Genomic DNA, 70948 nt, shown 5'->3' with positions numbered 1-70948 from the left:
AATATACACACACACACAAACGATTTATGCTTGAACCTTTTATTTTAGGTCCTGTATTCCAGCCCGCCTGTTTTTAATGCAGACTGGTGGATGCAGACGTTGAATGGTCTGTACAAAATGGAAGCCTGCGAGCCTGAATTTCAAAGTGAAATTTACTGCATCTTTTCTCCTAATTACAGATTTACTTTCAGAAAATTGGTACTCTAGACCATCCCGCTGGCGTATTTGTTTCATACACAGCAGCAGCACATAGGACATAACTGGTGTTTCTAGTGCCAAACGGTGCGACTATTGTCACAGACTGGCGCTGGATCTGGCCCTTGCTTCCCCGCATGGAGCACAAATATTGATACCTCCTCCAGACTGATGTGACAGTTTTGGGGGGTACCATCCACGGGGTAAGGTCTGCTGCTTTTTAAGGTGTCCTGCTGCACATAGAAATCCACAAATCTTTGTTTTTGTCAGCTCCAGCTGTGTGTCTGTATCTACCTTTGCTTTTTAGGTAATTTGTGCCGTACACATTCACCACATGATTGCTTTTATTGTATGCAGTTCCTTCTGTTGGGCATTTCTCTGTTGACTATGATTACTACCACATCAACTGAAAATGCTCCTGTACTGTATAATTAACTTTATCTGCTTTGCTACAATGCCTCTCACTGGTAATTACACACACTCCAGCTCTTTCACTACATTTCTAAGACTTTAAGAAGTGCTGATTACTCTTGCCCAGTCTCTGTCCAAACTGGAGGGGTTTTACATGTCTACAGTTATATCTTTTTCCTTGCAACAGCCCTGCTGTAATCTGGATATTGATTATAGTACATATAATGTGATCTTTAAATAAACTGTCTGTTTGGAATTCATTGGGGTTTATATGTGCTGGTAGTAAAAAGCTTCTTTAAATCCTCAGGTTGTTGGCCAGTTGCTGTGATAGTTATCAGTTTACTGAGATAATTTGAAATGGAGAGCAAGGATTTTGAAATCTTTCAGTCCTCTGGGGAGTTACTCCATTTTCCTCCTCCTTAGCTCAGCCTTGTCAGCCTTCCCTGCAGTGCCTTAGTGACTTTTGTCCTTTGATGATTTTTTTAAGCTTCTTTTTCTAAGGCAATAGCCTCATGCGATTATACCCTCTGCCCATCAGTCTGTGGTTCTGTGCTCTAATGCGTTTGAACCCCTTGGTCACCTTGAACCTAATTTGGTAGATGTCATGAGCTCTCAATAATGTCCAATTCCTTGAAGTTACGTGCAGATCAGGTAGGGCAGATCCAAACTGGAAAGCATCAGCCATTCTGGCTAACCCTGCAGTGCCTGTATTTCAGTGCCCCACGCTAGCAATGCCTTTTGCTTAGCTGGTGTTTGGGGAACGTGGCCAGCAGCAAGGACTACAGGGTACATGGAGGGGTGGGAAATATATAGGCATGAGGCACATAGGAAAGAAGAGGTGGGAAAATCATTGTGGTGGAGATGGGGTCAAAGTGGGGAGAAGGGGTATGGAATCTGTGGGAAAGCAGCCTTCATCCCTGACTGCTCACAGAGCAGCAGCTGCCACTGTAATTGCAAATATTGATGTATTTTCCACAGCTCCTTTTCAAACACACAGCCTCATTTATTTATTTTTTTTCACTCTTTATAACAACAAGTCATTTTCACATCATGCAAAGAAAAGCTTGGCTGAGAAGCATTGTATAACTTCTATTGAGATCTCATAGCAAACCAGGCACAAATTTATTAATCAAGGGAAGCAGTGTTTAATGCAAACACCAGTGCAATGATTTAATATCGTGTTGTCTTTTAAAATAAACCCAATGGTGGAGTCAACACAGTCTGAACATCCTGCGAAGTTCACAGGGCAAGGTACTTCTCTAAAACATATGGGAATTAGCTCTGGCCGTTGCTGCAGCTTGTTGGTGTTCCTGGAGAGAATCTACGGAATGCCCATTGACTTGAACATCAATGTAACTGAAGAAAGTGCTCTTGTTTCCTTCTTCTGAGTGCACGACAAGTCCCAAAGTGAGTGGGATTTGAGGGTACACACTCACAGCACCGTACTGTACTGCCCTGGCACCGATTGCCCTCAGTGTTGCACTTTTACTAATGGGCAAGTTGCTAGCCAGAGAAACTTCAGTTTGGGTGCAAATAGCTGGATTATTACTTTAGGGGGTTTTATGTCAGTTTTAATAAGTGTGCAGAAAATTAAAGCCATCGGGAACCGAGAGTCCATCTCTGGAGGGTGCTCCTGGGCTGATGGAAACTGCTTTGCTATTGCACAGAGGTGTCCGAGTGACTTTGGGAAACAGAAAACCTGGATGCCCAAGTACCTCCAGCATCTTTCTTTCTTTTATTTAGAAGACTAACCTTGCTTTCCCAGAATAGGAATATCCTTCATCTGGTAGAGGTGAAGAAAACTCTCCAGATGATTTACATCATGTCTCGAGATCAAACCTTCAAAGGTCAGAGAGAAGGGCCTTAAGCAAAGCATAATTTAGTCCTGTATAAATGTTAGTGTTATTAGTGGTATTACAGCAATGTAGGTAACTTTTGGTTGCATATTTAATCTTCTTCAGCTGTGATTTGACATTATTGAGTAAAACAACCTGTGAAATTAGTTCCGTTTGGTGTCTTTCTATGTTGTAGCTGCTCAGAAGTAAAGAAACCTGTGCTTCAATGGTATTTCATAAATACCTGGTTAGTGCCCTGTAAAGCCCTGGCTGGCTGCAGCATCCAGCCTTTGCTGCCGTGGCACTTATCTGCCTGTCTCCATGGCACGCTGCTCTGCAACTGGGGCTGCATTTAACTCCCCTTTTGTAGCTGATTAGAATTGCCTCTTACATGGGGTTATTTTTCTCTCAATTTCCATTTTCCTTTCACCTCTGCCCTGACTTTCCCCTCCTCATCTCTTGCTCTGTGGACTTTTCTTTTTGCCGTGTTCCTTGCACTTCATGGTAGCAATCACCTCCTCTGGTAAATGAGATGGTTCTCTTGCTGTTGCCTCCTTTTGGGGTGTCGTTTGAGTTTGTGATTGTTATATTTTACATGGTGTGGATATGACCAACTTATAAAATCCCCCCCCCCAACTCACATGAGCCTGGTGTGATGCCAGAACACGTCTCATGTACTCGACCTTGAACCAACCTGGTTTTGTCTTACCTGCTGAGACCTACCGCTTGGCAGTTACTAGTGCACAGACACCATTTGCTGTCACATGATTATTCCCATTTATTCACTGCTTATTCCAGTGTGGCATAAAAAATGGAGCAGGATTATCCTGTCCCCAGCCAGCAGCGTGTGCTAGTGAGCAATATAACGTATATTCTGCTGCTTCTTGCATCTTCTAGCTAACATTTTTCCCTGTTACAACTCAATTCTTTCCTCTCTAAGTAAGTGCATAAATTGCCCTTTAATGTTTTCCTAGTGTGACCTGCATGACAGTACCTCCACATCTCACCTGCCTTCCTCCGTGTTCACGCTGAATCCTGCCCTGCCATTCCCACCGCCGTCCCACGGAGGTTGTACCTGCTGCTCTGCTTTCCCAACTGGCACCCCGTACTCCTTCCCCCGCGCTTGCAGCTCACACGCATCAGCCCGCTGGCACTTTTGGCTGGAAGAGTAACCCCGGACGTGCCACTGTCCGTCTGGCACGGAGAGGTGTTCCTCACAGCAAAGAAAAGGCACTTTGTGAAGCGCAGTTTGCTGCTCTCTTGAGCAGAGACAAAGGTGTCCTGGTTTGTGGCCGCCAAATGCTTGCTGTTAATTGCAGAATACCTCCCAGTCGGCTGGAGGCTGTAGCTCCGCTTTCCGCCCATTGAGGCTCTCCGCAGACGTGCTGAGCAATCTTTCGTGCATTTTCTGATTATTTCAGTTCTTTGGCACCCATCCATTCTGAAGTTGGGTGGCTGGATCTCACCCTCACTGTGTATTTTCTGGTCATAGCCATCCTTGGTCAGATGCCATTTAGACACTGGTCCAGCTCATCAAACAACTTGCTTTACTGCTCAAGGCCTTGGATTTCAGTCAAGTTAACCTCTGAGAAACACTCTCATCTTCAGTTTGATGCAGGAAGTATTTGTTTTGTGCTGGCTTCTTTTTTCAGTATTATTTTTTCGGTATTATTTTTTCAGTAGTTATATATATAACTATATACGCACACTATGTTGTATATATGTAATCACACACACATGCATGAGTTTATCTATCTATACTTATGTAGGTATGTATATAATAAAGCTTGCAGGAGTCTTACTTGCATTCATTTTCCTCTCAGAGCTTTTTTCTCCTGGAGTTTTCGCTGAGCCATAATTTTCTGGTTTGCCCCATTTTGCCCTTTAAAATTCATTTTCCAAGAACATCTAAAATTACGAAAGTGTTTATTCAATTGACTTTTAATGTCTAGAACTTTTGCAAAGAAACATTCCTGGAGCAGCTATTTTCAGCTACCTTTTTCATACCTTCCTGTGTTTTGTGCTACTTTACTTGTAGTTTCCATGACAATTATCCCCATAGTTAGAGGCAGCCTTGCCCTTGGTTGCTGTTTTGCAAAGCTGCCCTTGCTCTTGCCCATCTGAGAATCTGACTGCTGAACTTAATGCTCAATTCAATTTTTTATTTTCATATCTCCTCTATGTCCCACTAGCACTATATGGGTGCTGCAGGCTATCATAATATACATTGCGTTCTGCATATTGCCATGGAAATGATTTGGAGGGCAGAGCCATCTCACCCTCGAAAGGAGCAGCGTATTCTGGCTAGTGGAAGAGGACACATCACCCTCGGAAGGACTTGTACGAAGGATTAGCTTCGCCTGGTGCAAGGTAACCCACCGCCCAACACAAATTCCCAACTGCACAGTGGAGCCGGGTTTGGTACCCGCTAGAATAAAAGAGGAGGGTGGGAAGAGCAGGTTTGTGCTATGTGTGGGTGCCGGTCTGTGCGGAGCCTGAGCCCCCGCCGCACCCCAGCACCGTCTCCCCGCCGGGCACAGCCTCTGCCCAGCCACGTCCTCCCTCCTGGGCACATCGCTCGACTGCCGCTCTCTCACTGCGGAGTTGTCCAAACATGAAAAAAGGTATTATTTTGAACATTTTGAACTGTATATTGACTATTTCAACATCTTTTAACATTTTTAGCGTCTTCTTGGTGTTTTCCTCTCGCTCATTCCCCTTTTTGTGTTTTCTCCATCCCACCTCTAGTGACTCACAGCCATTCCTGAAGTGCCAAGCAGCAATCCTTTGATACATTATCCTTATATATTGCCTTATTATCCTTATCTATTCAGTCTGGTACCTATAACTCTGAGCTTTCTGTACAATCTACTCTCAATCCTGCCAGTACCTCCTCACCCTTTCTGTGCATCGTTTTTTTCTTTAGTTGACCGTTTCCTTCCATTTTCCAGGCGCTGCCTCCTTTCATTCTTACCTACTCGTGTCCTTCCCTCCCACCACCCCCAGCTTCCTCTCCTGAATCCACTTAAGTGTAATCTAAAACATACTGCATGAAAGTGGAAGCCCAGAGAAATATTTGCTCTGGCTCTCGCTAGCACCTCGCAATGCCAGTGAGCTCTGAGACAGTGGATTCTCAACCCTGCAGTAAAATGAGCCTTTCCCGTAAGTATAAAATTTGAGTCTTTCTCACAAACTACAGTCAAAATGATTGTCAGCTCAAAAAGTGCCTTTTAACTAAATTCAAAGGAACACATTCAGAGCAGATTTTTGAATTTCCGCCATGATAAAACTAATTACAATTACCAGTCTGTTACTGAAACAGAAAACATCCAGAATGCCACAATATTTGAAGTTATATTTTAAGGAACAAACATATCAGATCAGAGAAAAAAGCTTCAAAGTCCAAAGTGATCATCTTAAACAGTCTTAATTGCTTCTAAGACAAATGGGAATGAAGAACTAGGGGAAAGAGAGCGCCTTGCAGATAATCCATAGGGAGAATGTGATCTCCTATAGCAAATGAGCCGCGTGTGGTCCAGTACTGGATCATCCCAAACTACCAACCCGCCTGCCCCCATGCCACCACCTACCAACTGACTGACTTGACTTGTAGCGTGCAAGGAAGACCGAGAGGTCCCATTTCAGGTGGATATGGGATAATGAATGCTCCTGCTGGCTACCAAGAGCAGCTCTTCAAAGCTCCTTAAGTGTTTATTCATCCTCGTAGTTGCTCTTACTCATCTCATCCTTAGTCAGATAAACCCCAGGGTTTTGCAGCTGTACTGGGTGAATTGCTCTGCCCTGTGGGAACAAATTATCCCAGTTCTGGGAAAACCTTTGGGTGCTTGCCAGCGGTGTGTGGCCCTTCTTGGGTGGGGAGGGAGATCTTGCTGATCTGTGAGATTGAGCTGCTCTGTGCAGTTTTTTTCCAGCTAGCTCGAAAAGTCCACTTCTCCCTCTGGAAGGCTTTTTTTCTGGAAATATGTTATTTTTAAATAACTGACTGCTTAGAGCCTTGACTTGTTCCACTGTCTGCTGGAGGTGATCTCCACGGGCGTGCTTTGCTAGCCTGATCCTTGCAATACGTATTGTTCACCGTCAAGTCCAGCCCAGCCACAGCGGGGTTTGGGGTGATATTCCTTATCCGACGTGTCTCACCGTGATCTGGAGACTCCCTGTTGTGGGTAGCTGTGGCAGCAAGAGGTTCACCTCACTTTCCCAAGGGTCACTAGTGTTTGATGCTCTCCTGTCCTCGTGTTCCACTGTGTATCCAACCCCAGCACCCCGGGACAAACCTTGGTAAGAGCTGCATTTCCAAAATGCCACGTGCTTAGGGCTGTAGCCGGTTGTGCCACGATGCCCAGCTGGGCTCCTCCATGTGCAGTGGCTGGTTGCCTGATTTGCACCATGCCTATCAGCACCTCTTCCTGGGCCAGCCCGGCTGCTGGGATGATGGGCTATGGAGAAGTCCAAAGGGTGGCAGAAGAAATTGGAGGAAAGGAGGCAGTGGAGGATCAGCCCTTATTTTCACCACCCTGCCATGCACTGCAGCTTTGTCTCAAAGCATTAGCCAGGAGCAGGTCTGGGGGTGGGACCCCCTAAAAGCAGGGATAGAGTGAGTGATGGGGAGCAAGAAAGAGAAGGGGAAAGCAGCTGGGCTGGGGAGATGGGCCTGGGAATCGCGGCTGGAGCTGGAGCTCCCAAACTGCGTCTTTCCGCGTGTGGTTGGACTTGCTGCGGTGCCCCGGGGATGTGGATTTTGGGAGCGGTCATGGCTCACTTCTTCTTGAGCTGTGGTGTTTATGGCCGGCTGCGGTTTTGGCACGCGGTTCCTGTTTCAGCTTCTCCCCAGACGCATGGTTTGGGAATGCCGTTCCCTGCGGCACCGGGGTCCGCTCCCAAGGTCTGAGGGCTGGGAAGGTGTTGTCGCCGGTGGCTTCCCCAGCATCCCTTTCCAGTGATGATGGAGCCAAGGTGTGGCTGCTCTGTGGTCCCCGTCTGTTGTTACAAGGCAGCTGATATTTTATTCCAAGTTAGACTAACCATGAAAATGTGCTGGACACTGGAAAGAGATGTCTTGAGCACACAAAGCAGCTTACAAGCCTGAGAAGAGAGGAGGGAATTTTTCATTTGGCAGAACGACATGCATAGCGAGCGCTCTTGTTTTTAATAAGCTCACAAAGCTTTCTTGAAAGCCAGGGATTTTTTTTTTTTCCATCCTGAACACATGAGGTATTTTCATTTCATAATGAATGCATGTTATGTCCAACTTCCAGAAAGCCTTTCACATGAAAAAAAAAACCCAAAGAATTTTTCAGATGCTGAAGCGAACAGGGTGGAAGTAATCATGAAACAAAATGCTGGAATATTTGCTCTGTGCTCAGAGATTGTGTGGCATCTTGTATTGTCTGAAACAGCATCAGATAATAATCATACGTGCAGATCTCTCAGACTGGGGCAACAGGGAGAAAAGCCAATCTCTGTGTCTCCATAGAGCTGGAAGAAATCTCGGATATTTCTGTTTGTCTGCAGAACAGCTGGGGACTTCTCAGACATGAATCTAATTAAGCATATTCCTCACCACAAACATTTCAAGTCCTATTTCTGAGATCTGAATGTCTCTCCAAAATGAAGCCTTAGGAATATTGCTTTCATGCAGCATCCTTTTTTTTTTTTTTTTCTTCAGTCTGGCCAGAATTAAATTACAGTTATAGGCTTAGAGCAAAATTTAGTGAAGTCAATAATATTGATTGATATTTGGGTATCAGCAGAATGTCATGCATTAATAATAACTGAATTTAATCCACAGGCCCAAGGGGGCTCCCGGCAGTGATGTGGGTATTGGAATTGGCCAGGCTGGGGTGACATTTGAAACGCTCGGTCCTCTCTGCCCAGCGATGGGTGCCCCCCCGGCCACAGGTACCAGAGCCCCATCCCTGCCTCCTGCCCTGCCCATGGTCAGGTTAGGACCAAAATTCAAATATTGAACATTTTTTTCTCTGCTCGCCACCACATCCCAAGCTTTAAAATAGAGCATTTTTTTTCTTGGTAGAGAAAGGGGCTTGATACAGCAAAGGGCTTAACTTGAGTCTTTTTATTCTGCCTGGGATGCGGAGCGGTGCAAGGCTGGCTGCCCGGGTGCAGTGCAAGCAGCTGGGGCTCCAGCCCACAGCATGTCCCTTGCTCCCTTCGGCACGGGGCATACGGAGCTCCTTCAGCTGTTTTTGTGGCACAAACCCCCTCCATGTGGCTCTGCGGGTGGGCAATTGTGCCCAGATCAGCCCCGCCGCCCCCTCGCCAAGATCCCCCTGGAGCCCCAGCCCCCCCAGCTCTGCAAACCACTAATTTCCAGTCTTGCAGCCACTTTGTTTTAAATTCTGGGGTTTGAATCAACCCAAGCCAGAAAGAACATTGCTGCTTGCTTCATTCGGCTTGTTTTGTTTTGTGGCACAAGATTGCCACCGACCTCTCTGCTGCACGTGAAAGCCCTCTCTGGATTTCTTGTAGATTTGGAAGAATCTTCTCCTGCTGATATTCCAGGGAATAAATTAATCTGAGGAAAATCCTAGTATTGATGCACTACAGTTTTCATCCATCTGCCTTTTTTTTCCTGCTCTCTTTAATTCCACTCTTAATCCAGTTGATGCCAAGCATAAGGCTTGCAGGAGGCTAGTCCTACACTTCAGGTCCTGCTCTCTGATGCCGTGGCAAGGCTTGTCGGCAAAGCCACAGACCCTAAGACCATCTAATACAAGTGGAAGAAACAGATAAACTTTCAGTCGCTTAAGCTCTTCCTTGGTTCTCTTATATGCAAAATTATTTGTCTGTGCTCCTCAGATAGTTTGATTTCTGTTCATTTGCATATACCAAGTATAGCAAAACCCAGTGAATTCTCCTGATATGTTTTCACTCCTATAAGAAACATGATGGGAAGTGGAAGATATGATCATCTTTCTCCCTAGTGGCATCAGTAAGTATCACACATACCAGATTAAACCCTTGACATTTTTCCAACAGTGTGAAATTTGCTTGAAGATGTTGGAAAATGAGTTATAGATGTGAAAGCAAGGCTTGGAATATGAATGCCAACACGTTAACCCTAAAACTGGTGCAATTTGCTTTTCCCAATATCCTGGCGCATGGAGCTGGAGGGGCTGTGGGGGAGAGCTCCCACCACGATGGCAGAGACTGGGGGTGAATTGGATGTGAGCCATGAGACAGAATTGCCTTTTGGCTCTTGAATAGTGATGGACAGCTAAATCCTGCCCAGTGATCCTCAGGGATGCACTCCAGCAGTGACGTGGGATATCACCTGCTCTAGCGGGTGCCCAGTGTATTCCAAGATCGAGGTGCAAACCTCTCCTGCAGCAGCGTGGCCCCTGGGGAGAGCTGCCCAGCAGCTTGTGCATGAAAAATACGCTTTTCACTTAGGTGGAAAGACAAAAATCCCTCAGGAGTTACTACAGCACGGTTACCCACATGGAAAAGCCTTGGGGAAGGGTGAAGCCTGGGGATCTGAGGGGGGGTTGTGGGCAGGACTGAGTCTTTAACTTAGAAGTTAAGGTCAGGACTCTTATATGTCTTATAATGCAGCTGGTTTAACATTTTACTGCAAAACTCTCGAGCAGGTGTTTAGATGCTTCTCCCTCCGGTATGTCGTAGTTGAAAGGTGCACTAGGTTAACGTTGTTGGATTTTCCAAGTCTTTCATGTCCTGCTGGTGAAACCCAGTCCTGGTACAGTGAGCCTGTCTAAGCGTGACACATCCTGCTCAGTCCCCTTCAGCCTCCTCCATGGACATGTGCAGGGCATTAGTGAGCAGCAGTAGCAGAGCAAAAACCGAGAGACAGAAGACATACTGTGCATTTTAAAGACCAGACTAATTTTAATCTAGAGGAATTGCTGTGGCAATTACGCTACTCAAAGCGGTTTCGATGCCTCTTATTAATTTCTTCTGCATTATCCTCTTGCCCCCTTGGAGATGACCAAGACAGAACTTGATTGCAACTGCTGCTTGTGAGTACGGCGGTTCCTGACGAGCCATGAGGAGTGCAGCATCCGCTGGAGTTGCCATGGAGATGCCAAGGCTAATTGTAAGCCAGGTGAACCGCTCCTGCCGCTGGCTCATCCCTCCTCGGGGACACGGCTGCACAGCCTGACACTTGGGCGGGAGGGAACAGTAGCCTCAGACTAGGCAAGATTGCGGCTTGGAGAGATGGTGGTTGAAATCAGAGCGTTGGACCAGGTGCTGGGTGGCTTGAGAGGGACCCATGCACCAGGGTGGTGAAGCTGTTGGGAGCAATAGAGATGAGCCTGAGACCTACGTCTGCAAATGGAGATGGGCTAACAGGAGGAGTTCACCACCTCTGTGAACCAAATATCCCAAATCTCTGTCCCAAATATCCTGGGTCCAGTCTTTTGCGGATGCTCTCAGGTTGGCCTCGCTGACCTGGCTGAGAGCTGCTCCGAGGGAGTAGTGCCCATCGCTGGGTGTTTATGCCCCCATCAGAGGAGGAGATAGCTCTTTCTGGGGTTGTGTTGTAGCACTGAGGAATCTGGTCTTTCAAAATTTGGCAAGCGCGGTGTAACTTGAAGTACAGTATTAGCACAAATTAGCTGAGAACACATTTATCTGCGGCAGAGTGAAGGTTGCTGTTTGGCAGCAGGTGGCTTGCTTTTATGCAACAGATATTCTGTCTTCACTTAATAAACATCTACCAGATAAAAAGGTGATGCGGTTGACATACGGCTCATCTATTCTTAAATTTGGCATTTGGGAACATGGTTTCACCGCTTGGATCTGACGGGAAGCATGTACCATTTCACAGGCAGGAAGGTTCTTCACTGTTAATAAATTTTGACTCTGGTTTAAATGCAAGATGAGCATACGTCCTCTCTGTCCTGGCTTAAGGCTGCAGTGTGTGCTCAGCCACCACCTATGTTTTGTATGCCCCAAAAAATCAGACTTCTTGCACCCAGTGCTGCTCAAGGGTGTGGGGAGCCCTCTTCTCTCAGGGTCCAATTTTGGGAGAGCCCGTGGGACTGCCAGGGCACCAACTAGGGCTTATCTGCTCTATGGATACCATTACTTTATATATATCCTACTTTATATATATATATATATATATTTTTTTATAGATATATATGTCTCCTACTTTATAGATATCCTACTCTGACACCATGATTGTCTCCCTTGAAATACAAAGTTAGAGCAGTTCTTACAGCTTTCAGTCATCTGAGTGAAGGTCAGGAATCCTTTTTTTTTTTTCTTCTTTTGAGAACAGTAACAGAAAAAGTATTACCAGATATGGAAAGAGAGTCAGAAAGCTGTGGATAAATGGGGCAGAGCATCGAATGAAGTGACAGGAGACCTAATTATGGGATTGAAGCTATGGGATGAGATAGATAAAAATCTCACAGGAACTTATATCTCCTTGTATTTTTTTAAGAACTTGAAATACTCTTTCCTCTTCTCACCTGAGCCTTTTAGAAATCAGTACATTTTTAGCTGAAAGTTGGAGACAAGGACCAAATGGCCTTGGCATTAAGGAGCACGTTTCATTTGTCCAAGGAGAGGTGTTCGCGTTTCCCCCCTTGTATTCAGGACTGAGTGGCTGACCTTGGAAATGGGGGTGAAGTCAAGGGAAACAGTTGGGCTTTTTTCCCACTTTTTCAAATTGGAGCTTGTAATCACCACCACCACATGTCCAATTGTACTTTCTACCATTTATCCACTTCATGTGCTCAACTTAGACAAAATTATGTAGTACCGAGATATTGTATCATGATTACAGCAGTCGGTTCGCCCTAGCTGCTTGCTCTGCCTGGGTGGAATGGGCCATGTTTGTGCAAGTGCTTGCCCATCCCAAAGTTCAAACTTGCTTGTGCAAATGGCATTTGGCAGGATGGATGGGTCAGCCAGCCATAAACCTCAGAAATTCAGGCTTCTGAAAGCCTGAAATACAGGGCCCCCCAATCTGAGGGAGGAAATTGGGAATCAGGTTAAGGTTGTGTTGAACAAATATCCCCATGCCTCGTGCTGTGCTCTGGGAGAAGAATAAGGAGCGTGTGCTCTGCAGGTGGGCAGAAGGTTTGGGATGCTGCTGGGGAGCACGCTGCTGCTGGCTGGCAATTCATTTGCTTAGTCCTTTGCCGGGAAAGTAATGGTAACGCATCAGTGAGAGGAAAGTACTAGTTTGCGGGTATGTAGTCCACTCCCACTGTTCATCAGGCTTTTCCTTCCCAAGGCGCTATGAATAAATAATGCAGTATGAAAATGAAGGCAATGTGGTTATCGGGGCTATTAGATGAAAGCACACGGGGAGCTGATTTAGATCTGGATATTCTGCCTATAGTTTAATGTAGTGGCTGTTGGAGAAATCACTTCTCTGGAAGAGCACGTGTGCCGGTGGGGAGAGGGTATCATGCAGGTCCTGGGACGTGCTTATCTTCAGGAAAGAGTGTTGTGGAATCTCGCTCCATGTTGGTGAAACTTGATTACTGCCTTATCAGTCAGAGCTGGAGGGTTATATTCACGCTGTTATTATAATATGTTATTTCCTCACAGTTCCTCATATAAATGATGGAGGCTGTGATGCAGAACTTGTGCGTGTGTGTGTGGAGGAGAGGGAGAGCCTTGTGTAGATGAAAATCCATCTGCTTTCCGTGCTGGAGGTGGATGCTCAGTGCAAAGCAAGGGCTGCTTGCTTTGGCTTTTGCAGTGAGCAATAGTCAATGATGGTGTACAAACTACAAGCACTGGGAATGGGAAACATGCAGTAACAGCTTGAGGACAGAGATGTGGCTCCTCTGGATCCTAAAGCTGCCCAAAGCAGCAGCTCAGGGTCCCGGGGAGATTCCCTCTGTTTCTGCAGCAGTGCTCGTTGCTGGTTCTGCGTGGAGGGGACGCAGGTGGGAACAAACCAGAGCTGTGCTGGGATGCTCACACCGCCCAGCTATTCCTGGTCCACAAGCCAGGACCCCTGGCAGCCTGCTCCCATCAGCTCGTGGAGAGACACTGGTCCCGGGCCAGAACCTTAAACCAGCTTCTTAATTCCCAGCAAACCCAGGGACCTGAATCCTGCTTTGATGCAAACGGTAGGGAACCTGCTGGTGGTGCTGGAGGAGATCCCAAGCAGTGCCGGCACATCCCAGTCCTCCCAGTTCTTGGCTGAGTGCAGAGCACGGGGCAGAGCTGGAGGTGCATTTTTGACTGGTAGTTGTGCTAAAGCTATTCAGTCTTTAGCTATACTTCATCAGTGAGAAATGGGTGAGTGGGGCTTTATTGGGAGAACTTTTTGCCTTCTTTGCCAAAAGCAGAGTGACAACACCCCTCGCAGGGACCCGGGGGAATATTGTGAGCTCTCCTGCAGGTTGTTAAAAAGTCATTTTCATTAGGAAGCAGAAATCCTGCTGCTCAGAAAGATTGCTTCACGCAAGCAGATTTGGGCTTGTTAACGAGTGTTTTCTACTTCCAGCCAACCCAAGTCACATGGAGGATGCTCTGGCTGTCTTGCCAAAAGATGAACCCAGGCCACACCAAGGGAAAAGTGTTCCTGTGGGCAATAGCCCTTTTTATTTTTACTATGAACAAACCCTCAGACCTCCAGAGTCCACATGTGCAGAGACAACAGCACGGTCTTCTCTCCGGCGAGAGGATTTATGTCCTGGAGAGGACCCTGTGCCCAAGCCCTTGGTGCGTACAGCATCCCTGCAAGTGTTTGACCTCAGAGCCTCGCTCACTGCCTCCAAACCTTGGCACAAGCTCCTATTCAATTTTCTATTATTTTTGCCCATTCCTTAGCTTGCTTCATTCCTCATCCCAGTTTGCTCCTGTACATGTGTTTGAATCCAATACTGCTCACTGCCCAGTTACAGAGAACTGGAATATTGCATTGAATTCTTTGATTTTAAAACTTTGTCAGCTGTGAAAAAAATTTGTGTTACATGTGGAAGGAAAATAAAAATTAAAACTTTATTGAAAGGAAAAATGGTTTTCAACAATTTTCATTTTACTCTTCATGTCTTTAAACTGCCTCAATATTCTAGTAATAATTTGGGGTTGTTTTGACCTGAAAGAATCAAAGTATTTCTTTTCTGACAAGGCTGACAGATGCTTTGACTGATGCTAGCAAAAATCAGGTCTTTCAGTCTAAGAAATGTTACAGCAATGTCATTTGCATACAAACAGGGACTTAGACAAGCACTTGAAAATTTCTTGCACTTGCAAATCCTGACACTTGAGACGAATAAAAGGAATTTTACTCCCTGAGCCCAGTGGATGCTCAGAAATAATGACATTCTCGTCAACATTAGTTTGAAACTCCAAATTATGAAAGTGATACTGGGGGATTTTTTCCCCTTTTGGCCCCCCCCCCCCCAGACAGGCTCTCCCGACACGCTTCTGGCTGTTAACAAGCAAGAAGCATTAAAGGCAGCGATCTCTGGGGCTGCAATAAAGCCTCCATGGGGAGCGATGCTTGTTTGCTCCAGTTCTCTGCGCATCCAGAATCAACTTCCTCTCTTTGTATCTTTTGCCATAAACAATTGTGTTCATAAATATGCAAAGATTTGCTTCCTCTGAGCAAAACCCTCCACTGTCACAACTGGGCCAGGTGGAGAAGTCAGGCACGCTTATTCCCATCAGTGCAAATTCTGAAATAAACTGCTGGAAGCCCATCTGTCAGGAGAGGAGGCTGCGGAACAGGGCAAGCTCCTCCTGTGGGAGATGCTCTGCTGCCCCTGCCCTGGGGGGGGGAGACCTTCTCCTCCTTTCCCTTTCCCTTTCCCTTTCCCTTTCCCTTTCCCTTTCCTTTTCCTTTTCCTTTTCCCTTCCCTTTTCCTTTTCCTTTTCCCTTCATTTTTCCTTTTCCCTTTCCATTTCCTTTTCCCATTTTCCCTTTTCCTTTCCCTTTTTCCCTTCTTCCTTTTCTCCATTTCCTTTCCCTTTTCCCTTTTCCTTTCCCTTCTTCCCTTCTTCCTTTTCTCCATTTCCTTTTCCTTTTCCTTTCCCTTTTCCTTTTACTTTTCCTTTTCCCTTCTTCCTTTTCCCTTTCCCTTTCCCTTTTCCCCTTGTCCTTTCCCTTTTCCCCTTGTCCTTTCCCTTTCCCTTTTTTCCCTTCTTCCTTTTCTCCTTTCCCTCTCCCTTTCCTTTTCCCTTCTAGTTTGGCAGCACCCACCAGGGCTGCCAGCGAGACCTCCCCCCCCCCCCAGGTTGGGGCCGTGCCGACACCTCTGGAGGGGCTCGCCAAGGGCCCCCCCCACTTGCAGATGCTGCCACGCCAGGGCCTGGCCTCCCCGGCACATAAAAAATTACCATTATTTCAGCCGTGTTTTACCCAAGGACGAGGTTTTAATTTCACTCCTCGGTGGTGGGCGAGCAAAGGGCGCGGAGCTGCTGGGGGGGCACAGGGCAGCATCGCATCTGCTGGCCCAAAACCTTCCAAATTTTGGCCCAAACCATGAAGATTTTGCAGCAGCTCGCCCCAACTCCCCTTTCCTCCCCTGTAGCCATGTGAACAGTGCACGGTGTAATACGCAAACATCTCACTCGGCATTTTTAAACAGTTTTTTACAAGAGTCTATGAATTTAGTAAAACTTCCTCAATATTCATAACCTGCTCACCAGCCACATGAGCTGAGGAAGGATGGAGCAGGCTGGGGAGGGCATTTACTGTTTTGAAGAGTCATCACATAAATTATTCAGCAGCCCTAATCTGACCAGCTGTATTTACTGTTGTGGGCCAAGAGCTCCAGAGGCTGCTGCCGCCTGCTCAACGCTGACCAGAAATTTCGCTGCTTCGGCTTTTGGCGGTGAGTCAAGGTGAGACCTGACCCAGGCGGATGGGGCGGGAGGATGGGGGGGATCGTCTGGAAGCCTCCAGCCCGACGGCAAAAATTTCCATCGGGGCCAAGATATTAATGGCCTTTCCAACAGGCACTCTGTGGAGCCCTTGCGCGTTGCGAATGAGCGGTAATAATTACGGAATTGCAGCGTCTCCAGATGTTTTGTATATGTTTCAGTCTTCATTTATTTGTTTTCTGTGCCGAGTTACTTCGGATACTGAAAAATGTAAATAATGAATATGTGATGAGCAGCAAGAATGGATCTCTGCCCTGCCTCGCTCCTCCAAAAAAGCTAATTAAACCAAGTACCAAAATAAAAACTGCTTGAGTCTGCTCCAGCATCAGCCATAAAAGAGTACTCATGAGCAAATAATTGACAATTAAAGCCCGACTTACAGAAAAGAAGAAAAAAACCCATATATCTTGTATACAGCTGAAGCGAGCTTTTGCGAGCAGCGAGGATCTAAGGGAGGGTTGTGTCGATAGGAAATGAGCTACGGCCGGGGTGGGGGCCAAGCGTGCTCGCACCCAGGTGCCAACAAAACTGGCTCAAGCCCTGAGCCAGAGCCACTGGTTTAAATTAGAACTGTTTCGGCAGCCTCCCTCGACTGAGATTTTTAAGCTCCTTGTTGGTAAAAACATCATTGTGGTGGAGGTTTGGAGATGGGGAAACTGAGGCACAGGGCACAAGCAGAGCTGGCCGGTGAAGGGATTGCTGTGGCTGGGGTGGGAGCGGATTGCCGGGCTATGTTTGTTAAAAATCAAGGCATGTGCTAATATATACATTGCCTAATGCACACATCGCCTGGCTCAGGGCTAGCTTTCTCCTGGGGGTGATGTTGATACGGGATCCCAGTCCGGAGGACTGCGTATTTGATTTTATGAATTGTATGTGTCTGTGTATATGTATATATACACACACACACACGTGTGTGTGTATATACTGTGATCTGATGTGCGCTCTTCAGAGTTTAATGCTTTATTTAGATGGAATTAACTTGCTTCACAGGGCTTTGTTTATCCATTTTAATAAATCAGCTCTTTCAGCTAAATCTTGCCGTAAGAGTTGATCATATCCAGAGCCTCTAAGAGAGCAGCAGATATAAATATTTGCTTTTACAAGGGGAAAACTCTCCTGAGAATGCTTTAGCAAATGACTGGGTTTGCCGAAAACAGGGAAGCTGGTAATTTGCCAAGTTATTAATAAGAAGTGAAGAAGCAGAAAGGTGGAGCAGTAGAAAAGGGGTCTCTGGTCGCGGAGCTGAGGGACAGCGTGCCGTCAGGTGGGTTAAGCCTGCGACCTTCCTCCGCTCCTCCCAGGTGAGGATGGAGTCTGGAGACAGATGAAGCTGATGCGTTACATGGAGGGAGGCACATAGCGCAACGCCGGAGTCCAGTGTCAATGGACAGAGGCAGCGGAATCAAATAATTTAAACTTTCTCATTTTTTTTTTCCTACTCAGAGGTCCAGACAGGCATTCTTGGCACTGGAAGTGACTATAACAGTGTCTTGCTGTCTAACAAATGAAATGTCAGCGTCTAGCAGTACCTGCCTGGTAATAAAAGCTTTTTATTTATTTATTTTCTTTCTTTCAATATTGTAAAACATTGAAATAGCTGTGGAAAGTGGGAAGGTCTTTCGTAAATGAGACTCAGGCAGGTGCCAGTGGGACTCTCCAAAGCAGAACTGCCTGTATGGAGAGCCGGAGGCTGCAGAGCTGACACCCTTCAGCTCGTCCGTGTTTGTCTGCAGCCACTTTAAAAAGGAATGGGAAGGCGCGATCTCACACTCAGAAAAGCAAAGGGAGCTGATCAAACCACGCTATCTAACTCAGCAAACGGACACTGCAAGTGTCTGGGTTGGTGAACTCCTGTGTGGTGATGACAGGGTGGGAAACGGGGTCGGCTCTCGGCTGCGGTTGCTCTGGGTGCCCCGGCAGGGCGGTGGGCTTGGCAGCACCTCGTGGGGGATGGAGAGGGGAAACCTGGCTGACAAGGCTCCCGCTCCAGAGGATGAATTAAGATCCAGTCCTTACAAGAAAAAAAAATATTATTGGGTACAGTTTGCAAATGCACTGATATGTCACGATTTGTGGATGCTTTTGGAAACAGGACCCAGCTCTCTAGTGACTTCTTCATGGCCCTTAGCGTCCTTGGCCACCAAGTCCCCTTTGTACTCAAACAGGAGCTGAATTCCTAAATAGTTTTAAGGATCTAGGTTGAAAATGTGTTGCATTTAAAAAAAAATAAATCTTTAAAATAAAAAGTCCTCTGAAATTAGCTAATGAGCATCTCCTGGCCGTGGAGGATGGTCGTCAGGTGGCAGATAATCTCTGGGAGAATGAGGACAGCCTAGATTTCAAGCATAGCATAATGGTATGTAAATCCAAGGAACAGGGGTCTTTTTTTTCAGCCTGTAAGAGCAAAGTTCATCAGATAACATGGCCCCTCCCAGCCCAGGAGCCCAGATTAGCTGGAAGCTGAGGAGGGGGCTGGGGAGCGGGAACAGCAGCGGCAGAGCAGTGCCAGGTTTGCTGCACGTGCTGCACGGGCACCTCTTTTTGGGGTATTAAATTGAGATGCTAAATGCACACCCATTTCTGAGCAGCCCTCAGCCTTCCTCTAACCGCTCTCATTAATTAAACCACCACCCAACGCTGCTGTCGTTACGCTGCACACAGGCACCTCTTCTTGAGCAGCCGGGTTTCCAAAGCCACCGAGCGCACCCCGGCAGCACAGGCTGCTCCCACCCTCGCTCGCTCCCGCGAGCTTGGCAGGGGTTGCGTAGCCAGAGCCACTTGGGCTGGTTGCAAATATGGGATTATCTGCGCGTAACAATTTCCAGATCAGGGTGCTTCTGATTATTTCTAACCTCATCCTTCCTATCTCTGCATCTTTCCGCAGAGGCTCCGCTCATCTGATTATAATTTTTCTACACGGGTTCGAGGCCGTGTGGCTTTTGGCTTCCCAAAAAAACAAGCCTCAGTGTGCTGGAAGCTTCCCTGCACAGCTCCAGTGGCTTTTGGGCCAACAGGCTGCCCACGCTGGGATGTTTTGGGTATCGCAGGGGCCTTACCAAGTCCCCCCCCAGCCTGCTGGGGAATGTGGACATGAAGGATGCCGTGCTCCTGCTGCGGCCAGACGTGCGATGCAGACGTTGGCTTTGCAATGGAGGTAACAGCTGCTGAAGGGTCCTGTGTCTGCGTACTCAGCACCAGCTCGCCGGAGGCGATGCACGCTCCAAGCCCGATTGCTAAAGGCAGCCTAATCCCCTGCGCCTCGCAAAGCCACGGTCGGCATCGCGTGGCTACGCTGGGATGGCCAGGGCACCGCTGAAGCCAGCCCAGCCCCTGGGGTCACACTGGGTGCATCTTGCCAAGGACTTTTTGGGGAAAAAAGGAAAAAAAAAATTTTTTTTTTACGGAAGAAAACTGTGGCAGCAATAAAGCTGATCAGATTTTTTTTTTTTTTTTTCGTTTAAAGCACCATTGACAGTGTGCCAGGCTGACGCTGGCAACACAGCTGTGCAGGGCACCAGCAAAAACTTCCCACTCCTGCGGCCAAACCCAGCAAGCCCAGCGCTGCGCCCGGTTCCCCTTCCCATCCTGGGAAACTGGACCCGCTGACACTCATCCTGAGCATTCAGGTGGTGTCACCTTTACTCAGTTCTCAGGGATGTGAAAGAAAATGGCTGTACGTGCCCCCTGCTCCCACGGGGCGCTGGCACCCGTGTGCAGCATGCACAGAGAGGTAAAGCAGCGGGGCCAGATGGCGACGGAGCAAAATTTTACAGACTTATAGCTCCATCCCTCAAGCTCAGTGGGTTTGTCAGAAATGGTTAATCATACTCCAAACGGGCTAAGAAAAAGAAAAAAAAGCAGTGGTGTGGGTTTTTTTTTTTTTTAACCATGTGTCTCAAAGTGTATGGGACTTCTGGAGCCCATATGAAAAATAAAAAAGGTTTGGAAGCTGCATTTGCACTCCTATTGCTGAAATTTGTACCAACTCAGTATTTGCCAGCAGCGTCTTTCTTACAAAATAGGATCCGAGACCTTTCTGTTGTGCTGGTGAAGGGCCTGGCAGAGGGGAACATTACCCGAGATAGTCTTATCACCTTAATTTGTTGCCCATTTGTTCTGATTCCAGCATTGCATTAAGGCTGGGTTGCACATCAGTGGTCTGCAGAAACGCTCTCCCCCAAGAACTGGATTTTGAAGAGCCGCTTCCAGCAGCGAGACTGTCCCACGCACGGGGGCACCGGGCCCTGCAGTTTGGTACAAAATTGCACAGCAAAAGGTGCTGCAATTCTGCTGCAAGGTGTCTTTAAAGCTTCTTATGTTGTCCCTGGGGAGAGGCAGCGAGTAGTTAAAAGGGAAAGGCTGGGGATAAGTTTTTTGCCATTTGCTGAGTGATTCAGGCTCTCGCTGTACAAAGAGCTGCTCAGCTGTACCGGAGCTGATGGACAACATTCATTGTGCTTTTAATCACCGACAATGAATTAAATTGTACATATTAAATGCAGATTATATAATAACCTGTAGTTATCGTGTCATACTTGTCACTGGAAGCAATACCCCTACCTGACTTTTACCAGGTCTGTTTTGGAAAACATGGAAAGATCGGTGATCTTTCTAAGAAAAAGGCTGTTATTTATAAATTACAGGTTGAAGTCTCCCCCATCGTAAGTCGGAGGCCCACGAGGGATTTTGACAGAGCCGTGCTGACTTACACCAGGCAAAGACTTGGCTTTTTTAACACCAAAAAAATGGGTCTGGGTGACCAACCCTGGGGAAGACCCATGGTGTGCAGGAGATGCTCCTCCGTCGGCTTTCCCTGCCCACTGAAACCACATCAGGGATGGGGCTGAGCTGGTTCTTGCGCTTTTATTGCAAGACCAGCTAAATGAAAATCAATGAAAATGAAGATACTCACGATTAACCAACAGTCCTTAAGAGCAAAAAACATACACGAGACTCTTCCCTTTGGATGAATACTTCCATTTATTCCAACTGGAAAAAACATTATTTTTTTTTAAATATACTTAAGTGTCATTTATTTTTTTTTCTTTTTTCTTTGTTTTTCTTTTTAGAGGAATAATAATTATCACATTGTCCTTTACAAACAACGAAAAAAATTCCTAGCAATAGCCTGTGGTATGGAGACATCCATCTTCAAGATTTTTTTCTGCATCTGCTGCTTTGAGTAGGCAACGGGGGGGTCCCCGCGGGCGCCCAGGGGTGCCGGCACCGGCCCTGCAGCGGGACCCTCCTTCCCGGGGCGCAGGGCAGGGGCCGGCTCGGCGGCAGCACCCCGAGATGCCGGCAGGCAGCGCGTGGGGCGATGCCGGTGAGAAGCCGAGGGCGATGCGGCCGGTTAAGCCTCTCGGTCCTCCTGCGGCTCAGCGCCCAGCTTTATCTTAACACCCTCGGGCACTAACCTGCACCTTTGGGTGCCGAGAGCCCCTTTTTGCCAACCCGCTCCTCCCCGGGCAGCAGCGGGACAACACCGGCGTTGGCTCGCAATCCTCTGGGACGGCAGTACCCCAAGGGTTTAAAGCATACAGAGAACAAACTCACATCCACCATAATACAACACAGCTGAGCCCTATTTATAGAACGCTCCGCCGTGGGGCCGTCCCGGCTCCGCAGGCAGGGGCTGAGCCCACCCGGGGGGACGAGCCCCCCCCGGCCACAAGCGGGCTCGGAGGGGTGAGGGCGCCTGGCCAGGGCAGGATCAGGCCCGCGGGGAGCAGTTTGCGGTCGTTCTCTTGCGTGTTAGGCAGTAGGCAATATTGAGACTTCCACTTGGTAATGAACAGCAGTTAACATAACCCAGGAGACTAGAGCACCATAAGACAAGTCTATATTCAAAACAACGTCATGCTGACATCACACAATTGCACCATTTACACTTTTATTTACTCCAAATAATAGTTCAACGTTTAGTAACTTCAGCGTTCTCTACAGAGGTGTAAAATTCCTTCTCCGGCTTTGGTCATTTACAACGTTGCAGACATTTGGTAGTTCTGTTCTTTCCTATTTAATAATAAAAAAGAAAAGTCCCTTTTGCAGTGTCAGGATTCCTGTATCTGACTGATGGAGCGTACCTGCAAATCACAGGCGTGAGCAGACTTCAAAATGCCACCGAGGCCTCTTCGAGATTTAATGAATCAGAAAATGTTCTCTTTATTTACCAGGATCAAAACAAACAAACAGAAAAAAGGGTCAAAAAACCCCAAACCGCAAAACCAACTGACAACTCAAACTCTCACTGGTATACTTAAGAAATTTGATGATGAAATGGAAAGGGGGCGTCCAAAGTACTGTTTGGTTAGCTCTGGCTGAAAACAATTCTGAATGTGCATGCGTTTTCCCAGTGACTCCTAAGATATAGAAATTCCTCTGATATTACAAAATACAAAAATATTTTCTCCAAACTCTCATTTACATTGCATTTACAACAATCATGGAAATAACTTAGGCTCCCACACTATCCAAGAGACAAAATGACCTACCAACATGGCTAATGGAAAACAAAAACACGGTGGCAAGCAAAAGCTACCGGCAAACTGATGCTGAGAGTCAACAGTGGTAACCAAAACGTACGGACAAACAGAACTCAAAAGGGTGGCAGTATTTGGGAGAAAGAGGAAAAACTACTGGGTAAGTATTACAGGCTAAAGTGAACTTTTCTGTGTTTTTTTTTTTTTCTCCAAAGTAAGATGTGCAAAATATATTCACTGTGCCCAGGATTATGACTATTTATAGAAGCCAGTCTACAACCTTCTTACAAATCCCTACTCCTCAGGTCTTTTTCGTTACAATAAAAGCGCTTACATGATCTAAAACAGTGCAAGTTTGTGAGTTAATTTACATTCTCCCAAGGTGCCTGGCAAGGATGCCATTAGGATATGATACAGTTTTTGCTCTTCTGTCTTTTCCGGCTGTGCAACTGTCCCCTGCCGCCCAGCGTGGAAGACTTGGGCATGCTGTACGAGCCGTACTTGTGCAGGAGCTCCTCGCTGGTCACGTACCGGAGGCGGGCGGGTTGGGGAATCGGCTCCCCGAGGAAATAGCCCTCGTTGTCGGACTCCGAAGAGGAGGAGCAGGTCGAGCACCAGTCGTATTCGGCGAAGTAGGGCCCCCATCTCTCGCCCAGGTGGTTCTGCAAGGCGAGATCCGACACCGTCCGGGGACAGTGGCCGTAGACGTCCCTGCGGGGACCCTGCTCCACCGTCTCTCTGCAGCTCCTCTGGGGCATGAACTGGTCGTAGTCTTCCCTGGCTCGGAGCGAGGGTCTCTCCTTCAGCCGGCAGCACTGCTCGCTGGCCAGGTGCAGGGCGTTATCCGACCGGGAACGTCGAGACCGCCGGGGCCGGTGCGGGCGGTAATGCCGGTCATCATCCCGGAGGTTAGTTCGCCGGCGCGTACGCTCGCTCATGGGGGTATGCCTCGAGCCCTCCTGCGCCCCCAGCTTGCCCCCGGGCACGCCGCTACCGTAGTCGAAGCTCTGGTGCATCCTCCCGTGCGACGGCCGCTCTCGGTACCCGAGGGGGCTGGCGAGGTTGTGCAGGTTCGGCTCCATGTCCTGGTACTGCTGCACCGACAGCAGGCTGCGGACGGACTCGGCGCTTCGGAATTGCATGGAGCTGTTCAGGGTCCCCATGTTGCTCATCTTCTCCGAGACGTTCATGCCCGAGTCTTTGCTCAGGTCAGGCATGGAGAACCTGGAGAGATGCTCCTGGCGCTTGGCTCCACCGTCTGCAGAGAGGCCTTTGCAGGGAATCGGGAAAGGAAGGAAAAAAAGAGAGTTAAGGAGGAGAACTTTCTATCAGCAGAGATGCAGGGAGAAGGTTGGGTTTGGCCCGAGACTTTTGCTTTAAAAAATAACACGGTGGTTTAGATGCTGTCCTGAAGAGCCCTTCAAGAGGACGATTTTTTTTTTTCTTTTTAAAAGAGCAGGCAGTTCCTCCTTTGGGGAAATCACACCAATTTAAGGTGTTTTGAGTTGGACTCCAAGCTGCTTTTCACGACTTCCTTCCCCATATGTCTACGCTGTCTGCGACTTGATAGGAATAACTAGTGATGCCAGTGAGAAATTATGCGTCAGAGGTAACCTGAGGCCTCCTGCACGTTGAGATAACTAGGGTGCCATGATCTGGCACCCACACCTTGTGCAACGACGACGTGTTCTGAAGGACTGCACAATGTCAGGGGCAGCTGAAAACGGGGCCACTGCCTAATTCGGGCTTGTCACCACGCCGCACCGCGCAGGTCCTCAGAATGACACCCGCGGGGGGACCGAAGGGGCAGCCTTGGCCACGGGCGTGCAGTCGGGTTTCCCAAGAGGCGAGGAAACACCCGAGCCCCAGAAGGTCTTCTGGAGCTCCCCGTAAGCAGCGGGACAGCAGGAGGGTCAGGCTGTCCCTGCAGCTATCCAGGGATATCTGCACATGGGCAGGAGTCAGGAACGTCAGGTCAAGCTTGATGGGCTGCCCTGCTCGGGAAGGTGGCCCACTGGGTCTCTCCCGTGGGCCAGCCAGCCCTGAGCTCCTGCAAGGTGCTTTCCTCCAGCCCAGAAAGCCTTCACCTGGCAGCAGAGAAGTGGGGTGTCTGCTCAGCACCTGCCCATCCACGAGAAACTCAACGCCCCCCACGTCACCCTAGTCCTTGGCCTGTTTTCTGGGCGTTTTCTATCTATTTTCTGACTGTCTCCACGTCGGCTTGACAACTGGCAGCAGTCAGCGCTTGCATTGCAAGCTCAGGACAACATGTTTCGCAAGCTCTTTCAAAGGAAATCCATTTCATCCCAAATCAAACGCAGAGTGTTTGCTTTGGCGCTCTTCTCCCCGTCCCTCTCCGACAACCTCCCCGTGCAGACCAAATGGAGAGCTGTGCACCATCAGCAGGATTTTCATCGTGACGCACAGCCCTTATGCAATCACCGAGAATTTACGACTTTGTAAATTAATTAAGAAAACCAACAACCCAGCCCACAATTCAAGAATAAACTTCTTTTCCCCTTAACAAAAGCTGCTTACATTTCATCGAGAGCTCAGCTCCTTCAGCATTAGCTGCTGCCTGCCAAACCTGAACAAGAACAAGGGCTGCTGTCACTAACCCCGCTCATGAGCTGCTTCGGGGTTTCTTTGCACTCAGCCTTAAAAAGATCAACAGCTCCTGCAAAGATGGGCAAGGTTTTCCAAATCCTCCCCTCGGTGGCACCAGGGAGAGCTTTAGCACTTGAACACAAGCCGCCGCTGGGTCTTGCATGATTTGGCTTTGCTCCCCGAGTCCCAACCGCCGCAGCCATTTGCTCCTTCGCTTTTCTGCTGTTAATGGGGATGTTTCTGGAGTTTATGATTACAGAGGAAGGTAAAGCGAAGGCGATCCCTGAACGCCGCAGGAAAAGGGAGAGGCTGGGTTAAAAAAAAAAGGAAAAGACACGTTTTGTTTCAAAAAGGACACGCTTCTCAAGCCAGCTTCGTGCCTTTTTTTTTTTCCTAAGCCATGCTGATCTCCAGCGAGCTAACCCAACCCTGCCCACTGCCCTTTGGAAACAGCCCTGCGTGGGCTCCCCGTCCCCGCCGAGGACCTGCCTGCCCGTGCTCCCTGCTCCCGTCACGGGACTGAGCGACTCCCAGCACGCACCAGCTCCTCGCTGGAGACGTGATCTTCTGCCTTTGATGGCAGCGATGCCGTTTGTCACATCAGGCACTGTTGCCCGTGACCCTCCTGTGCCACCGTGGAGGAGCCCAGCAGCCCCCCGGGAGGGAAAAGCGACTCGGTAACATGCGCGCAGACCTCCCGAAAAGCCACAATAACAGTGGGATGGCCCGCGGAGCTGATCCGAATGTGAATCACGGCTGCTGACAGCCAAATGTGGCCTTAATCAGATCTGTCAGACAATAGCTGACGCCAAAGAAAATGAGCCCTCGGTGACATTTATGCAACCCTTCATTAAGAGAACCGGCGCAGCTCCGCAATAAGAACGAGCAACAGCAGTGCTGTGCAGGCAGCTCCAAACGCCGCAGGATGCTTCTGCGGCATCAGCAGATTGATTTTGGCAGCATCGTTTGAAAGGGGCCGACCTCGTCCCGCCTCACAGGGGCACGGGGCGAGCCGGTGCTTCGCCCCCAGCGCACAGCCTGCCGCATCAGATGGTACCCGCGGGTCTCGGCTCCCTCGCCGCAGCCATCTCTCTCCTCTGGTCCTGCATCCAGCAAGAATAAAAACAAGCATCTGGGGAGAGGCTCCGGAGACATGGAAAGAGCAAAACAATATTTTCAAATTAAGCGAGACATATCTGCGTCCTCCACATCACCGGCAGGAGCATTGCATGCAGCCGTGGTGGCCGAGCGGGACGACCTGCGGTGAAACCTGTGTTTCTTTTTGCTGGCAGTAAAGCGAGCCGCAATAAGTGGGGGGCTCCGGCTCCAGGAAAGGCAGAGCCAGTACTTGACGGGTTTATTTTATGCAGGATGGGGGTCTCCAGCCCCTTGCACACACCTCCAGCAGACACCATGAGTGCTTTTGTCTTTTCCCCTTCAAAGTGCTGGTCAGCACAGGGGGCAGCAATTTCAGACGAGGAGCCCGTGATACACGTACGGCTCATGCCTGGAGTGCAAGGTTTAATCAGAGATTATTAGGTCTAGGGGATGTTTCTGGCTGTTCATCCAGACGGCCTGATTATAATTAAGCACACACATTTTAAGATCTTGAATCACTGGGAAAATGTTGATTGTAAGAGGAATCCAGCACAGAGCACGTACACCACCATCGCCAGTACACAGAGCTCAGGGCGCGACGGAGCCTGTGCTCGGGAGGCTGCAGCAAAGCCACCCCGAGACCCAGCAGCTTCATTTCTCCATACAACAGAGTGGGAAACGCTCCTTGCTGAGGGACAAATGCATCCTTTCAGGCAGATCTGGCAGACTCCATGTGCACAAGCCTTTTTTTGGGGAGCCACACTAGCAAGTGACCCAGCAAGCAGCGCGGCCAGGGGTCAGGGAAACTTTGATTTATCTGCTCGTGGTGGCAGCGAAGGGTTTCTTCTGCTCGCTCAGGAGCAAAGCTGTGCTTTTTCAGCATCACTGAAGGCACTGAGAGCTCTGCATGGCTCTTACGGTGCGCAGAGCAGGTACCAGGTCGAAGATGCAACTTCTAACCCACGTGAAACCCAAAGGTGGCTCCAAGCTTAACTTTACATCTACACCAACGCAAGGTGTGAAGCATCATGAGCAGGGGTTAGGCCCAGATTAGTCTTTCAAAGCTCCTTAAATGATCCTGTCCCTCTCTGTGGAGCCATAAAGCCTCAGCAAGGCGTAGTGGGAGCAAGCCAGGGGAGCTCCAGTCTGACCGCAGCGAGTTCAGAGTACAGCAATAACCATTTGTCTGAAAAATTTCATCTAGAAAATATAACCTAGGAATAAAGTTTGAAAGAGCAGGGGTTGTTTAGTCTAGAGAAGAGAAGGCTGAAGGGGATATAATAACAGCCTTCAAACACAGAAAAAAATGCTTGCGAAGAGGAGGGGAATACATTATTCCCCAGTTCTGCTGAACTCCTGCAAGGAAAATTTCAGCTTGAAGAAGAAGAAAACTCTTCCTGTGCAATCACAGCAGAAGATGGCCGGGGCAGCTCCCACAGCGGAGGGTTTCCCAGGCACCCAAAGGTGGCGGATGCCCAGGCACACACAGGGCGGCTCCGGGTCTCTGGTCCTGCACTGGGCTGGACAGGGGGAAGGTGGCACCGACCCTCCTCTCCTGCGGTCGTTTCAGAGCCACACCAGTGCATTGAGGCCCAATCTTCTTGAATTACCAGTATTTATTTACAGCCGCTGCAGCTCCTTCTTAATGAAGTGTTTCATCTGGGAACACAGCTAATAACCCGAGCGAGCCCTAATCTGGAAGAAAGAGCACACGAGGGGAGACCTCACCCCACAGCGGTGATTTTTTTTCTAACGAGGAAACCCGAGAATCTGTTTCCCGAGGCCGTCCAGGGCAGCAGGAGCCCTGCTCTGGCCCATGGCACGGGATGGTTGTTACCACATCACCGAGCCCTTTCCAAGGGTGCAAACCCGGGGGTGACGCACCGATGCCACCAGACTTTCCTTCTGCAAAATGATGCTCTGAGACACTGAGCACAGCCGTCGGCGGCTGCCCCAGAGGCTCTTGCGTTGGAAAAGGAGAGATGGCACCTGCTGCCGCCAGCGTGGTGCGCCGGCCGGTGGCCATCCCACGGCCAGATTGGAGCCAGCACCGCGGCGCACGTGGACACAGCAGGTTATTTTGCTGCCGTTCTCCGCTGCGTGGGGCTGCCAGGCTCAATATTTCACCCCGGAGCCATGGAAACGCACGCCTTTCGAATGAGCACAAGTGAAAGCTGCAGCTCGGCTGCGGGCGTTCGATATAAAACTTGAGCTGGCTACAGTGCTGGGAACACAAAGCAGGTTTCTGGTTAACATTATGGTTTGCTAAGAACATGCTGTACCATCCCCTCTGAAGTCCTTCCCCACCCCTATTAAGAACCATGTTTATCCCGCAAAACATTGCCAAGGGAAGTAACAACCGAGTAAGCAAAGCGACGGCACAAAGATATTCCTCGTGAGCATCACCTCTACAACCTTGCCACAACAAAGCACTCGGAGGCGCTTAAATCTCACTGTGTGCTTTGCTGAACCGGGGCTGCGAGTTGCATTAATTATGAATTATTAAACCGCTCGGCAAATGACAGCAGAGGGGCCACAGAGAGCATGTACGCTGGCTGTGAGGCTGGGAATGAAGCCTCCCGTGAGGGGAAGCAGCTCCCAGCCCCCATTAAATTAAACTCCCCACGAAGCTGGGCTAACACGGGGTGAGGTCTCGCCACAGCCAGCATCCCACTGCAGAGATAGCATCGTCTGCTTCACCCCGGCGGGGAATGCAGAATGCCGTGACTTAGGGTATTGCAAACAAACAGGGCTATAGTGATGTTTGCTTCTTGCCTTTACATTTATTATAGTGCACACATATACCTGTGCATCGCAGTCCTCACCACCTGATACCCACATAGGTGCCTGCCTACACCAAAACCCTGCACCCCGGCCAGAGAGCCAGTGTTTAAGTGCAGCTATAGAGGCACAGAAGGGGACGGTACAGCATCTCTCGTGTCCAGCCCCCCCGTGTCAGAGCCTTCTCTCTCCCATAGCACCAGGCAGGCACATCCTCACCATCCCTGAAACAGGGTTTATTTCAAGTTCAACCCCGAGAACTGAAAAAGAACTCAAGGAGAAACAGCGGGCCCAGGGCTTTGTTTATAGCTCAGCCTCATCTCACTTCTGAACGACCTCAGAGTGTGCAGAAATAAAGCAGAACCCTTATGTAAGTGGAAATCGTGGAAAGTAAACAATTCGGGGGAAAGCAGAGTGCTCGGCCAAGGGGGTCGCGGTCCCGACAGCCTCCCACGGTGTGCCACCGCGTGCCATCCCATGGGTGTCAGGGCATATTCCCCACCTGATCAGTCCCTCTGGCTTGCTGAAAGAAGTCCCTACACGGGTACTACCTGGGAAAAGGGCTGGATTTTAACCCAGAAGCACCCATGTAACCTCCCTTGTTGGCACCACCAGCTCCTATGCCCTCCCTAGACAGGGCAGGATCGCCAACAGGCTGGGATGAGGATGACGGGCTATTGCTTCCCCCGACTACATCTCCTTCCACAAGTCCATTTCGGCTCTCCCTCTGGTTTGGTCATTACCCCACGTGCTTCAGCACGGCCATGTGTGACACCGAAGGGGTGAAGGCATGCACGTGGCTGGCCCCTGCGTAAACAAGCCCAAACTCCCACTGTTGAGCAGCAAAAAGCGAGCGAGGGGGGTAAAGAAACGTTTCTGGCAGTTTTATAATGTTTTGGCATTGGCCCTTTGGGATGGAAAACCTCTATCTTCACATGTTGGGTTTTGAAATGACCCAGCTTGGGTTGGGGAATGTTATACCTGGGTCTCAAAATTGCAAGAAATTCCCCCAGGGATCCCATTTTCTGACTCGGAAGGGGTTTTACGCTGCCCGTGTCTGGGGGAAAGATGGTGGTAGGAGCGTGCTGGAGAGCCGGGAGCCTCCTTTTTCTTAGAAAAAGTCAGGAACAGCCAATGTGTCATTTTCTGGCTTGTGTAACTCAGCTGAAGCGCCCGGGGCAGCCCCTCTCTCCGGCCCAGGGGGGAGAGGAGAGGAGCACCTGCGGGATGCAGTGCCACCGGGGACATGGGGATGGTCCCTTGAGCCCTCACCCCAAGACCCTCACCGCCATCCCTGAAGGTGTTCAGGAGCTGCTCCCAAGCCACCGGTGCAGGAGAGGCTGGGCTATTGAATGCTTCTCCAGAAAATAGAACCCTGGCCCTGAGAAACGGGGCTTTTTCTTCCCCCACCCCCACTTTTCGGGTCCTCCTCAGGCAGAGGAAGAAGAGGGCACTGGAGACAGATGATGCTGTCAGGTCACTCTGCAACTCAGATGCATAGGGATCGGCGCTGACCCATGTGCATATTCGTATGTTTTTTCTCTCTGCTTTCTGGGTATATCACAGTTGTTGTTTAGTCCTGGAAAAACAAGCTATTTGGGGCCTTTGGACATCTCACAACACAGATGACAAGAGAAACGTGTGCCGTACATGTGAAATCACATTCCACCCTGTAATGGCACCAGTTTAACATCTTTTTTTTCCTGGATTTATGCCTGTGACAGATGAGGCTGTTACCCTCACCCAAACTCATCTTCTCAAGGAATACTTAAAATCTGTTTCTCCTTTTGCATACGACACTGTCACCGTTCAACACGACTTCTACCTCCAAAGCACTCCTGCTCTCTGCAAGCTGCACACAAAGAGCCTGTTCCCAGAGAATAACGTTTAGCCTGCAGGTACTTTCTTAAGTGGGCTATTTGACCAGCTGGCATTTTGTGGAAATGACTACTTGGAATCAGCAGAGATCAGCTCTTGATTTCTAATTCAGCTGCTAGGCACATACAGCGCCTGCAAAACCTTTTTGGAGGGCAACACAAGCATAAGTAGAGCAAGGCAGAGCACAAACACTGAGAGCAGGGCTATGATGGACCCAGTATCTTCTGGGAAGTGATTAACCTCTGGTAGGATCAGGCTCCTCCTCATGAGAAAAGCTCCCTGGACAAACTCCATCTTAGCATTGTCCTGATTGCTTAATGAGGGAGTTGTAGGATAAACATTGCTAAAGCATCCACTGTTTTGTATTGTTGCTAATGTCATTTAAAAAAAAAAGCAAAAGCAGCCAAAGGAAATAAAATACAAAAGATAACATAAAATCAGCAAAAATGAGCTTGCTCTTGGAAAATGTGCTGGGAAGCATTTTTTGCTCTTTGCCTCTCCAATCTAATGGCCACATTGGGCAGGAGGAGGACCCAGTCTCCAAGAAGCTGTAGCGGATCGGAGTCTGTCGTAGCCTTCAGCTGATGGCAGAAAAGGGATTTTTCAAACAGAAACGTGGAAGGAAAGGAGAGATGCCCTCCACCTGCAGGAAGCTCTGCCCTTTGCCAGTGGACGCGTTTAAATCACATCAGCATTTGTGGCAATTACACAAGCACAAACCAGAGGACAGCAGAGACACTCCCATCTAATTCAAACTCTGAAACAGAGCGCAAGGATGGTCACAGCTACCTCTGCAACTCAACGGTCTGCTGCTGCACTACTACCCACGGTGAGACAGCAGAGCACGATCCAGCACTTTAAGAGCAAGTGCCCAGGATGAACACAGCGTCACACCTCTTTACTAACCCACGAGGAACTGGCTTTAAAGCGATTAAGTAGAGCCTGGTTGGTAAGGTGAAAACCTGGGGTCTTGCAGGAGGCTTGGGGTCACATAGAACTTGGCCCACCCAATGGGTGACCCCTGGTCCGGCACTGAAATGTGTTACAAATATTATAGGGATGACATCTGTTCACAGGAGGCAGCCTTCTGACCAGAGGACAGGGACTACCGCTGCACACCCCGTGAGCTATCTGCTTTTACTGATGTCTCCAGCTAAGCAGTAGTTAAGTCGTAATAGAAACATCACAGCAAAATCTGCTGCCAGGGAGGGACCAGCTTTTAACATGTGCTCTGCAGGTCAGGGACTGTTTGCCCTTCAGCTCCCTATAAAAAAAAAAAAGAATGTTTTCAGCGATGCCGTAAAATGTGAGATGGATGCGGTGTTAATTATTTCACTTTATAAGGTGGAGCAAACTGTGCAGCATTAGTAGCTCAAAGGGACTTCGTATGTGGATGCCCGGGAGTTTCTTGCAAAGCAGAGCTGGGGCATGCGGGGTGGAGGGCATGGGGTGAGCCGGACCCACGGGTGCACGGGGGGAGCTCCGTGGGAGTGCTTGCTGGGCAGCTTGCTCCGCCGTGCTGGGGAGAGCAGGGATGGGAAAAGCCAGGCAGCAGGGCGCTGCGCCCTGACACCCCCCTCCCCCCAAAAAAACCCTGTTCTCCCACAGCTCTCAGCCAGGTCACCGAACCTCCCTGTCCTCAAAACGCTGCCAATTAAATGGGATGATAATTGTGTCCTCTATAATTGCACACATAGCCCTGGGGGAGCTGCCACAGTGGCCCCCAGCTTGAGCTGAGTCAGGTCCCAGAGCAAGGAAAATTATTAGAATCTTACACATTAATAAAAATGTTATCACCTTACTCTGCAGAGGAACTGCTTAAATTCACTGCAAGCCCCATCATGCTGAGCATCTGCTCCCAGAAAGCAGGAAAGAAGAAAAGTCATTAAGGCAGGAACTGCCAGTAAGGAAATTCATACTTTGGTTACGTATGGAGGATGGATGCCTTTGGAAGGTCTCCCTCCCAGCATTTTAAAAAAGGGTTTCTAAAATGAAAGACAGAATGATTTTTCACTCTAATACGAAGGCCTTGCCACGTTTCCTGTCTCTTGACCCGTATCCCCAATAACCTGTTACACTTCAACTCCAAAGCATGCAGCAACCACTCCAATACTCGGGGATTGCTCATCCAAACTTGGTGTTGCTCAAGACTCTTTGTACTGACGGGGTTTACACAACACAAGTTTTTAGGAACATGAGTGGCTTTGGAAACATGGAGCTTTGCCTAGGGAAACCTTGTTTCGGAGAGCAATTCCCAACTCCCTCGCCGTCTCACATCTATTTTTCCTCTGTGTGTATCTGAGGCTGTTTGAGCAAACCCCTCTCCAGCGCATTAGCTTCTCTCCTCCCCCCTGCTTTACCACTTGCCGCTTAGGGAGATCCTGGCTGAACACAGATCATCTCACATCTCAGCACGGGGCTGGCAACTTCCCTAAACAAACACACCGAAACCCAGGAGCGGGGCAAGGAGGCACAGGCGTAGCAAAACAAACCTGTCCGTCCAGGTAGGGCAGAGCAGAGAGCTCGGGTTCAGCGGTGCTCAGCTCTCCGGGGACCCGGCGATGCTCACTGGCACATCCCCACCAGTTGGTGCCAGCATCCCATGGGGGGGGTCTTTGGGATTGGGTACCAAACACCCTGCAGGCTGCTCACTGCCAGTGACAGCAAGACAGACGGACTCCATTTTGCAGGGGGCAGGCACGGGACTTGCCTGAATCCAAGCAACGCTTGGTTGGAACGGAGAAAAGCCAGGGGAGCGGCAAAGAAAAAGCAAGGCAGTATCTCTGGCGAGCAAACCAGGCTCAGTATTTTCTTTTCCGAGAAGTCTTCTGCCGAGGGACTCAAAAGCAAGCGATAGCCGTGCCAGACAAGCGCAGCCGTCCGATACCGCGAACTACAGCAGGCTGCAGAAGGACGGCGTGCAGGGGGGGCTGAGCCTCCCCAGCGCCGAGCTGCGGACCAGAGCCCCGCCGCAGACACGTCCGTGCACGCACACCCATCCCCGCGGCCGCAAAATGAAACCCAAACACGTCTGGGGTGAGAGGACTGAGAAATATTACCCTGGGACGTGCTCACGAGAAACGGGCTCAGCCTGATGGGACAAGCATCTCGCCTGGCTTTTCCCTGCAGTTTCTACCAGGGGACTGGGGAAGAGGAGAAAAAGAGCCGTGCGTAGAGGAGGAGGCATTTCTTTTAACCAGTCACGTGCCTGAGGACTGCGTAACATGCAAAAGGGGTTAACTGGGCCTACTGCAAAGCAGTTAAAAATATTTTTAGCCCGCAGGGGCAGCTGACAGCTGTCCTTCAAGTGCTGAAGGCTGGAATCTGCCTCTGCGTTAGCAGCTGGACTTGATTCTTCCCCCCTCTTCGCAAAAGGGAGGGTTAAAGAGCTTGAAAACATTTGCTTTGAGCTACACGGAAAGGCCAGCCACCTACAAAACCCTGCATTTTGGTAAACAAGCCAGCAGAGCGAGAGGGGGCTGCCAGGCACACCGGGGCCGGGCAGGCAAGCCCGTGGCACCGAGCGGTCGTCCCCAAGCCGCCGGTCACCCCTGTAACGGGGAGACAAGGGACCCCATCGCACGGAGGAGGTCCCGGGGTGGGCGCAGGGTGGGTGGCAGGAGCGGGGGGTGACGTTACCTGTTGCGTTGGAGAGCGCGAGGGACTCCATGGAGCCGCGGGGAGTCCGCTCGGTGGGCGTCAGGTCCTCCGTGAACTTGAGGGCGCTGATGGGGTGCCGGGTGCGGCACTGCGGCGTCGGCATCCCGCCTTCCTCCTCCTCTTCGTACTTGGGGACTTTGAGACTCCCTCTGGTCTCGGGGAAGCTCTGGTTGGACATGTCGCTGTAGCTCTCCTGCGAGCGAAGCCGCCCCGAGTAGTAGTCCTCTCGGCAGTCCTGGACGAAGCTGCCGCCGTGGCTCTTCATCGCCAGCGAGGAGCTCCTCTTCGGGTTGCTGAAATGTTTCGCCCATAAATCCGGCTGCGAGCCTGGGACCTGGCTGGGGTTGTAGGAGGTCCTTATGTTGCACTGGCTGAGAAGCTGCAAAGGGCTTTGGGACTGACTTTGCTCCATTTTGCTCCCGTAGTGATAGAGCTCGTCCCGGCTCCTCCACAAGTGCTCCCTGTTGAGGCTCGGCGTCTGGCTGGCCAGGCTCAGCAAATCCATCTGCAGGGACAGCGGGTCCACGTCGGTGGAGAGGCGGTTGGAGGTGACCTGCAGCTGGTTGCACGGGCTGCGCGCTCCCTCCTCGCCTTTCCCCTTGTTCTTGCCGATCTTGGCGCTGCGGCGGGACTCCTTGGCTCGCGCGCTCTGGAAAGCCGAGTCGGAGGAGTCGGAGCCGTTGGGGTCGTCGCCGACGCTGCAGGCCCTGGAGCAGAAGATCTGGCCCTGCTTGGGCAGGAACGGCCGCCCCAGCAGGGACTTCTTGCACTGCGCGCAGCAGAAGCAGGTCTCGGTGGCGTGCCAGTGCTGGCCGTCGTACGTCATCTGGCCCTGGTCGATACCTTGAGGGGGAAGATGGGGAGCGTCAGAGTTAGCCCGCGTACGTCGCTTCGCCCCGCACTTAGCATCCCCCCCGAGAAACGCGCACCCGGGCTCGCTCTCGAAAGCCCTTCAGCGGGGTTTCTCCGACATGTGAAGTTAAGCCCGTTTCTAATTCCTTGCAGGCTGCAGGCCTTTGCTTGGGAGTTACTCAACGTTGGGAAAGGCAGCAGAACTGCGCCTCGAGCTATTTCGTATTAAATGGGGATATTTCCGATCATAAAGCAAAGGAATGCAAGAAGTTCTCCATAAAGTCCTTGAAGTCAAAGCAATAATATGCTGCCTATTTAAAAAAAAACAAAAAGCCTCCGACTCAACCGTAATGAGGAATTTGTGCCGCCTTGGTTAAGTACGTAACAGAGCAGATGACATCCCTGTCCCTTGCTGCTACCGTGGCCCCATCCTAACTTTAGTTTGGATTCTGGGGCCCCTTCTCCAAAAGGGAGAGGAAAGAGCCGGCCCCAGGGATCTGAGTGCACACCCTTGCCTTGCACCCAGCCAAATTTCCCGAGTTGCCCCCACCAGCCCCCCTTGGCTTAAGCAAAGGAGTTGATGCCGCGAGTCTGTCCCCTGCCAGCGAAACCCCGTGGAGCACGAGCCCGCTGCACGCGCATCGCTCCTGGTCAGAGCCGTGAGAAAAGCTCCCGAGGTTTCAATTAGAACGTTTAATTCACTTGCTTAAGCTGCCGTTCGTGGCGAAAGCCCCCGTTACCTGAGAAACTGCCGTGCACGGCGGGGTGCTGCACCGCACGTGTGCACAGCGCGTGCTTGCACACCCGCCGCAGCTGCGTCGCTGGGGGGGCCGAATCCTGCCGGGTAATTTACAAATGAGCGGTACGCGAACGGTCCATTTTATTCCAAGCTAAATTTGGGGTCGTGTAATTGTTTTTGGTTTTTTTCTTCCCTTATAATGAGCGAAATGCTTTTATATAGACTGGAGCGCTACACTTGTGGACAAAAGAGAGACAAGACGGTGGGTGGGATTTTATCAGCTCCTTTTCCAATGCCCTGAAGCCATCTCGCAGAGGAAGGAGCAGTCTCCTTACTCTGTCCTCGGCTACCCAACCCAAGCCTTACAAGCCTTAAGCACACACCTCCGATTTATGCGGCTCTTACTCACAACGCTCAGTGACTACTATGAGCAACTTGCAGCAAAATGGCTGCAGTCCCTCCTTGGCTAGAAAAGTGCAGATATGCACTAGAACAGGCATTTTGCCCCCAAAATCTGATAGTCAGCAGGCTCCGGACGGATGGACAGAGGGGAGGACGGCAGATGGGGGAAGCAGGAGAGAAGGGAGCGTGCAAGAAGCGTTAACAGCTGCTTCTTCACCGCTCCGCAGCTGAGCTTTCAGGAAGGATGTGCTGCAGGTCACAGCAAACACGTCCTCCAAGTGCTTCGCTGAAGCCCTGAGTCTTCCTCCCCGTGCCATCTGGCCGCTGTACAAGAGCAAAATGGTTGGTTTTTTTTTTCCTTTCCCTGCAGCCTACGAATTATGTGAACATGTGAGCTCACCTCCACGGACAAAGGAAGAGCTGCCCGCCCACCCGCGAGCAAATGCTCAGCCAAGTGGCAAACGGGACTGGGAAGAGCAGCGAGGTGGCTTCCCAGCCCCCCCAAGTGCTGGGGGGACAGCTAACCCTCAGAATAAAGTACATTTTCAATCACTGTTCTAGAAACGTGGATTGATTCCGATGTGTTATTTCTTTCTGTCTGAGAAGATCTATCTGCCAGCTGATTAAAAAAGGCGAACAGAAAGAATAATGATGCCTAATGAACAAGCATCTTTCCTGTCAGTAGCTCATTAACTCATGCGATCCTTTGGCAAGCTCGGCTGGGAAGAATCTGAGAGTCGAAGAGACAGGCTGTTTACAGGAAAATGAGAATTAAAGGAAAAAAAGCGTGCATTATATTAGGCCAGGAAAGGCTTTCACTAGTTCCGACAGCTCCTGAGGTTGCTCTCTGACAGACCGCCCCTCTCCGACCACAAAAAGGGATAAGCAGCGGTTTAACCAAGCAAATGACCGCGCCAGCTCCTCGGTGGGACGCGAGAGGGGCACGAGCCTCTTTGGCCGCTGCAGGGCTGGGGCAGACCCCAGCCAAAGGCAGTCTTGCCCCCAGCCCCAAGTCCTCGTCGAAGACCTAACGCAAGAGCTCTCTGTTGCCAGAAACGACCTTCCAAGCCGAGGTTTGCCCCGCTCCCCTCCCGCACCGCGCTCGCCCCGGGGCCGAGGGCAGGGGCACGTACCGATGTGCTGGGCGCAGGTGTCGCAGTATTCGGCGTAGAGGGACTCGAAGCAGCTGCAGCAGTAGGGCCTGCCGTCCTTCATGATGTACCTCTGCCCCCCCAGCACCGTCTCGCATTCAAAGCAGCAGAAGTGCTTCATGTGCCAGTGCCGCCCTTCGGCCTCGGTGCATTCGTCGGCAAAAATGATCTGGGGGCAGGAAACACAAGTGCGGAGCGGAGATGGTCAGAAAAGGGACCTGAGACACGGGCATCGACCTTCGGGTCTCCTGCCCGTGCGCGGCAGCTGTGCCCCTTTGCTCACACAACCTCCAAATTTTACAGCTGACCCCGCCACCCTGCACGGGAAACTCCCCGTGGTTTGGCTTGCGGCAGGGGCACCCATCACTTCTTGAGGAAATCCCATTAAAATGCAAATACCCCAGGACCGTGTTAGCGCACGGACTACAGAGCGTTAAGGCAGAGCTCGCAGTAACGTGCTCCTAAACACATCCATCAGCAGGAGGGGTCGATCAGGGTAATAAACATGCTTATATACAACCTATCGATCTGGTGGACTTTTGAAGAACAGAGCAGCCACTTACTAAAACACATTGACCCATCTCTGAAACAGGGACACGAGTACAAAGGATGAGTGAACACACAAGAGGTGGCAGCTCTCTGGAGGGGAGAGAAGACGGAGCTACCGGCCTCCTCACCATCGCCTCTACCCCAGCCCACGTGCTTAAAAAGATGATAGCAGTCATTATACCAGTGGGGAAACTGAGGCACAGAGTGCTGTTAAGAGTGGGCTGGTGAAACAGCCATCTGAAACGGTTCCAGCAGATGTTTTCTTGCTGTCTCTACTTCCCAACCCCACGCCATCTCCACTCCCAAAGCCAAGCTGCGGGAGCAAGCAGTGGCCCAGCTCTGCTCCCTGGCTCTCCACCCTGGCACGGGTCACACCAAAAGCTTTTCCCCTGCAATTCCTCTTATACCCGAGTTACTCTTTCTCGCAGTTAGTGCTGGATGTTTCAGGGGAAGAAGTGCATGTTAAAGGAGCAGCTGAATGAAAGAGTTATATGAGAATTTGCAAGGATAAAAAGTACATGAAAAAAAATTACCCAGCCTAAGCCACAAGGAAACAGGGCCAGTGGAATGGTTAGGAGTTGTTTTTTTACTGGTAATGTTACAAATTTAATTGGATACATACGTCAATGTTCTTTATATTTGAAGTGCATATAGCCTTGGATATTTACTATTACACGCTTGCATAGATGGGACGTGGTATTTTATAGTACATATGGTTTTCCACACTATGCTTTTCACAACTTTAAAAGCCAGAACAATTTCCTTCACCGGCCTTTTAAACAGAGATTGACACTTGAGAAACGCTCAGAGGCAACTCTGGATGGTTTTCTATATTCGTTTTGTATTCCATTTGTTCAGCTTCCTATAGCCCGTTAATCGCCTCTCTTAAAGCCTGTTCCAGCTCGGCGTGTACTCAAACACTACTGGCTTGCAGGAAACACAGCACTCATCCCGCCAGAGGCTTCTTCTGGGGAGACAGAGGGGAAGGGAGGATCACCACACACAGCTGGGCTAAAATCACACAGCACGGGGGGGGTGCTGTTACTGGGAACGCTCGTGGAAAGCCGCCCCGGCTCCCTGCACGTAGACGAGGACCTCTCTCCGAACAGCCCTAGGCAGACTGCACCGAAAAATCCCCGAGACGCTCACCTGAAACCCCAGGAGAAGCTTGCCTGAACGCTCGGCAAAGCCAACCCCGTCGTATTTCGCGCGCCCGCCTCCGTGCGCAGGCCAGGGCGGATGGAGGGGAAACACCATCCAGTTGGCAAGAGGAACCCTCTCGTGCCGTCCCCACGGGCGGCATCCGCGGCAGAAGCCGTGGCGAGCTGGCTCTTACCTCGTCGCACGCCGCGCAGCGGGGCTTGAGGCACTCGGCGTGGTGCCTGCCGCAGTAGATCTTCCCGTCTTGGTAGAAGTAGATCAGGTCGACCAGGAGCTCGTTGCAGACGCTGCAGATGAAGCAGGGAGGGTGCCAGCAAACGCCGTGCCCCGCTCGCGAGGCGAAGACGGCCATGTCCCCGCCGTTGATCTGGCCGCCGCACTGTCAGAAAAGCCGGTGTTTAACGGGGAGCGGGCGAGCCCGCTGCCGCCCATCGCCAACTAGCTGCTTTCACAACCGCGGCGGAAGAAGGTGCTAATTCACAGCTCCTTTCGGGCATGTCTCAATCCCTTTTCATCCCCATTTTGTGGCCAAGATATCACCAGCTTCCCCCCCCGCACGAGGCCAGGAGCTGGCGTGACGGGTCCACGTCAAATACTGCAGGGTGCTCTCGGCACGCGCCCCGACGGACCCCAGCGCTCGTGGATGCTGGGGGCACGGGGTGCGTGCTGCTCCCATGAGCTTTGCTTAATTTTGGCGATTCAAAAGCCGCCCCGCTTGTGCCAGTTCATCAGCCGCTACCCACCTGCTCGCAGATGGCCCCTGTCATGGTTACGGGGAACGGCCGGACATTGCCTCTTCCTAAATTTTCCCTCTTCCTTTGATTGCTGAAAAGTTTGAGCTCCCTCTTCTCCTCCTCATCCAACGAATTGCAATAGCGGACCTAAAAAACAAAAGCGATGCTCAGTGGTAGGGTTGTCCCTGGCTCCCCGGCCAGCGAGCCGCAGTCCCACAGGCTCTGCAAAACTCGGCAAGGGGGTTACACAAATAAACTCCGTCCTGGGCTTAGGGGAGCCTGGAGAAAAACAGCTGTCTGGGCTTCAGTCATCCTGGGGTTCAGCTAAAATTTCAAGAGGTAGAAATGAGAAGAAAGGGCAGGAGGAAGGTTGCTCTTTGGGTGTTAGGTTTGTTAAAAAAGTCTTAAAAGTTGCGTCGTCTGAGTCCCACCCAGACCCAGCAATCAGACTGAGGGTTTTCCTGCTTTCTCCTTATGGCAGAGGTCTTACAGCAGCTTCAAAACGTTTTATTGGCATTTCAAGAGCGCAGCCCGTTTTCCCTGTGTACGTGATGGAGTTCCAGCTATTTGGGAACTCCAACTATTCTTCCAGCGTAGGGTCAAGTTTGCACAAATGCAAAACCTCTGCGTTGGAAGGTAATAAGGAAATAAGTAAAATAAAAGGATACAAACAATGAACGATGCAATTTCCCCAAAGCTTATAAAACTCTGAGGTTTTCCTGGCTATTTTTCAGCCTGCAGGCTTAGCTCTTGGCTGATTGCATCTCAACGGAGAACATGACTGAAGAGCCAAGGTGGCCACGTGTAGCAATAGTGCCCAGTCCAGCCTCCGTTACTTTAGAGAGCAGGCTCATGGAGCCGAGCAGGATTATTCAGGTGAGCAACCAACACACCTTGAATTTTCAAAGAGGCAAAACTGAGCACAAGGGGAAACTGCATGCGGAATCTGCCAATTTGCAGAAAATACTTGCAGGCTCGTGCCTCCAGCTTGCAGCAGCACAGGCTGCAGTAGCAGCGTTCATGTGTATTTGCTCTTAGGTTTTTCGGCTGTCGGAGGCTGTGGGTTTTCAGCAGCTGCCAGGGAAGGCAGGCAGGCAGGTTGGGGCCCGAGGGTGTGCAAGAAGAAGCCCCTGCCTGGTGCCTGGAGCTCCCCCGGCACTGGCAGCACCGTGCTATGCCCGTGGCACCCAGCCACGCGCAGGCAAACTCGTTAAAATCTGACCTAGATCAAACAAGTTACCTGCACGTATTTTCCAGAGCGGCTTCTTCAGAAAGCAGCAGGAAAATAATTTTTTTTGTTTACAAAGGGAAATTTTGTGGGCTACCAGAAGCCAGTGTTCTCACTGGCGAGACCAGGACGTCAAAGACCGGACCCTTTTTGCTGCCTCGCATCTTTCTTGCGAGATGTGAGAAGGTTTATTTTCTCTGACTGGTCTTGACTCAACCTCCAGCTCGCCAGGCTCTCCCAGCTCCCAGCCCGCGAGGCTCAGTCCGAGTGAAACCCCTCCTCGGCACACACGCTCCCCCTCGCAAGGTGAGTCGGAAGCAGCACTCGGGAAAAGGCTTTTGCAGGTTCGGATCTGGCTCTAGGTGATCTGAACAGCGTGTCAAACCACTTTTAACGTGGCTTTGGCCTCTGACGGCTGAGAAAATGCCTTTATTTCAGAGAACTGAAGAAAGATGACGTTAAAAATTTCACCTTCAGAAACAAACACCCCCCCTGCCCCTCCAACACGACGCAAGCAGGTAGCAAATACAGCACTTAAATAGCAACACGACCAAACTCCAAGTAAATCCCCCCCAAAAGCAGAAAGGGCTGAGAAAGGACCAGCCATGCTTCCAACAGGAGCAATCCCAGGAGACGCGCCCCCTCCCCACCCGCAGCCCTGATCGATAGGGGACCGAGGACACTTCTTTTCGGTTACTAACCTCATTGTCGTGCGGCGGCAGCTGGTGCAAAAGCTGCTTTATGCGAGATTTTTCTCCTGGGCTGTTGACGTAGGGGACCTTGTCCTCAGGCAGGCAGCTGTAGTACTGGTGCACCTATGGAGCAAGAGAGGGGACTGCACTGGGGCTCCCTGACCGAGCCCGTGCCCCCGTGCCCGGCCAAGCAGCCACCCCCCGAGCCAGCGGGCACCGGGTCTTCCCGATGATTTCCAGCAGGGAAACGCAGCCAGGCGCTGCTTCGGTTTCATTGCCTTTTCTCCACCGAGAAAGAGGGGTGGCAGCCCCGGCGAGGCAGTGGAGCTCGTTACCGTTTGCTCGGTCAGCCTCCATAGCGTTAGCATGTTTCGCCGGCTGCGGGGATGTGTCGGCACCTGCCTCGGCAGGGGAGGTTAAAAAGGCTGCGCCCCGGCAGCCTCCGTGTTGCCGGCTATCTCAGCCTCCACCTCCATCAAAACCCTCCGGGCTTTTTTCTGCAGCAATTTGTGGAAATAAACAGCAGATAAAAATCTGTTGGAAGGCTTGGTTTTTCTCTTTCGTCTCCCAGCGTGTAATTAAAATCGGCTATTAAAAAGGCAGCGCGGTGGGGCACGGCGTGCCCCGGCACCGGAGGAGCCCGATGGCAGCGCGGAGAGGAAGCACACCCTGAACCCCAGCGTCTCTCCTCCGACTGCCACACCTGGGACGTGTACTCAAGGGCCGGGCCAGGCACCGGGATGGGACTCGCTGGCCGAGGATCAGCTCCGAAATGGCCACGGTGACGTTGAACGGCTTGGGAAGAACCAGGAGAAGGGGAAGGTAAGGGAAAGCTCGGCTGCGATCAGGAGTCTCCGCAGCCCCGGATGCCTCTGGATGCTCGGGCAGGAGCGGAGGGCTGGATGGCTTCCTTAAATCCGCACTTGGCTAGAGAGATGCAAACTGTTTTCCCCGGTGCATACAGCTTTCTGCCTTTGCTGCGGTGGGATTAACCCCCTGAGATGCTCCCTTGGCTCTCAGACACTGCAGCAATTCATGTCAGAGCGGCTGCACTGCCTGCAGCTTTTGCACGGCTTTTCCCAAACGACGCTTGCTTTGCAGTGGCTTCTGATCAGCTTTTTCCCCTCGCTGTACGTTTTGGGCTTTGGCCTAGAAAGCACCACCTGGGCTGGCTTTCCCCAGAGAAGCCCCCTCTGCCTGCACAACCCCACAGCATCTGCGGCATGACAAGCTACCGTGGGTGACAGCGAGGGATGGGGACGCAGAGGCAGGTCACGCAGGGCTGGCTGGCAGGGTTTGCTGGCCCACAGGCTCGCAGGCTGCTGGCAGAGGCTCATACAGCCTCCAACGGGAAGGAATCACTTTTTATTCCGGAATAAATATCCAAACCCGGCATTATTCAGGAAGAATTACTCTGCATTCAGCTCACTCCCTGGTCTCAGTCAGAGCTACCTGCGAGCAGAGCTGCTCCAGTGCTTGCAAACACTTTTCCTCTCATTTTATGGTTCCCCCCCCAAACCAGCCCTAACATCCACCTTTCCCCATCATCAGGTTTTGCAGAAAGGGAGATTTTTAGCAGATTTCCACCCGTAACTCTGCAGTGCTGATGACAAGGGAACTGCTTGTGTCATGAAGCTGAGGAACATGCTGAGCATATGCCACTGCAAAACCCTGAATTTGTTTAACGAAGGCACAGCAGAAACAGACCCACCAGCTATGGAAACTGTCAAAGAAAGAAAGGCTGCTAAGTATTTTGTTATGTTAAAAAGAAAACAAACTACGTACATTAGAATACTTACTTTGCATTTATAGAGCATCCTTCATCCAGGGACATCAAAGCACATTAAAAACACTTAAATTCTTATGACATGCTACACAAGGTAGCAAATATGTGCACTGGAAAGGACTATTTGCAGTATAATGACATTAAATGAGCTCCCTGAGTTCATGCAGCTAGTCCGTAGCAGAGCTTGCAGCTGAAAATCTCCCAGCAATGCCCCGGCTGCCATACTTTTTACGGGGCTGCCAGGCTACCGTGCTACCACCCTGTGCCTTCCCGGCCGGTACAGACGCCTGCTGACTTCTCTCCGCCAAATTCCCCACGTGCGGACAGACTGCTCGCTTTCCCGTGCGCTGAGGTTAGTTAGTTTATGTTTTTATTTCTTGCAGTGACGGGGGTTTTTTTTGCCCACTGAGTCCTTGAAGTTGGCGAAGACCAGAAATGACTTCTTTTTTTTGAAGAGCTGCCAAATTCCATCAGGCTGCTCTGGTCCCTACAGCAATGAGTGGTGAGACGCTTACCCTGAGCGAAAAACCAGGGATGTGAGTTCTTTCGGCAGCCTGGGCACTGCTTTCCCAGAGCCTGGTGCAGTGGGGTGTACGTGCCCAGCTCCGCTCCTGCTTCCGCTAGGAAGTTTTCCATTTAGTCTCAGCAGGTCCGCGGGAACTGGCTCCCATCACACCAGCAACATAGCTCGGCAGGGATGGGCAATTTGGTTTGAAAAGCAAACCAAAATAAATATAACAGGCTCCAACCTGCGTTCTGTTGCCTGAAATAACCCAAAAGCGTTTGCTCTGGATCTGCATCAGCCAAGGGACCTTCTGCAGGGATGCTCATGGAAGGGATGGAGCAGAGGCAGCTGCCAGTCCTTGCCCAGCACCCACAGGACATCTTGTAGGGACAAAACTCTTTCCTTATACCTGTCGATGGCTTCCTCCGTCCTTGCCTTTACACCCACCATCCCTCCTGGGGACAAACCTGAACCAGGGACACACACAGATCCTTTTACCTGGGGCATCACTCCTACCCCGACAGGCCCAGCCGGAGCGCAGACGAAGAGCAGAAGGACACCCCTTGCCCGGGCTGACGTTAACCCAGGCTTGTGCCAGTATGCTCTCTCGTCCATCACCCATTCCCCACGGGATGCACCCAGCTCCCTGGATGGGAGAGCCAAGCCTGGGAGGGAGCGGAGTCACAGGCTGCCACCATCCCCTCCCGCTGCGCTCAGCCGGCTGCCGACGGCATTTTCGACCCTGCCAGTGAGCGGCTGGCAGTTGGGCTGGCACAGCCCAGTGGTGATGCTCAAGAATAAGGAAAAATAAAGAAGGAAAGGGGGCGATTCCCAGATTGATCTGGCTTTTCAGGGAAAAGGCCTGCAGAAAACGTTAGCTTGCTGGAAAACTAAAACTGCCTAGTCTGCACTTTGCTTTTGTACAAAAGGTCACTGTTTTCCATTAAAATTAACTCCTCCTCCGTCCAGCTCCGGTTCGGAGCACGCACAAGCCTTTGTAGCTGGTGAGCCTTGCAGGACCACTGTGGCCAAAGGGCCTGATGCAGACCCCCCAGGCGCTGGCGCTGGCTCCTCACTGACCTTACAGGCTCCGCAACATGAGCTGCACCCAGATAAGGAAAAGAGTGTGGGGCAATGACCCAGGATGGATAACATATCCCTTTTAAATCATGCCGTATCTTTAACTGTTTTATTATTAAATACTTCTGCCATACAATACAGCAGCTCCACATCCTGCTATTTCCCCTCGCAACAGATCTGCTCTGGCCGTGATTATCCGAACAAGCATCATTAACCCACGGGAGCCACGTGTGGGGCCGGGCTAGGTTTCCCCCTCAGTTTCCCCACTTGCCCCTCTTCACTGTGACCTCTGCTCACATCTGAACAGGAGAAACCCCACAGGAATCTGGAAAACATCAGGCTGAGTTAAAGTAAGGCTTCAGTCAATGTCATGAGGGCCTGATGCCACGGGGATGGGCTGGCCAGTGTGCTGGAAGCCGGGCTGGCTGCGGGTACTGGGTGCCGTGGCAAGCCCTGTCCTGCCCCGGGGAGGTCTCCCAGGTGCTTGGACAGGCTCTGCGCCACAAGAAACCAGAGCGGCAGATATCCATCTTCCCAGGGTGTTATTCTCACCTTCAAAAGGAAAATGTCCAAATACCAAGGTTTGCTAAGAAAAATTGATACACATTTTGGAAATTAACAGCTGCTTGGAGCTAAAAGGGGAGGGCATGGAGGGGGGAGATAGAAATTTAAAAAGAAAGAAACCAGGAGAAAGGAAAGAACGCAATGTAAAACGAGGGTAGGAAAAAGCCTTTAAAGTGGAGCCAACTTTATTCAAAGGCACCGAGGAAAGTAATTACATTAGTTTACAAATGCCTTTGTGTTCTGCAGTCTTCCTAGGTTTGGGGTGTGTTTCCAGTTTAACTCTGACAGTTTACAAACCTACCCCGGCCCTGCTAAATAAAGGCAGGACTGCAGCTTTTCCTGGCGCTCCCAGGGCTGACCAAAGACAAAACCCACGTGAGCATATTTGTAAGCGAAGTCTTACACCTTCTCCTAGCAGGAGAAGTTTGCAAAGAACCTGTGAATTTAAGCCATTGATGAAGGATCTCTTTGATCAATGAACTAAAGGAAGCGGAGGGGAAATACCACGTTTCTTATGCCATGAATTGCTGTTGGGAAGTAGCATTTGGTTGTACTCACCCCTACTGAAAGCACCCACCAAACCGGGCTGTTTGGGATGACTGTACCACTGGGATGGACTACAAAGGAGCACGCGGTGTCCTGGCGCGGCTCAGCCGATGGGTGCCGACTTGCTCAGCCATAACAGCTCCAGCACATCCAGCTGGGCAATCCCACCTGGCTCTCATGAAACCAAACGAACTGCAAAACCACCTGCAAGGCTTTTGCAAAATGCTCTGCGAGGCCAGTACCTGCTGTCCTGTGTGCAGCAGAGGGCCTGAACACGGATGTCCCCAAAAAGGGGACCTCGGTGGGTCGGCCACCGCTCAGGCACAGCCCAATAAATCATCACACGCAGTGGAGTCCGTTCAAAATCCAGGCACGCCGACATCCCCCCCGGTGCCCAGGACAGCATCGTTTCCCCTGGGACCACGCCAGGGGTCCCACAATCCCGGCAGCCCACCCCACGGCACCCGGGGATGTACCACAGGGGCGCAGGGAGCTGCCGGCACAGCGATGTGCGGAGCAGCGTCTGCCGGTGCGTATGTGAGCCCACTCGCTCGTGGCCCCGTCCCCCCGGCTCGCTGCGCGCGAGCTCCCGCGAGCTTCGGCTGCAGCGGGAGGAAGGCGGCCGGTGGCTCCGACAAGCCCGTGCTGGTCCAGGCGAGCGGGGCTGCTCCTGCGGCTCGCCTGCTCCTCCCCAGCGCTCGCTTTTAACCGCATGTCAGGCATTAAATGGTCTTTTACACGGAATACTTAAAATTGTTGGAGAAATGAATCTGGTGCCTTCAGTATTTCTCTCGTCCCTGCTGGCCTCCCTTGGAAAAACAAAGGGGAAAAAAACCCAAACAAGCCACACACGAATAACCCTCTCAACGTGTCTGCAAAACGTTGCAAGTACTTGTAGACATAGGCTCACACACGAGCTCCACAGACGACAGCACGTGTGAAACTGGAAAAGGGGTTCAGTGTGCTTTGGCCCGAGTCTGGCACGTCCTCCTTTTCCACGGCCGTTAGGATACAAAGCACTTATTTATTTCTTGAAGCAAAACAATCCTTGCAGCGAGGCCAGATGCTCCGAAATGGAGAGGACAGTGGGAACTACTGGCTGGGTCTGCCGTGTGCGGCGATGCAGCCAGGCACGCACCCCGCGAGGGAGCCGGGGTCCCCCCCGAGACCCCGCAGCCCCGGCTGGGAGAAGACCGCTATCACCCCAGATCCGTGAACCCGCCTGGGTGCCGGCACGTGGCGGCGGGAGACGGATGCGATCCCCGGTGCCGGGCGGTCCGGCACCCCGCGACGCTGGGTTTGCTCTCGGAAACCCGCTCCCGAGTCGCAGGGACAAAGGCGGGGAACAAAGGAAAAAATCTTTTTCCTAAGTGCTATTTGTTCTGGCACGCTCCGCGGCTCTCCGCGCGCTTCTCTCCCGCGGCTAACGGCAGCCGCGTCGTTTGAGCGCTGCTGCTCACCAGTCGAGAACGACAACCGCTCCTGCCAAGCCTTTGGAGCAGCTCTTGGTCTGTAAGAGATCCCGCGGAAACATCGCTTCCCGCTGGCATCAAAGAAGAACATTTGAATGAAGGCCGTACATCCGCAAGTTTTAGACTTGTGAAAGCGCACGCCATGATTCTTCTTTTTTAAGCAGAAATCGAATTTGGATAAAAAGGAGCCAGAAACGGCGGTTTCAAAAGCATCTGAGAGCGGTCTTTGTGCTGCGAGGTACCGACCGGCAGAGCCGCGCTCATACTGCTGAGTCCCCTGCAGCACCAGCAATTATAATGATCATCTGCTGCCTTGATCATAGCTGATAATTCCCCTGGGTAGGCCACTTAAGGTGCTCTTGTATTTGTAAGTCACAGGGTAGCATACTACAGTAACGCTGCAACAAGGAAAAGCTGTAATTGTACCCTGGACTAAAGCTCCAGGACAAGTTTATATTGTGTAGTCCAGGATTTTTCTGTTTTCTTTTCCACTCCCTGCTCTTCCCCTGCCTCTCACCTCTGCTGACCACCACACAGCTATTTCAAATTTAAGAACCAAGCAAACCCCACCAGGTGAGTAGTTTTGTTTCCGTGGCCCACCAAAAGAAGCCGATTCCCTCCCCGATAAGAAGATTGTTCAAGGATTAAATAATTTTAACAGCTTCTATCAGCTCACCTCAATCAGGCAAACACCCCAGGATACAGAAATGGAGCAAGAGCCCGGGCGCAGGGTTTTGCCATGGTTTCTTTTCTGCAGCAGGGGATGCGCTCACACCTCCTCCACACGCTCTGCTCCAGGGCAGAGGGAATAGCTCCAGAATCTCCTAACCCGCCCCAGCTGCCCCCAAGTCACGCAGCACTGGCATCGCACACAGAAAAAGCATTTCGTGTGCAGGATTGCCGCTCCGTCCGTCTGGGAAGCATTCGGCATGGTCCGATGCCTGGAGGCTGGATTTAGACAGCTCCAGCCTTGAAATAAGAGCCGCTAACTGCCAGGCTATTTAGATACCGAAAGAGTTCAGCTGGGAGGTGATGGACTTACCGCTACCTCCGAGTGAAATTGGAGAGCTTTTAAAAATGTGCTGAAATGCAGCTTTTGGGTAAAATACTACAGCGTGCATGTGTGCGAGGGGGCAGAGCGAGAGGCGGCCGCAGCTTCTGGCACCACGTACGTGAGTTACAGCTCCCGTCCTCAGCACCCTCGGCTTCCCACCCGCTGCGCTCTGCTCCCAGGGTCAGGATCTGTCAAGGAAGGTAGAGCTCTTCACGGGGCTTTCGTCTTTCCTCTGCCTGGCCATAAATTCGCTTCTCTGCTCTCCATTACCATGCAGGCTTGGGGCACAGGGTTGCTTTGGTCCGTCTCGTTCCTTCCTTGCTGCGAGGCTTTAGTCTCCTGAGGAGTGAAACGGTTTGCTGAACTTATAGGGCTCAAAAAAGGACGAGAAGGTAAAACGCACTTGACCGTAACACAGAGGCACAAGTGAGGCACATGTCCCCCAGAGATGACTGGCCCAGATAATGTATTTTCTACCACACTGGGGTGGTTAAAGTGGGTATCTTTAGGTAAGGTGTAAATGCATGTTCAGTGTAGGTTCAGCTCCGCTCTCCTTTCCTCACTTCGTGACCTGAAGAGCAACTGATAAAGCTTGGAGGTTTTATAACCTTGCTATAGGTCTTGCAAAAGATCCGGAACAGGAATCAACACATGCGTTATCCCCTGAATAAAGCCCCTGTGACAGCTATGAGTCTCACACCACGCTGCAAAGCTCTCCCAGTGCCAGCTCTAACGGCTGTCTTAGAGGAAAGTCATCCCCTGAACCTTCTTCATGCTACTAATTTTACCTCAGATGAGGTTTTCATAACTTTTTAAGGGACTCGATCAGAGCAACTGTGCTGACAGCAAGAGGGAATTAAGTTCTTATGGCACATACAAGGGTCTTGAACGTTGGCATGCCAGCACCATACCGAAAGCTGCACCACATTTGAAGTAGAGCCCCATCTTTTGTTTAATTGGCAATCTGTGCCCATAACCAGCTGCTCCTATTTTTGAGAGACAATAAAGACAGAAATCCTCAAAAATCCCTTGTATTCAGAAATTCAAGCTGGCATGTTATAACCTCTTTGGATTTCTCCAAACCACAGGCCCAAGGAATTCAAGGCTGCGCATTCACATGTATTTACGCATGCCTTGCCTAAAAATGTGAAAAACACATCATAAAAGTCCTTATTTTTAAGCATCTGCCCTCAAACTTATGTCGGTGCAAGGAGGATCAGCTGTCGGACTGCCAGCCCCAGCAGACAAACTGGCTCCCAAAATTGCCTTCCCCATCTTTGCAGCCAGCCCCGGTCTGGGATTTTGCATTACTGGGGACATGTTTCTATTGGTGTCTGCCCATTTCAAGACTTTCACACTTACTTCTCTATCTGACCATCGAAGGGCAGGCAGGAAGAAGAGTTATTTCTCAAAGCCCACATCCTGAGCTTCTGCCTCGCCTCCTGTACAGCCACCTCTCCCATTCCCATCTGCATCCGTATCTTCCAGAAGAGAAGTCCCTCTTCTGCAATAAGACAACTTCTCATTGAGGTCCAATCCAAGCGGGATTAGAGCCCAGAGGAGCCTCTTGGGTATCCTCTGTAGCCGACGGCTATTACAAGAAACCACATTTTCTAATCACGTTATAATTTATGGAGCTCAGTCTTGGGTTTTTACCCATCGCTCTCCCTGTTGGCAGGTTGCCGCTGAGCCTTACACCTCTGATGGTTTGAAATCTCTTCCAATTTCCTGCCTGAATGCATTTGGAGCCAGTTTATATCTATGTTCTTGTGCCAAAGTTGGAGCTTGAATAACTGCTCTTCCTCCTCTAATGCACAGGGAGTGATCACAAGCCTTCGATTTGCTGGGCTGAACAAACGAAGCTCTTCTAGGCTCCTCAAGGAAATAACATTTCCAGTCTCCTTCCAGTTTATACCCCTCTTTCTTGATCAGCGATGTCATAAATTTTAGCCAGTTTTCCAGATGAATTTTTACCATACCTTATGCAGTGGTATTATAAAATTTTTTTATATTACTATCTTCATCCCTGTGTTATAAACATATTTAAAAATACATAATATTTACAGCTGTTGCATAAAGCACTTTGTAGTCCTGCATTCTGATGAGCCATAATATAAGGGATAACTTTCAGCTCCGCTCTTCAATGCAATGTCTGGATCATTACCTGTGAACACTGGACCAATGCTTTTTTTTCTTTTCAGTAGTGGGCATTAAGTAACCAACATGATTTTCACATAGTTGACATGTACCACAGACCAGCTGATGCCTGAATTAGCATCTAGGAATCCAGTGAGACTGTGTAGGTTTGGGTCAATTCCCCTTTAGATTATACCTAATAATTTAAGCTATGGATTGAAAGGGCTCTCCAAATTCTGAAATGACCTGCAGAAACTGCCAAAACCCGATGTCACGTTTGTTGGCCAACTTCCCCCCGTGAAATCCTGTAAATTGCTGTGTTGAGTGAGACGTGAACACTGTCTCCCAAGAATAGCGAGGTAGGAAGGCTGTCGTCCAAGTATAATAAGAAAATTGCATTAGTCTTTCAGGGGACCACTTACCTCCCCAGCTCATATGCTGCGTAGAGATTTTAATAAAGTAGAATATTGCAGAAAAAGTTGTTTCATTTCATCTGGTTCATGTCAAAGAAATACGACAGTGAAACAGCGGAAGGCAGAGAAAAATTCACTGCCTGCAAATCTGCATTTTCAGCCCAGCCTGACAGCAGTGTCCTCAGCCAGAGCAGAGCCCACCAGCTGCTCCATCAGCCTTCCAGAAGCTCCACATCACTTGCGCCCACCTGACTCACGGACCAGAAAGCCGCAGGTCTGTCTGCAGCCCTGCACGGCTCCAGCACGTTGCTGCAGAGGTATCTCTTACCCCCATGGGAGGCAAACGGCACCCTCCTGCACCCCGGGGCAGCTCCCAGCCCTGCGACACCCCAGGCAGATGGTAACTCCTGGAGAAATTCAGGGTGCTGCTCTTCACTCGGGGACAACCTCCAGCCCCGCATCGTGGCTCTTTCACAGCCCAGAGAAGTCACCCCTTGCTTTTGTCTCCTTAGTGGCTCGTCTGATGTGGGAAAGGTCCCGCAGGGCTGGCGGATGAGCTACGCTGGGAGGATTTCAGTGCCTGTCTTTGGCTCTGCTTACGGCTGCTCTTCATCTCCATGGTGATTAGAGACAGGTCTGAAGTGGCAAATCTGCTAAAAGGCCCAGCAACGCAGACAGAGGAGCGTAATTAGAAAGCAGGTGTTCGTCTCAAGGAGCACTGTTACCTCTGCAAGAAACAGATGCTGGAAGAACCTAAAAATACATTAACCTGGGTAATGCAGGAGATGCCAGTACCTACTGCTAGAGCTAATGGACTTCTATTTTCTCCGAGCACCCCAAACTCCCTGACGGCACGCTATTTCTTAAAAAGCACCGGAGGGATCACAGAAGCATCCAGGTCTTCTGGAATATGTCACCACCATGCTGGAAGTTGGTTTCAATTGCTGTTCATGCCGTGCTGTACCCATCAGAGACCATGTCTACCCGGTCAGGTACCACCTGTCACTAAATATCTGTATTTCCACCCAAAGGGGTGGGCTACAGGGACGTGGGCCAGCTTGGGCCCCAGAAACCACGGACACGCCTGGACAGAAGGCTGTGCTGAGAGCAGGCGGCACCAGCTTGGGTATGGTCCTCCAACGGGACGCCCGAAACCCAACTGGTTCGTGTCCCCGCAGCATGAAGGACCAGCAGAGCTACTTCAGGACCATCTGCATCTCTCCATGCGCTGTGTCTTGTACCTCCTGGAAGGCACAAAAGGGAGCTCTGACATAAGGAAGGTGACAGAAAACAAGGCTACTGCCGGATTTGCATGGTTGGATGGCACCTAATGAAACATACGGTGCTGCGGAGTTTCAAGCGAGCACCGAGCAAGGCTTGTAAAGACAAGAAAAAGAAGAAAAACACCACCACCGAACTACTGGATTTTCTCTAATCAGACAGATAATATTTACAGCCTACAGGCAGTGCCAAAATATTTCAGGAAATGCCTAAGCCCTTCTGAATAAAAGCTCAGGAAAACACAGTATTTAAGGACAGCAACTACAACAGTAAGAATGAAAGCTTTCCACCCTCTCCCAGCCTCCTTACACAGTTTAAAATGATTGCCATAGCAATTATCAAGGCTAAGCTCATTTTGCAGTCTCCTCTGCAAATTAAGTTCTGAGTCGAACACGTAAAAGATCAGCATAAAAACCAAGCGAATCATGTAAACTGCAAGGAGCAGAAATCAACGCACTCTCTGCACAGACAGCACGCTGAGGTCTAATCCATCCCGCGCAATTCCTGTACCGAGGGACTTGAACTTCATTTGAGCAATTCCTTCCAGTAAGGCACAAATGTCATACTTGGAAAAACCCAACCCCAAAGACTTTGGCTCGTTTTTCAGAGTCATCTACCAGCTTTAACTGTCTGCCCTGGACTTACCGCAGAGCAGAATGGTCCAGGAGGGCACAGCAGGAGCACCGAGTCCCTGGGCAATACTGGAGTCCCACCACTTTTTTTTCCCATGAAACAGTAATAGGTACATCTGTATCTGTTCCCTTGCACAACCACAACAAACCCCATCCTGGAAGTATTTTGTTTCCCACCTCTCAATTACCAATTAGATATATCTACAGATGCAGAAAACCACAAGTCCTGCAAGGATCGCATCTCTGTTTTGTTTCATTAGTGCATTCAGACCAGACCCGTCTCTGCAAGTCTCTACAGTGCACCCAGAAACAGCCATATGCAACAAGTGCTTGCACCCCTAGAAGAAAAATCAGGGCAAACTATTTCCAAAGAGCATATTAAAACAATTTACTTCTGGTAACCGAGTGGTGTCATTGTTACCTGCTCGGGCTTCAGGCCGGGGGGGACCCATGCGTACTCTTCCAAGGCACAGCCCGAGTCGTCGTCAGAAGTCGAATTCCTCTGGAAGTCGAACATGAGCTTCGTGACGGTCTTTTCCATCTCCAGAGGCATAACTGTTACGATGTGCTCTTCCTGGGAGCACTTACAGTGAAGGCAAATCTTCCTGCAAAGCGAGGAGAGAGGAAAAAGAGGAGGTGCCCCGGTGAGTTGCACTTTAAATAAGAAAGCAAAGCAATTCCTGCCAGTCGCTGGCCTGCGGATACTAAACTCAACCCTTTTTTATGCTCAGGCATTTTCTAACGTAGGATTTGTCTCTTTCACAAGGAGGAAATAAAAGTCCGTATTTGCTGTAACAACACTTGGCAATCAAGCTGAGTCCGACTGCCCAATGTTTGGGGATATGTAATTGCTTGTCCCTTACTGCACCGCGAGGAGCATTTCCAGGGGCCGGCACAGGCAAGGGCCGTGTGCCTGCCTGGTGTGGATCGGCATGCCAGCTGGAAATTGCAGAGCAGTTACCGAATTTAGGACAGCTGAGCACTTGGCTGATACAGAAAATGGTGGATTGACTGGGAAGCTGTGAATGACAAGTCCCTTTAGCATGCTGATAGCATAAATTTGCTTATTAAAGTAGCATAAAAATTGATTATAGTCTGAACATATAAAGCTAAATTAAATTAAGGGAGGCTACAAAAACCACAGTCACACTACAACGGCATCTTAACCGCCCGGCTCGACGGCACGTGCCACGGCTCAGCGGCACGCCGGCTCACACGCTGCCCGAGAGCCAGACGGGGAAGGGGGGGGAAGCACAAGAAGAACTGAAAGAACAGCCCACAGGTTGCCGTTAGCTTAATTCACTGCAAATATCACTTCTTAGCATTTCTTTTAAGGGTCTGTTCCTGCAGCTGGTGGTCCATGGGAGATTTTCTTCGTGGGCTTGAGCGTGAGCATTCTTCTGCGGGGCTGCTAGGACATCACACCCCTTTGCCAGGGGTAACAGCAAAGGATTAAGCCAGCTGAAAACATCCCCCAGCCCCACAGAAAGAGGTTAAAGGGAATGCTGATAAATTGGCTTCTATTTCTGAAAATGCAATGCTCTTCCACAGTATGGGTCAATGGTATCTATTTTGAAGCAACCACACAGGATTCTGAATTAATTCGCACTAATGAAATGCCACCGACTTCTGAGGAATGAGATACGGTTTTACTTGGGTAGCAGAAGGGAGACATCTCAGAAAAAATAAGGTACCACACAAAAAGCGAGGGAAAAGTTACCATTGCCATTGGAGGTTTCTCTGCTGTAAGGTAAAGCAAAGAAATTCAGAGGGCAGCAACAGTTAAACACAGGGTTCTTTAATTTTCAAACACCTTTCCTTCTTGTTCACCATGGTGTACAAGCCAGCTAAGCATACCAGCGCTTAGATCCAGATTCGAGTCTAAATTTCCACTTGGCCCTTACAGCACAAAAAATGCACTCTAGCAAAAGTCAAGAGGCTCCGTTAAGTCAAGCCAGGGAGATTTGCCAGATTTTCCCATTTCCTGCCTTTCATCAGATCTAAACCACACAGCGACCCCCACGCACCCCCGGCATCTGGTTTGTGTCCAGTCGGAGAGTCTCGGCATCGCCTCTGGCTGTTACCTTAAAAAATAATCAAGGCACCATTTCATGTGAATACTTTAATTAATCAGCTACCGTGCAAGGGCGCTCTGCCCCAGCAAAGCCGCTGGTTTCTTTGCCGTTTCCATCTCATTTCAACAATACGATTAGAAGCACCTCAATATGCAACAAGATGCTAGCAATAATTAATAGCTCCAGAGCCCCAGGTTTGGCACTGGAGATAGTTATTCTAATGGAGTTTAGGAGTTCCTAGCCAAATTTGGATTTTCAGGATATCCATCACAAGCTTCAAAGGGAGACAAACTCAGCAGTCCGTGCTTGGGTAGCAGCAACACCAGGAGCACGGGCGCTGTGACGGGACGAAGCCAGCCTGCACGTTTTTGCCCTCCTGCCCGCTCTAGACACATCCCCTCCAGGAGACGGAGGACGGCAGGAGAGCGCCAGAGGTTTTGGCTTTTAATAAATGAGATAAATCAGGCCACCGTGAGGACTTTAAATAACAGTGTCAAAGAGTTAATAAGCAAGATGTATGATCCTTCAGATCCCAGAGGTCGCTCCACGCGACCGCCATCCCGCAGCTCGCACCACGCACGGCCGGGAGTGCGAGGACCGGGTCGGGAAGCTGATTTACACCCATCTTCACTCCTGCCCCATCCCAGGCAAGCAGGTATCACCAGTGGTTGGCTTCTCCTGGTCAGAAAAGTAAAGAATGAAACGGACACAGGTAGCCTGTCTACTCATCAGTGATGTCCCCAGGCCAGGGCAACGGGCTCTGTAAAAACTTTGCACCATTAAAAGCTGAGCATCTCCACGCATGGGGTTTCTGCCACTTCTCCGGGCAAACTGTACAAACTTCAAGATCTTGCCCCTGAGATACTCAGTTCTCTTCCTTTCCCCTCATTAAAAGCAGAAGATTAACAGCTTTAATTACAATTATTTTCTTTACATTAGGACATGTTGTTTCATGGGAACAATACTCAGTGTCCTAGGAGTGTCTTTCCACTCCTATGATATGGTTTCCATGACTTCTTCGCATAGGTCTCACTTACTCAACTTTATTTTATCATCTTGCAGCTCGCTATAATTAAAAATAATTCCCCGTAGTAAAAACTTAATATAAAAATGTACATTTCAAACACGAGATGAAATTGAAAAAGCAGCATCCTCCCACCGCACTCGAAGCGGGGCGGCATGAAGTGAGACGACGCCACGTCCCAGCGCTCCACTGCACGCACGATGACCGGAGCAATGACGTGCCGTGGGTGCCGATGCTATGGTGGAGAGCTGGTGGGTGTTGGAGAGGAGCGGGGCCACGGCTGGCAGCCTGCTTGGCTGCTCCTGCCAGCAATGGCTTGTTAGTCTTTAACGCGGGAATTGCGGCGGAGCCCGGAGATGCTCGGCGCGTCGGCGTGCCGTATACCTTACCGTACAAAGGGTGCCGCAGCCCAGGTGGAGCGGCACGTCCTGCAAAGGGAAACCCATTAGCTTGGCTCTGGCCAGACACAAGCCTCACCTCACCACCACCAAAGCTTCATCAACGACGACCTCCGCTGCCTGGGCAGCCAAGGAGCCCCACACAACTTGAGAAGAGCGTGGGGAGGTGGGTTTTTTTTAAGCAAAAAGAAACTAATGTCAATCACTCTCTAGAAATCCCGTCTTCGTTCCTGAGCCTTTCCGTCTTGCTCTCATCCCAGAGAAGGGTCTGCAAGCTCATCTCAGGCAAGTACCTGCCCTGGTGATTAAGAGAGGTCTCCGGCATCGGGGAGTACAGAGGGTTGGAGATATTTTGGTGCTGTTGCTAAAAGCTGGGGACATCCTGGAGCATCACTTGACTCCAGGAGCTGAGGGCTGGCGAGGAGAAACCCAGTGATGTTGCGTTTCCCAATGGAGAAAGGAGAGCTGACAGCACAACCAGCTTCAGGCACGGAGGGTAAATAAAGGAGCTGTTAAGCAGCCGTAGCTTGGGGACAGGGAGGAAAGAAGAGAGGGAGCCAGCCATCTGCCATGCTGCTGCGGGAGGCACGGGCTGGGGAGCAATCCGGCGGGGCTGCTCGGCACGGAGCTACACGCAGCTGCCCCGCCGCGGGGCCAGGATGGCGGGAAGCAAATGGGGAGAAAAAGAACATTTCCTGGTGTCGGATTTAGCTGGAAAGGAGCCTGCCTTGAATTGACTTCACATGGTACAAAGCAGCAATGGCTCGAAAACAGATTGAAAAATTTGTTCTACTCGAGGCCAGCGCTTCATGTGATGAAGTTACAAGACGGATGTATATTATTTTGCAACGGCTGCTTTTACGTGGTGCTCTTGGCACGGTGTCCAGTCCTCTTCTCAGGGGAGGCTCTAACCCCCTCCCCAGTTACACCCCCCCCCATCCACTGGTGCAGGGGGACGGTGCAAACTGGATCCGCCACCCCACGCCAGCCCTCTTCTCTCTACCGACGAAAACAGGCACACAAGGGGAATCTGAAGCAAACAGGGCCCAACGCACCAAGCGGGAGAACCTGGCTCCCGAGTGCTTCTCGCTTGGGATGCAGAAGCGTGCTTCCAGCCCAGGTCCACCTACGTACGGCTCGATGTGAGCCCAATTGACCCGCGAGGTCTCTGGGACGAGGCAGTCTCTTGTTGTATGCCGCGGTTAGCAAAACACAGCCTCTGCCATTGCTGGAGCCTCCCACAGCCCTTTCATCATAGCAACGGCACCAACAATAAGTTAAACCACGCTGAAAACACTAGTGCCGTGCAAGAGGCTCTGGAGAGAGCCGCTAGCATGCCCCCAGCTTTCTGGAGAGAGCCAAGGTCTCCCTGCTGTGAAAAAACAGCAACGACTCCAAACTGGGAAAGCACAAGCAGAGCTAAAAAGCCAGGGAAGAGGGGACTGGGAGCAGCCTGAAGCCAAGGCAAAGTGGGTCCTTGCAAATGGTGCGTAAGCTCCAGTAAAGGAGCTGGCCAAACTGGCCTCTCCCAGCAAACAGCTGGCGTGTGCTGGCGTCTGGGGCAGTGCAGGCAGGACCCGACTCCTCTGGGGTTGTGAGGGCAGCAGACCCCTGCCTGCAGGAAAAGCTCCTGGCCACGAGGGTCTTCTCTTCCAGCCACGGCTGCCGGCTCGGCTGGGTGGGCACGCAGGACCTAATGCAGCAAACACCACCAAAGCAAAGCCTGCTCTGGCAGGGCACCGCAGATATTTTGAGAAAGGGCAGCGCGAGAGCCCAAGCCCTCCTGGCAAGGGCAAGAATGAAGGCAGAGCTTAAAAGCATCGCAGAAATGTTAAAATTCCTCTCGGACAAAGGAGGAACTCGGCAAACAGCCCTTATCACACCACCCCCCACCCTCCCGCCCGGCGCTGCTTATCTCTGCTTCTCACTTGTTTCTTCTGGGATGGGAATAAATGGGCTGTATCAGGGAGCAGCTCCGTCTCCAGACAATGCGAGGAGCAGGAATGCCACGGCCCGCGCTGGGCCACGCGATGCCTCTGCTGTGCTCCGTAATAAAGGATTTGCATGCATTTGTGCACACATTAACATGCAAGATTTGAAATCCCTCAAAAAGCAATTGTCTGCTCAGCTCGGATGGGGTGTGTAAACACAAAGGGGCAATTCCCTTCCTGCTTGGCTCAAGACGTATATGGCAGCCTGATTATTTTTTTCCAGCGTCGTGCCATCATTCTGATCGCAATGAGGCTTTGGGGTCAGTCACCAGTCAGTAAATCACAAAACTTCTCAGAAACAGCAGAGGCTGAGGATTTGGGGCAGCTCATGTGACCTCTGAGTCTCTTAACAAGGGTGTCTTAGTATCCCTGCCTGTTATCTCCTCCCCTCATTTGAGAGCTAATGAGGCATCTTCCCACCCTGCTACACAGACCCTTTTCTCCAGACCCCACAGGAAGGGCAAACATTTATCTGAACTGAAAAATTAACATAGTCCTTCACTGCCACAGGGAGAGCCCAGCAGCTCTTCTCCAGTAGAGGCATCGCTCTCCCTTTTCACGGATGGGGAAGCTGAGGCACGGGAGCACCCACAGGCAGCACCCAGCCGTGGCTTCCCCATCGACTGCCTGAACAGCAGCTTCATCACAGGAGCCCCAAGGTTTTGTGCTCAAAACAGACAGTTGGAGCTGAAGTTCTGCCTCCTTCTCCAACTTCTCTAACACTGTATTTTGAACCAAATGCTCCCAGTAGCCCCAGCCAGCTGCTGCCCATGGCCCCGCGTCCCGTGGACCTCAGTGACAAAGCGGCATCTCTCTGGACAAAACACTTCTGTGACTTCACAGCTCTTCCAGTCACTTCAGCTGGAAAAAAACCCTATCAGTGGGAATGAATTGCAAAGACTTCGTGCTACCTGGGTTGAAAAGGAAGCTTAGTGAAAGCTTTTATCTGCCCAATTGGAGTGCAAGAGGCTAAAGGAGGTGAATTAGACACAGCATTTACAATAGCAGCAATTCAAAGTCTGAGGACAAGGTGCTTTTGGTGGCCTGCAAGGACAGCCGAGAGAGAGGGCAATGCTCACTTGACCCAAGATGCTCTAGGAACAGTTGGCTTAAAAGATCGTCAAGTGGTAGCAACAGAGCAAGCAGCACAGCAATGCCAGGAAACCAAGGAAGAGAGAAATAATCCAGCAACCAAACTACTCCTATAGATGCAGCTCCCCAGATCTCAGTGGCCATAGGGGAGCATGTGTAGCTGCACATCTCCAGAAAGGTCTGCAGTAGGTAGGGAAACACTGAGAGGATGGAAGAGTTGCAAGTCAGACTCTTCTCCATCTTCCCCATTCAACTTCTCTTCTCTACCTGTTTGGATTTACTCGAGGCAGGTCAGATTTTCAGTGTTGCTTTATTTTTAATCCCCTCTGACCTCTGCAGTGCCAAGAGCAGCAATTGCGAAGGTATCCAGGGTGGCGTTGAAGGTTTTATTACAAACCCCATTTCCACTCCTGGAAAAATCCTCCTCTCTGGCTGAAGTTGTCCATGCACAGTCTTAGGCTGGAGACTAATTTTATTTTTAAGACTCTGTAAAAATCCTTTACTATTGCAAAAGTTATTCTTGCTTAATTAAGAAAAAGAAGAAAAAAAAGAACTATCCCTAGTATTGCCAGCTGCAGCCAAATACGAGCAAAAGCAGTCTCCAAGGATTTTCCAGTTGGTCTGCCTCCATGGTGAATCAGGACCACCAATTCAAGAAGCGGGTGGAACATCTGCCCGTGGGTCCCCACCGCCCTGTCCCCAAACCACTGCTTCCCTGCAGCACAGCCCAGGGCAGCCTCCAGGCTGCTTCCAATTTTGCTGTCTGTGGCCTTAGGCACCACATGGGACACAGCAACCGTCAGCGCACAAGGCTGTGCTCCTCCCAGATGAGACCAAGAAATCAGGGCAAAACACGACACAACATACAAACCCCCAAATCCCTCATCTGGGCTGCCTTGGTGCCCTTAGGCAAACAAGGAACCAGGACCACAGCCCAAAACTGTGGCCAGACCTCTCAGCACCACTGCAGGACGAATTAAAAGACGACCAACCTTTCCAACCTGTGGCTAAATCACACCAGGGGAGCTGGGGTGCATCACAGGTCATTTTGGGGAGCCCAGATGCACCCCAGGGCTCTGCAGTGAACACAGGACATTGCCAGGCTGCTCCCGTGAGCTTGCAACCGCTGACACAAACCATGAAGATTCTGATGCATAAAGATGAGATGTTTAAATTAAGGGATATTAATAACTCGGCAGATCTCAGAACTCCTCTCTATTTGGAGCTCTCAAGATGTTTTGCAGGAGACGCAATATTTTTTTTCATAATAGAGGGTAGACAGAGGTGCGCAAAGTGCTGTACCCGTGCGAGCTTCAGATCGAGCGAGGGAGAGAGAGAAGAGGAAAAATAAGGTGTCATGAGCCCCAGCCTGTTGCCCAGCCATGCTACCAGGAGGGAAGGTGTCCAACAGGCTGCTCTGTCACATCCAAGATGATGGAGGCAGCCTGCCAGCTCACAGGCTTACCACTCATCTCAACATGTTTATGTTACGGCTTTTTTTCCCTCCCCTTAAAGGTCCGGCTCTTAGCATACAGAAACAATAACAACCACATATTTTTCCCCGGTCATGAAGAAGAAATGCAAACCACCAGTTTCCAAGTTGAAGAGAAGAACAGGCTCGATAACAGCGAAACCAACCTCCAAGCTGGTGGGCAAACAACGCTGAAGCCAATCTCAGGATTTTGGAAGGCAGAGGGAGCCACGGGACGGGCAGACCCAGGAGCTGTGGACACCCGAGAGGGGTTTGGTGTCCCCCGTGGCAGGACAAGACCCCAAGGCCCCCGAGAGCCCAGCGGGGTCACTGGCCAGCAGGGATGGAGCAGGGGAGGCAGCGGAGAGAGCAGGCGGCAGCAGGACCCTCGCCAAACTCTCCCTCTGGGCTGAGTTCAGCAGCAGTGCCCACCCGAGAGCCAACGCACGGCTGTGCTGCAAAGCCCCTGTCCCACCCCACGGGTTATCTTGTCAGATTTTTAATTATACCGTTCGGCGGCTTTTCAGCCTAACAAGATGCCGAGCTGTATTGCAGGGGGTTTCTTGCTGCTGCTTCACTGAAGGAAGAAAATTGCCTCCAAGCCTGGGGTTCTAGCAAGATTTGGGCTCTCCCTCTGGATCCAAAGCCAGCTCTCCACAAAGAAGCCTGGCTCTGTTCAGCATGTGGGTCCTCACTGTCTTCTCAAGTTTGCGTAATCCTGGTCTCTTCACAGGCAGTATTTCTCTTCCTGCCCATCTTTTTCCCTCACCTTGTTCCAAGCTTGCAGCCCATCTCTCCAGCACCGGTCTCGGACAGAGAGGCTAAGCGGAGTGGGTTCCCGGCGATCTGTCCCGGGGCTTTAAGCGCTATTTTAAGGGACTTTGCCAGTTTGCATTTGCAGCATGACAAGCAGAAACCACGGGAAGCAGTAAACATGCTGCAATTTGAGCATCTCCCAGGCCGTACGTCCTAAAGGAGAAAACCTGGCTGATAGGCAAAATGCTCAGAAGCAGGATGAGCTAGGCTGAAAATTGTAATTATTTCTAAAGTTAAGGCTTAGACGGCATCCCCTGACACAGGCAATACTGACCCGCTTGTGAAAGCAATCACTACCAGCCTGACCTCTGTATGTGCCAACTAAGCCCGAGCAAGTCTGCCAACAGCAAGTGCACAAGGCTGGGTCATTTTGTTAAGCTGAATCCAGCTGGTAGAAAACACGCAACGGGAGAAGATTAAAATACGAAGCAAAATATAATCTTGTTAGCTGCATATAGTTTTACTTCACAAATCTTTATCGCAGGCTCAAGCCGTCAGCCTTGTAAATACAACGCAGTGATGTGAGACATGTAAGTGCTCCCACAGTAGGTGAAATAATCGCAGAATACAAATAAGTCAGATAAGTTACAAGATAAGAGAGCTAAAACTGAAAGGATGACACTGCATCTGGTGCAAATAATTATTTTGGCATTATTCTGTCCAGCGCTAATCCTCAACGGCTCAAAAAGATTCAATCAGTGCTTAGCACCGCCAAGGAATCATGACTACAAAACAAAAAGTAACTGGATTAAAATCTTTCTATGGTCACAGGTCACGTCTGCGTCACATCTGCTTAAAATGTTCCTTCAAGGAACAAGAGAAAAAGGAAATTTGACTTGAAAACATTGCACTGAAAAACATAACCCCCAGGTTGCAGTTCTAGGTTGGTTTATAGTTAGGTATTCTGGCACGAAAAAGAAGGACGTAGAAAGATTATTACTTTAAAACTCTCCGTCCTCAGGAAGACAAAACCACCACAGTAAACAGCTGAACAGTAATGTCCTCATCCACAACACCAGCCTGCATGCAGTCTGCTCAGAAAATGCCCAGAGAACCCAGGCTTCCAGAAGCTGCCTTTACCAGAGCAATAAAATTAACACTGAGAGATGAGGATTTTTTAATAGTTATCCCTATTAGAGCCAGCTGAGCTTTTCTGATTATTTTTAAAATGAAAAATCCATTACGGTGGCATCAGTGTTTCTCCCCGACTGCCTGCAGCTGCAGAAATGCAATTTAACAATTAACCTTTTACGTCCATAAACAAGGAGAACAGCAAAGGCTGGGAAAAAAGCGCAGCCCCCTCGCAGATCACCACCAACAGCACACTGAGCAAAGTTCGCACGCAGCTACGTGCAGCCACAGAACGCTGCTTATTCCTCCTCCTCCTCCCCCTCTCTTCCTACCCCTCCTAAAAATCCACCACGACTTCGAAGTTGCCGGCAAAAGGCAGTTTCTTACCTGTTCCCACCGCCGGCGACAGCGCGGGAGGAAAAAATCCAGCGGGTCGCTCCGCCGTCCTAGTGGTCCCAGTTGCCTCCCAGGACCAGCCCGAGCACCGCAGTGCCATAAAACATCCCGCGCTCCCCCGGCGCAGCCCACCGCCCCGACACACGCAGGCTCTCGTCGGAGCCTTTCAGACGAGCCGCGCACCGACCGCGGCACGTCTCCGAAGGCAACCTGCCGGGGAAAAACGTGCCGCTCCTGCCCCGCGTCTTAAGCTTTTCGCTTAAATTGCCTCGCTCTGAAATCCAGCTCCGGATGGTGCCCCTCTCTCTGCTCCCGATCCAAACGAATCCGGCAGTTCCCCCCCTCCAGCCTGCCTTTCGCTAAATGACCCTTCGAGGTGGCAAGAGGATGTCCAATTTGCTCTCCGAGCGCAAGGCATTAACGAGGAGAGACGCAGCCCGTGGAGAATAATTGCCGGCGCGGGAGCGACGCGGGGCTCTGCTGTTGCATTGCTCTCCTCTCCTGCATGCTAATGAGCAATGATGTCAGCAAGCCAAAGTCACCGCATCCGGACCGCGCGCCGCGGCCCGGCCACCCTCGCCATTTATTTACATGGAAATCAGCCCGCTCTCAGCATCAATAAATCCTGCGGGCTGCTTAGGGAAAGGGGAAAAAAAAAAAAAAAAAATCCTTCTCGCTGGCTCGCATGTGCGCGGTTCAAAGAGTTGGCTCTGCACCAGCAGCCCAAATTGAATGGCGTGAAGACACTAATTACCCTTCCCCAACTATCATCTTATTTGATGCTGACCGGATCTCAACTTGCTGTCAAACTTAAGGCACCGCTTCTTAGGTACGCAGGCTATTAAAGCAATGATCTGCTGGCTCGGAGCAACATATCGTTTTTCTCCTGGCTTTCAATGCCCTCTTAATTATTTTCTGCAGTCATTTGCTATGATTCCCCACTGGTTTTTAGATGCAGCATGTTTGTGCACCAGCAGGGCTAAATATTCTAGGAAATACAAGTTATTAGAGTGGTGTTTTGGTTACCGCATATTTTAATACATTTTCTTTCGCACGGCCCCGAGAGAGGCACAATTGGCACCTTTTATGTGTATCTCAGGTAAGTAGTGCGAGCCCCAGGAATACGCAACCCCAACGGGGATGCCGAAGACTCCTTCCCCTATGTTCCCCTCCCCTCAGAAAAGAAAAGAAAATGCAGAGAGGGAGCTACGCTGCCAAATCTCTTCTGCTGCTCTTAAGCCCCGTTGCTTGGAAATTAGGTGGTCACAAATGAATCTCTGCTTCAAGTCAACTGGAGGAAAGCGTTTTGCATTTGCAAAAAGTGAGTGAAATTCAAAAACCTAGTTTCTGTGGGCTCAGAAGAATACAGAAAGCAAATAAAACTCGCCCAACACGTAGCGTTTTTTAGTACACTCCTGACTTTCGGGGCCTGGCTCCAGATTTCAGAGCCCTTGATTTTGGCAATATTAGCTATATTTACAGAACACAGAAGGATGCGGAAACTACAGCTGCGAGTTTTTCTGCAGTCTCAAATGACTTAAATTATTATTATTAAGGCTCATAAATTAGGTTTCATTATATGGAAGTACACTCAAAATCTCAAGGGCGAGATCTTCAGCTGGGACAAACCAGCCCAGCTCCCCCTTGGACCTGCCCCAACTTACCCTGGCCAAGCGGGATGGACTGAGAACGTGCAGAGACCTCAACTGGCTCAGACAACTTCAGACAAAAGGAAGCAATTCAGGGCTGTTGATGAAATATTTGAGCATCTACAATTTTGTGGGGATTTTTAATTTTTTTTTCCCCTCTTTTTTTTTTTTTTTAATTAAGTCTACAGCTGCAAGTCCAAGAGTTGAGCACTGACCCTGTTACCGCATCCAGCCAGGTCAGACCTTCCTTTCATGGCAGACGGAACAGCATCACCTCCACTTCTGCTGGGGATGGCTGCCGCACCGAGGAGGGTCCCCTCCAGCTCCTCCAACTACACAGAGCAACAGAACTCGTAGGAAAAAACTCTCCTGACCCTTCAGCTTCCTAAACTGGCGCATTTTGCCCCTTCCAGCTTGCATCGGCATTGTGGTCAGGCCGTCAGCTTGCCTCTCTATGGTTAATGTGCCACCGCCCCAAGATGATGTATTTTTCCTCTGAAATTCAGAACATGTTAATTACAATACAAAGGAAATGAGACAAACCTGAATTTTGCAAAAGCAAATAAAGAAGCCTGCTTCTAAAATTATAATGTTGGGCAGAAACGCTGTAGAGCAGAAATTACCCTGTTTACTGTAACAATCTTCCCTGGAAATGTATTGGTAAAAGCACGCAGCAGTGACTAGGGGCTACTACCGGCACAAAGAATATGCACTGCTCCGTACAGCAGGTCCTGTAGGCGCTAATTTTGAACAAACACATGAGTAAAATGCCTGACTTTATCTGCATTAACTTTCAAGGAGCAAAGGCCCTTTAGCTATAAACACTTGGGAGCAAAGTGTCTATTAGTGCTCCAAGTGCCACTTGAGCAGGACCGCCAGCCAGTCCCGTGCTGGGGGAAAGGTTGGCAGGGCATGAGCCCGACTGTCCAACCCCGCTTCTTGTACGATGTGTTCTGTCGTACAACTCCATCCACGGCAGCTTCAGTCACCCAGGACCAGCCAGGGCGGACGGTGCTCTCATCCCCACGCAACCAAGCACCCTACAGCACAGGTGAGTTCTGCTTGGCTGTCTTGGCCAACTGGATCATCCCCAAGGAAGGGGATCACACCAGAAATTGCAAACTTTTAAGTTGATCTGCAAAGATAAAACGGGAGTGAGAATCATGAGCTGATGTAAAAGAGCAGTGGGACCAACGCTTGTAACGTCTCAGCTGAACGGCTAACTATGAGCAGATGAGCTTTGTGTCTCCAAACAGCACGTATAATCGTCATTGCTCCTGGCAGACTTCTTGTTCCAATACTTGCAAACCTAAATATCCACAAAATCCAATCACCAGGCTCTTCTTAGACAAGAAATCAGATTAAAAGCTGCCACATTTGGACACACAACTGTCTCAGGAAAGTGAAAATGAGCCTTCCTGCTTTGAAAGCTGCCGGTTCATTGGCAATTGCTCCGTATTACCATTACCTGCTGCAAGGCTTGTGAAAAGGTCATGTGTTGGAGTAACTCCAGAAGGCACACAAGATTTCTTGACAGATTCTGCACGTTGCACAGGCGTAATGGGTGTTTCATTAAGCAGCAAGGAGAACACCGAGCTGGTGGAGCACATTATCAAAGGTCACGTGAAGGACTTGCAACATTACGAGGATGGATGCTGACAACTGCCAGCAATGAAGAAAACAACCAGCAGTAAAACCTTAGCTACTGAAATAAAGAAAGATCAAGAGCAGGAAGCCCCCACTTAGGTGCAGAGGTGTGAGATGGACAGCTACGCCTGTAAATGTAGCCACATCTTTCTGCCCTTTGCTGCTAGTTTTAAAGACAAAGACCCAAATTCAGTCAACTTTAAACTTTCTGCCATCTGTACAAACTCATCCCTATGGCTAATTTAACAATCACTGTAAGAGCCCATGTTTCATAAATGCTGTATTTTATCACCTTGGTGTATCGATCGGCCGTCAATCAATAGGATTCCACGTGACACTGTTGACTCTCCTGATGACGACGAGCTACACGGCACGGCCACGTGCAGCGACAGCAGACCAGCGTCCTCAAGGTCGCTGGGCTACTAACCTGATGAATGTCAGATCAAGTTGCCTTTCTGAATTATTAAAAGAGCATCCTCTGCTGCAGCGCGCCAGGGCGGTGCACAGCACTGCTACCTTGGGATGTCACAGAGGCTCCAGCCTCTGCCACCCCGAAATGCTGCCCGCGGGGACGAAGGCTGTCCCCTGCACCGCACGCACCGCCAGCCTGGCCCGGATCGGTGGGACGGCAGGAACCCCCATCACCGAGCCCGACCTGGCTCACAGCGACAGACACAATAACAGATTACTTTCCCTTCACTCCTCTGACCCACAGAAATACAGAACTGGATACTCACAGTGGTTCCCCCCTCCCCGTCCCTCACCGTTCCCATGCTCGCCCCTGTAATTTGCAGAGAAATCTCTGCTCTCCGAGCCAGCACTCCCACCCGGGTGCCAGGACGAGCTGTGCTCAGGTTGGGGACAGCCGGAGCCCAACTGGGGCAGGGACACTGCCAGGGCCACTCTCCCATGGCCACGGGGCAGCGATAAGCAGCAGACCGAGGGGCTGGAGAGGGCACGGCTTTACAAACACCCGAGGGGAAGGCGAGGTGATCGCAAAAAGCCGTTAGCGATGAACAGGGAAGGGAGAAGACCCGACGTGGCAGGGTCCGGCCCCACTCCTCCCAGCCAAACGCCTGGCTTTCCAGGAGGCACGCAGGGATGTGCCTAAGGTAGAGGGAAAGCTCCTTGGAGAACCCGAGCCACGAAATACAGGTCAAGACTTTAAATTAGGTTAAGCTCTCTTTTTCCTTCTTTTTTGTCTTTATTCTTTCTAAGCAAAGCAGCAGAGCCACCCCTCCCCATACCTCTCAATGCCAGAAGCAGGGATGTCTTATCTCAAAGAAAAACGGGATGGAGGGAGGTGCAGAGAGACCAACATCAGATGCAGATCATTAATCCCCAAAACTTGGCTTCCTCCACTCTTCCTGAGGGCTGCCATTTGTACCTCCACGCAGCTGCTGCCCAAGACCGTGCAAGACAGACCCGCTCCTCCTGCTGTCACCGCTGCTGCGTTCCGCTCGTTTTCGGCAGAGCCACAGGTGAGGATCCGCGCTGCCTGTCTGCGAGGAGGAATTTCGTTTTTTCAAACACCATCGAGCCCAGCAGCAGCTGACACAGAAGGCGAGGTACAGCCCATACGCACTGCGGCTGATTCGAGAGACAATTTTCTCTATTTCCTACCAATTCGCCCCGCGAGACACGCCTGACCCTCACCGGCATCCTCCGGCGCACAGCCAGAGCCGGGCGGCGAGGCTGTGGCCGCGAGCACACCCTGTGCCATCCGCGGGCTCCGGCAGCACCGAACCACGCAAAACGCAGGGGCGATGCCGCGGGAGGACCCGGATCCCACGACAAGGCGCTCCAGAAGGACCCTCACCCACCCACTGTCCCCACCACGCACCCCCAGCTCATGCCGCAGACGGCATTTCAATCGATCACTGTATCTCTTTCTCTTTTTTTTTTAATCACCTTAATGCAAGAAGCTTTGGGGAGCTTAACAACAATAAGGGTTTTCATAGCCTCTGGCTTTAACTCGGCACTACGATGTTTCTTACTTTTGTACGTCGAAAACAAATTTGTAACTGAATGCGAACAACAATCTGGGTGCTCACATCGTTTTTTTCCCCTTTGCTAGCCTGATAGCATTCTCATCTGAAGACTTTTTAATAGTGTCCCTTAATGTTATCTACAAAAGCCTCATTAAAGCACTGTATTGTAATTTAAGCTAAATAAACTCAACGCAGTTATTTTTTAATGACGTATTTTTCCTGGGGCCTTTCCACAAACAATAAAGTGTTCACTGAAACTATGTTACGAAGGAAACACATAAATCTTCAGCTTATCTGGTGGTATGTTTTCCAAAGATCTAAACCTTTGATCAGCAACAAATTAATTTTCCATTTACACAAAATAGAAGATGTATTTCCAGGATAACCAACTAACCCTGCAAGTCTGCATTAACATGTGCCTTGGCAGCAGCTCAGGACTCCCTCGCTGCCGCTCTTCTCACTGCCTGACGCTGTCAGGGTCGCTGTCACATTAGATTATTTTTATTTTATTTTTTGGCTTCAAACCTGTCTAATAGGGTGTTTCGGGTCAGTGGTTATGCCCTGAGGATTTCTTGCTTTTGCTCACCCAGCTCTCCTCTGCACCAGCCACGCACCACCTGGTGTCCCCCCCCAAAAGCTGTGCATCCTCCAGGATGGGGGCACGGTGCTCAACCGTCTCCGTGCTCTGAGACAAGTCTCGAGCCAGCCCGGAGTCCCGGCCAAGCGACACAAGTCTGGTTTTTACCTCCCTAAACCAGACCGCGCACTTCTTCTCCGGCTGCCAGCAGGATTTCGGTGCTTCCCTCGCCCCGGCCAGGCTCCACGCAAGCCCCTGCTCCACGCCAGGCGCCGCAGGCAGCTCCCGGGGCTGCGCAAACATCCAAACTCCTCAGAAACCACCGACGGTTTAAGGCGGCCACGCTTCTGCTCCCACCCAGGAGAGACACGGCTGCCTGCTCTTCGCCAGCTAAGAGGGAAGAGATTTGCTGCTTGCTCCCAAACTGTGTTAAATGGACAGGGAGGTGGTAAATCCAGCGCGTTTTTGGATCCACCCGATGCTCCCGTAATATGTCTGGGAGGAAATCACGCATGTTGGGTCATGAACAGAAAGGGCTTTCATGATGTCTTCAAGTCTTAAATTTCCCAGTGTATTTGCAAACCTAGGGAGATCGGCCGTGGTCAGGAACGCACCTGGCTGCTCACCTCCTGACTGCTGGGTGGGAAGAAAGGTGCCAAAACAGGTTATTATTTCATACCTGAGAGCATGAAGTAGACCTGGACAATATAAAACCAGCTAGTGTGAGCAGATGGACTGGCACACGTTGTTTCAGTCCACCCCAAACTCCACCCACTACAAGACTTCCACAATCCAGCTAAGCTTGATTTTCAATTAAAAAAAAAACAAAACCGAAACAAACACCGCACCAATAAAATTATAAAAAGTGGCATCTTGACTTAAGCCTGGGTGGTTTCCCGGCCCCAGCTCTCTTAGGACCACGGCCCCATGCCTTGCCTGGAGTGCACAGAGCGGGTCAACATG

General features: G+C 50.5%; 1 protein-coding gene across 1 annotated transcript; it reads right to left on the bottom strand.

The window, feature by feature from the left end:
• Nucleotides 1-22555: 22555 nt before the first annotated feature.
• PRICKLE2 (prickle homolog 2 (Drosophila)) lies at nucleotides 22556-54385 on the bottom strand. Its single transcript, XM_010570903.1, has 7 exons — nucleotides 54209-54385; nucleotides 42328-42441; nucleotides 40408-40545; nucleotides 39840-40043; nucleotides 37937-38123; nucleotides 34790-35653; nucleotides 22556-24056 (listed from the first exon to the last, which is right to left on the bottom strand). Exons 1-7 carry the CDS (start codon nucleotides 54338-54340, stop codon nucleotides 23188-23190), a joined length of 2508 nt encoding a protein of 835 aa, XP_010569205.1. The 5' UTR covers nucleotides 54341-54385; the 3' UTR covers nucleotides 22556-23187.
• Nucleotides 54386-70948: the final 16563 nt, after the last annotated feature.

This window comes from Haliaeetus leucocephalus, unplaced genomic scaffold, assembly GCF_000737465.1.
Source record: "Haliaeetus leucocephalus isolate CR32 unplaced genomic scaffold, Haliaeetus_leucocephalus-4.0 Scaffold2, whole genome shotgun sequence".
Lineage (NCBI taxonomy): Eukaryota > Metazoa > Chordata > Aves > Accipitriformes > Accipitridae > Haliaeetus > Haliaeetus leucocephalus.
This window is presented reverse-complemented; position numbering and strand designations above follow the sequence as displayed.

Excerpts from the sequence above, each read along its gene's own strand:
- PRICKLE2 (XM_010570903.1), bottom strand. The coding sequence starts at position 54,340 with ATGCCTCTGGAGATGGAAAAGACCGTCACGAAGCTCATGTTCGACTTC. Across the intron at positions 42,442-54,208 it reads CCGGCCTGAAGCCCGAGCAG|GTGCACCAGTACTACAGCTG; the intron begins GTAACAATGACA and ends CTTGCTCCATAG. Across the intron at positions 35,654-37,936 it reads CACCTGCGCCCAGCACATCG|GTATCGACCAGGGCCAGATG; the intron begins GTACGTGCCCCT and ends TTCCCCCTCAAG.